A 58,458-nucleotide genomic window follows, 5' to 3' on the forward strand; every position below is an offset into this window, starting at 1 on the left:
GAATTGGGAAGACCACTGCTGGGCCTGGATCAGACAGCACTATCAACATGATGACAGCATTCCGTCGCATGTCCACTAGGGAACATACCTGACGAACATCAAGAAGTGGGAAGAGACTGCTCAAACACAGGAACTACACATTCAACTACAACAAAAACCTGTACTGGAGTTCTGGCAGGACTTCACCACAATAAAGGATTCAGCCAAAAGTGCTCTGTCAGCCTACTTAACTCGGGCACCAGGACCCCAGGCCATAGGGCACCTCCCGCTGGTGATCAAATTCAGGAGAGGTTAATCCCCCAGACCCAGGTACACCCAAATCTGGGATGTCAGTGTGGACCTGACGTACCTTAGGGGATGGTCACCAGCCAGGTCCCTCAACCTGGAACAGCCCACCCTGAAGGGACATGCTGATGGCCTTGTCTCAGCACAAAGAGTCCAGTTCCTCCATCCACTACGATTGGACAATATGGTCCACTACACCACGTTACATTACTATTAGGGACTGGGCAAACAGAGCAGACCAGGAACATCAGGTCTAGTCATGGAATTCCGGGCATACCCACCTGAACCACGTTTATGTGTCATGACCCACTTATTGAACTACATCGACACAATAAGTAATCCTCGAGGGAGAGAAAAAGCCTTATGGGTCAGCCACAAGAAACGTTATGGTCAGGTGACGAGCCAACTATCTCAAGTGGCTCAAGCAGGTACTGGGAGTTGCTGGAGTAAATACTAACGTGTATAAATCTTACTCCACCAGGGCAGCATCCACATCAGTGACTAAGAGGATGGACGTGCCAATGGACCACATCCTGGCTACAGCGGGGTGGTCTAGGGAGTATACGCTCCAAACTTTCCACTGACAGAACCTGTATCGTTTGCAGAAAAAGAATCTGCAAAAAATATATAATTTAAGCCCGGGGGAGCATTTGATCTTGTTATTGTTAATAACACCATTATTGTTTTTACAAACAGATTCATGGTTGATTACGATAACATACTTCCTCCCTCGAAAGACTTCGGCAGCGAGTGAAGTATGAACTGTTACACGGTTTGAAATCACAGAGCTTTAAAATCTTCACGTAGTCACTCACGTGACTCCGAAGTGAAATAGTAAGACTAAACGAGAACTTACCAGTTTGAAGTTTGATCTGTATTTTATGAGGAGTTACGATGAGGGATTACGTGCCCTCCGCTCCCACCCTCAATAATATGGGTCAAACTCATAAACTGATGTCTCCTTTTCTTTACTATGTTTATTTCAATAACTGTGTCTGTCTGTGATTCCACTCCGCTGCTTTGAAGTATGTCGCGCATGCGTGCTGAGCGGGCTCTTCACGTAATCCCTCATCCGCTCCTTCAACATCTGCAGTAAGATGCTGCATATGTTCTACCAATCAGTGGTAGCCAGTGCCATCTTGTACACTGCCATGTGCTGGGGCAGCAGGGCGAAGACTGCTGGGTGCCAACAGGATCAACAAGCTCATCAGGAAGGCTGGCTCCATCCTGGGAGCAGAGTTGGATTCATGGGAGGTTGGTCTTGGAGGGGAGGATGCTCCTCAAACTGCGGAGCATCCTGGACAATACAGCTCACCCCCTCCATCCCCGTGACACACACTGGTCAACCTGAGGAGCACCTTCAGCAACAGACTGGTTCCACCAAGATGCAGCACAGAACGCCACAGGAGATCCTTTCTCTGCATTGTATTTACATTTACACCAAGACAATGAACCTACAAACCTGCACCACTCTGGAATGTTTTATTTTTAAATCAAAAATAATGTATTCAAGTACGATACCAAAAGTAATACTTCAAAACAAAACGGTGGTGACATGCCCACCACGGCACCAACTAAACAAGTCATCGAAGACACGGAATTTTCAAATAACCATATCACAATCCTTAGTAAGGATAGGTAGACACAAAAAGCTGGAGTAACTCAGCGGGACAGGCAGCATCTCTGGAGAAAAGGAATGTTTAAGTTTAAGTTTAAGTTCAAGTGAGTTTATTGTCATGTGTCCCTGTATAGGACAATGAAATTCTTGCTTTGCTTCAGCACACAGAACATAGTAGGCATTTACTACAAAACAGATCAATGTGTCCATATACCATTATATAAATATATACACACATGAATAAATAAACTGGTAAAGTGCAAATAACAGATAATGGGTTATTAATAATCAGAGTTTTGTCCGAGCCAGGTTTAATAGCCTGATGGCTGTGGGGAAGTAGCTATTCCTGAACCTGGTCGTTGCAGTCTTCAGGCTCCTGTACCTTCTACCTGAAGGTAGCAGGGAGATGAGTGTGTGGCCAGGATGGTGTGGGTCTTTGATGATACTGCCAGCCTTTTTGAGGCAGCGACTGCGATAAATCCCCTCGATGGAAGGAAGGTCAGAGCCGATGATGGACTGGGCAGTGTTTACTACTTTTTGTAGTCTTTTCCTCTCCAGGGCGCTCAAATTGCCGAACCAAGCCACGATGCAACCGGTCAGTATGCTCTCTACTGTGCACCTGTAGAAGTTAGAGAGAGTCCTCCTTGACAAACCGACTCTCCGTAATCTTCACAGGAAGTGGAGGCGCTGATGTGCTTTCTTGATAATTGCGTTAGTGTTCTCGGACCAGGAAAGATCTTCAGAGACGTGCATGCCCGGGAATTTGAAGCTCTTGACCCTTTCAACCATCGACCCGTTGATATAAACGGGGCTGTGGGTCCCCCTCTTACTCCTTCCAAAGTCCACAATCAGTTCCTTGGTTTTGCTGGTGTTGAGGGCCAGGTTATTGTGCTGGCACCATATGGACAGTTGCTCGATCTCTCTTCTATACTCGGACTCATCCCCATCAGTGATACGTCCCACAACAGTGGTGTCATCAGTGAACTTGATGATGGAGTTCGCACTGTGACTGGCTACGCAGTCATGAGTATAGAGTGAGTACAGCAGGGGGCAGAGCACGTAGCCTTGTGGTGCTCCCGTGCTGATTGTTATCAAGGCTGACACATTTCCACCAATACGAACAGAATGTGGGCTGTGGATGTGTTTGGCGAGGATCCAATTGCAAAGTTTAGCGAGTTTGGCAACCAGTTTGGAGGAGATGATTGTGTTAAATGCCGAGCTGTAATCGATGAATAACAGCCTGACATATGAGTTTTGGTGACGTTTTAGGTCGAAACCCTTCTTCAGATTATTAAGGATAATAATGGGGGGGGGTGTCTGTGTGTGTGTGTGTGTGTGTGTGTGTGTGTGTGTGGGGGGGGGGGGGTCTGTGTGTGTGTGTATGTGTGGGGGTGGGGTGGGCTGTGTGTGTGTGTGGGGGGGGGGGTGTCTGTGTGTGGGTGTGTCTGTGTGTGGGGGTGTCTGTGTGTGGGGGTGTCTGTGTGTGGGTGTCTGTGTGTGGGTGTGTCTGTGTGTGGGGGGTGTCTGTGTGTGGGGGTGTCTGTGTGTGGGTGTGTCTGTGCGTGTGTATGTGTGTGGGTGTGTCTGTGTGTGTGGTGTGTCTGTGTGGGGGGGGTGTCTATGTGTGGGTGTGTCTGTGTGTGGGGTGTGTGTGTGTGTGGGTGTGTCTGTGTGTGGGGGTGTGTCTGTGTGTGGGGGGGGGGGTGTCTGTGTGTGTGGTGTGTGTGTGTGTGTGTGTGTGTCTGTGGGGGGGGGGGTCTGTGTGTGTGGGTGTGTCTGTGGGTGTGTGTGTGGGTCCATAGCCGCGCCTCCTCGCCACTCCAACAGCGACCAGCGCTGGTCCCGACACCGCGCCACAGCCCGGCTCCCTGTACACGGCACTGCCCATGACGTCCATGGGGACCAAGTGCATCTCCTGCCTAAAGTGAGTGGCCTCTCCTTCTATCCCTCCCCCCCCCCCCCCCCCCCCCCCCCCTCTCTCCCCCCCCTCTCCCACCCTCTCCCATCTCTCCCCCCTCTCCCCTTCCCCCTCCTCTCTCCCCAAACCTCAATGAACATACCCCCGGGCGCGGGGTGAAGTTTCTCAGCCTCCGCTCACTGCTTATTCCAAAAGACGATGGGGCATTTTGCGTTTGCATTCAGGCGTGTGTTCGTTTAGATGTTCGTTTACTTTCTGAGATGCGCAGATTGTTGTGTTTTGAGACAAACACACCGAGAGACAGAAACAGAGAGAGACATGGAGATATGAAGAGAGACAGAGGGACTGAGATACATAGAGAGGCAGATAGATGTGGAGAGGGGGACAGAACTGTAGCAACAGGCGGTGCTGGGTGCTGGGTGCTGGGGTGGGGAGATATATTGAGCAGGCAGATAGATGTTGGCGATCAGGTCGGGCAGCGGGCGGGGAGCCACAGTGCTGGGATTTGTTGCTCCGACTCCCCACCTTATCTCTTGCTCTAACCCTCGACTACTGGGAAAGAAATCAAGCAACGCTACTGATCAAACGAGCAGCGAGAGAGGGACACACACACACACACACACACACACAGAGTGCTGGAGTAACTCAGCGAGTCAGGCAGCATCTGCATGGATAGGTGACGTTTCACAGAGTGCTGAGTAACTCAGCGAGTCAGGCAGCATCTGTGGAGAACATGGATAGGTGACGTTTCGGGTTCGGGTCTGAAGAAGGGTCCCAACCCGAGTCAAGCCAAGAGAGTTCATGTGTCATATGTAATCGAAAGGAACAGTGAAATCTGTAAACACGGTCTTCAATGGATGGGATAGATATGCAGGAAGGAACTGCAGGTGCTGGTTTAAACCGAAGATAGACACAAAGTGCTGGAATATCTCGGCGGGACAGGCGGCATCTCTGGAGAGAAGGAATGGGTGACGTTTTGGGTCGAGACCCTTCTTCAGACACGTCTATCCTCCACAGACGCTGCCTGGCCCGCTGAGTTCCTCCAGCACTTTGTGTTTTGCTCGTATTCCAACATCTGCGGTTCCTGGTCTCGACTGATCTTTCTCGCTCAATTAAACAACGTTGCAAATGAGAATGAGATATTGAATTGAATTGAATACACAATGTACACATACAAGGAATTTGCCCCGGTGCTCCGCTCGCAAGTAACAACATGACATACAGTAAACAATTAAGAATAAAATATTATAATTTAAACATGGGAAGAATTAAATAAAATACCAGAGCAAAAGGGAGGCTACAGATTTTTGGCTGTTGTGTAGAGCTGCTACTCGTGAATAAAAACTGTTTTTATGTCGGGCTGTGGCAGCTTTGACAGTTCCAGGGGGAAGTGATTCAAAGAGTTTGTGGCCAGGGTGAGAGGGGTCAGAGATGATCTTGCCCGCTCGCTTCCTGGCCCTTGCAGTGGACAGTGCAGGGTCGGTGGACATCCCGGCGTGGTGGACACCAAATCATCGGGAATTGGGATGTTGCGATTGTTAAATTGAGTGAATCTTTATCTTGTTATCCGAAGATAGAAACAAACTACTGGGGTAACTCAGCGGGACAGGCAGCATCAATGGAGAGAAAGAATGGTTGGCGTTTCGAGTCATAGAAACATAGAAAATAGGTGCAGGAGGAGGCCATTTGGCCCTTCGAGCCTGCACCATTCGCCATTCAATGTGATCATGGCTGATCATCCACAATCAGGAACCCGTGCCTGCCTTCTCCCCATATCCCTCGGCTCCACTAGCCCCTAGAGCTCTAACTAACTTTCAAATTCATCCAGTGAATTAGCCTCGACTGCCTTGTGTGGCAGAGAATTCCATAAATTCACACATCTCTGAAGAGCCGAGAGGCTTCGTCAACTGGCCAGGGAAACAAGAGATATATAGACGGTGATGTAGAGAGACAGAACACATTAATAAACGACGGGCAAAAAAGAAACGATGATAAAGGAAACAGGCCATTGTTAGCTGTTTGAAGATCAGTCTGAAGAAGGGTTTCGGCCCGAAACGTTGCCTATTTCCTTCGCTCCATAGATGCTGCTGCACCCGCTGAGTTTCTCCAGCTTTTTTGTGTACCTTCGATTCTCCAGCATCTGCAGTTCCTTCTTGAACATTGTTAGCTGTGGTTATTTAGTGGTTCCATGGAGATTTCTGGGGGGTTGAGTGCAGCATTTTGCAAGTTGCTCCAGAGATGCAGTCTGAGTTTCTCCAGCGTTCTGTGACTATCTTGTACTGTGTCAGTTGTCTGAGACCGCGTGAATCCCATTTCACATCAGTTGATTGTTCCGATGTTGGTTGTAAGCTGTGATGAAATGACTAATAGGTTTATGTTGACAATTGCTATTCCTGAGCCTGGTGAAGCACTTTCAATCCTCTCTCTACCTTCTGCCCGAAGAGAAGAGACAATGACCGGGTCAGCTGCACTAGATTATGTTGCTGCTTCCGGGAGGCAGCGTGAAGTGTAGATGGAGTCAATGGTGGGGAGTCTGATTTGTCTGATGGTCTGTGGTGGACAAAAATGCTGGAGAAACTCAGTGGCTGAGGCTGCATCTATGGAGCAAAGGAAGAGGCGACGTTTCAGGTCGAGACCCTTCCTCAGAAGGCAGGAACGGGGTACTGATTGGGGATGATCAGCCATGATCACAAGGGCCAAATGGCCTACTCCTGCACCTATTGTCTATTGTCTATTGTCGGGCAGAACTCCAGCATTTGTGTCTGTCTGTGGTAAAAGGAAAATCAAATAACTAAAAAATAGAAAGGGCTTTTAGGCTTGTAATGTTCTGGTTTACCACTGTTGTTGAAATGGAATCTGTTGATTCGTCAAAAAGGGATTGAGGTTACTTAGAATTGGAGTTTCAGTTGAGTTTATTGTCCCGTGTACTGAGGTACAGAGAAAAGCTTTTGTTGCGTGCTAACCAGTCAGCAGAAAGACAATACATGATTACAATCGAGCCATTTACAGTTGTACAGAAACATAGAAACATAGAAAATAGGTGCAGGAGTTGAGGCCATTCGGCCCTTCGAGCCTGCACCGCCATTCAATATGATCATGGCTGATCATCCAACTCAATATCCCGTACCTGCCTTCTCTCCATACCCCCTGATACCTTTAGCCACAAGGGCCACATCTAACTCCCTCTTAAATATAGCCAATGAACTGGCCTCAACTACCCTCTGCGGCAGAGAATTCCAGAGATTCACCGCTCTCTGTGTGAAAAATGTTCTTCTCATCTCGGTCCCAAAAGACTTCCCCCTTATCCTTAAACTGTGACCCCTTGTCCTGGACTTCCCCAACATCGGGAACAATCTTCCTGCATCTAGCCTGTCCAACCCCTTATATAGTCCAAGGGTCACCAATGAGTTAGACAGTGGTTCCGCACTGCTCTCTAGTTGTGGTAGGATGGTTCAGATGCCTGATGACAGCTGGGAAGAAGCTGTCCCTGAATCGGGAGATGTGAGTTTTCACACTTCTGTACCTCTTGCCCGGAGGAGATGAGAATGGAATGATTGGACAGCACTGTAGATAAGTTGCAGGGTAGATTGAATGGTGTGTAACACCATGACTGATGTGTGTGTCTCTCTCTTATTATTCAGGTACCTGGTGATGAGACAGAAATGCTTGTGTTTACTTCTCGTCTTCACTGTCTATTCACTGGTGAACCCTGTGTTCTTCAGGTAAGGAACTATCTACACGATAGAAGGTGCCCATTGGTTTTCAGCTGGGTAGCGTTGTCAGTCTGCTGCATTCGAGACTTTATGCTCCTGGTCTGGTACACCTCACGCTGCCTCAGCAAGGCCAGCAGCATCATCACAGACCAGTCGCACCCCGGCCACTCCCTCTTCTCCCCTCTCCCATCAGCCAAGAGGTACAGGAGTGTGAAAACACACACCTCCAGATTCAGGGCCAGTTTCATCCCGGCAACTGAACCATCCTATCACAACTAGAGAGCGGTCCTGAGCTACTATCTACATCATAGAAACATAGAAACATAGAAATTAGGTGCAGGAGTAGGCCATTCGGCCCTTCGAGCCTGCACCGCCATTCAATATGATCATGGCTGATCATCCAACTTGGTATCCCGTACCTGCCTTCTCTCCATACCCCCTGATCCCCTTAGCCACAAGGGCCACATCTAACTCCCTCTTAAATATAGCCAATGAACTGCCTCAACTACCCTCTGTGGCAGAGAGTTCCAGAGATTCACCACTCTCTGTGTGAAAAAAGTTCTTCTCATCTCGGTTTTAAAGGATTTCCCCCTTATCCTTAAGCTGTGACCCCTTGTCCTGGACTTCCCTAACATCGGGAACAATCTTCCTGCATCTAGCCTGTCCAACCCCTTAAGAATTTTGTAAGTTTCTATAAGATCCCCTCTCAATCTTCTAAATTCTAGAGAGTATAAACCAAGTCTATCCAGTCTTTCTTCATAAGACAGTCCTGACATCCCAGGAATCAGTCTGGTGAACCGTCTCTGCACTCCCTCTATGGCAATAATGTCCTTCCTCAGATTTGGAGACCAAAACTGTACGCAATACTCCAGGTGTGGTCTCACCAAGACCCTGTACAACTGCAGTAGAACCTCTCTGCTCCTATACTCAAATCCTTGTGCAATGAAAGCTAACATACCATTCGCTTTCTTTACTGCCTGCTGCACCTGCATGCCTACCTTCAATGACTGGTGTACCATGACACCCAGGTCTCGTTGCATCTCCCCCTTTCCCAATCGGCCACCATTTAGATAATAAATTAGATAACACCTCAATTAGATCATAATTTAGATAACACCCTCGGACTATCCTTGATTGGACTTTGATTTTTGATTGGAATGCACACCTATTTGTTCCCCTCCCCTCCACCCACATTCCTTTATCTGCCTTCCCAATTTGCAACGTCAATCCCTTTTATAACACCTTCGGTTTTAATCTCCGACTTTTGTCCCAACCATCTGAAGATCAAATCCCCCTCGCCTGTGTCCACCAAATCAGTCTGAAGGAGGGTCCCATCCCAAAACGTCACCTATCCATGTTCTCCACAGATGCTGCCTGACCCACTGAGTTATGGTGCAGCAGCATCTATGGAGCTAAGGAAATAGGCAACGTTTTGGGCTGAAACCCTTCTGGAAATAGGCAACGTTTCGGGCCGAAACCCTTCCGGGTTTCGGCCCGAAACGTTGCCTATTTCCTTAGCTCCATAGATGCTGCTGCACCCGCTGAGTTACTCCAGCACTCTGTGAAACGTCACCTATCCATGTTCTCTCCACAGATGCTGCCTGACCCGCTGAGTTACTCCAGCACTCTGTGCCCTGTTCTGACTGTCTACCCTATCTACGGAACTCTGGTTATAATGTAGTCCGTGTACAGTGGTACAGTTGTCCCTCACAGCCCCAGAGACACTGGTTCAACCCTGACTACGAGTGCCGTCTGTACGATCTCCCTGTAACGCTGTGGCCTTTTCTCCTGGAGCTCCAGTTTCCTCCCACGCTCCAAAAACATACGGGTTTGTAGGTTAATTGGCTTCAGTAAAATTATAAATTGTCCCTCGGGTGTAGAATAGAACTAATGTACGGGGTGATCACTGGTCGATGGGCCGAATGGCCTGTTTCTGAGCTGTATCTCTACTACACTGACCAGGAAACACACATGGGCTGTTGAGCTGCCTGCTCTGGTCTTCATATAACAATCCCTCTCCAATGTAAGTAGTTTCCCCACACAGAGAGTTGTGCATTGCAACAATCCTGATCAATGCTGGACAACGTGGAGAAAGATCACAGTCACAACGACTAACAAAGGAACTGTTCTGAGGAATGTTCTTCTCTCAGTTTGTGCAACTGAAACGTTGCGATCATATGAAGAGATGGCAGCTCCCCAAACTGGTCCTTTGAAGCAAAATCATGAAATATTAAGTTGCAACAATGTCCAGCCTTTTATCTGATAAAATGCAAGCGTGAACATAATAAGCAGGTGCAGAAAATAAAGGCGACTTTATTAGCATTGCCTGTAGGCAGAAGGCAGGAATAATAGCAACAATAAACTTGGAGGTAAATAAAGATTTGATGTCCATTTCCAACTACCGAGCCTCAAAGTTGCTTAACAACCGTTCCAGCTAAGTGTTTTGATTCTGTTTGTACAAAATAATGCAGTGTTTGTTTGCCAATGTTCAGCAGTATATATCCTAGAGAGTTACCAGGTCAGCGCTGAGACTACAGCATTCAAATCAACCATTCTGCCCAATTGATACCAGCTGCTGATAGACATAAAAAGCTGGAGTAACTCAGCGGATGGGTCAGGCAGCATCTGTGGAGAACATGGATAGGTGACGTTTCACAGAGTGCTGGAGTAACTCAGCGGGTCAGGCAGCATCTGTGGAGAACATGGATAGGTGACGTTTCACAGAGTGCTGGAGTAACTCAGCGGGTCAGGCAGCATCTGTGGAGAACATGGATAGGTGACGTTTCACAGAGTGCTGGAGTAACTCAGTGGGTCAGGCAGCATCTGTGGAGAACATGGATAGGTGACGTTTCACACAGTGCTGGAGTAACTCAGCGGGTCAGGCAGCATCTGTGGAGAACATGGATAGGTGACGTTTCACAGAGTGCTGGAGTAACTCAGTGGGTCAGGCAGCATCTGTGGAGAACATGGATAGGTGACGTTTCACAGAGTGCTGGAGTAACTCAGCGGGTCAGGCAGCATCTATGGAGCTAAGGAAATAGGCAATGTTTCGGGCCGAAACCCTTCCGGGTTTCGGCCCGAAACGTTGCCTATTTCCAGAAGGGTTTCGGCCCGAAACGTTGCCTATTTCCTTAGCTCCATAGATGCTGCTGCACCATAACTGAGTGGGTCAGGCAGCATCTGTGGAGAACATGGATAGGTGACGTTTTGGGTTGGGACCCTCCTTCAGACTGATTTGGTGGACACAGGCGAGGGGGATTTGATCTTCAGATGGTTGGGACAAAAGTCGGAAATTAAAACCGAAGGTGTTATAAAAGGGATTGAAGTTGCAAATTGGGAAGGCAGATAAAGGAATGTGGGTGGAGGGGAGGGTGGATAGGTGACGTTTTACAGAGTGCTGGAGTAACTCAGCGGGTCAGGCAGCAGCTTTGTGTGAAAAAGTTACCCCTCGGATTCTTATTAAATCTTTTCCCCCTCACCTTGAACCTTTGTCCTCTGGTCCTCGATTCCCCTACTCTGGGCAAGAGACTCTGTGCATCTACCCGATCTATTCCTCTCATGATTTTGTACACCTGTCCTGGCAACATCCTTGTAAATCTTCTCTGAACCCTTTCAAGCTTGACAATATATTTCCTATAACACAGTGCCCAGAACTGAACACAATATTCTAGATGCGGTCTCACTGACATCTTATACAACTGCAACATGACCTCCCAACGTCTATATTAATGTCTTGGTTTCCTTGTTTTGATTAGTTGCTTTATGCCAATGCTGTTGTGGTCCAAGAATGTTCACTTCCCTGTGATGGATGTGGACTCGATACCAGCTGTTTTTATGTTAGCCCTACCCAATTAAAGCGTTAAACCATCCTTACATATCCCTCAGCGGGAAAGTTGCTGCCTCACAGCACCAGTGAACAGGTTCCAACCTCACTATGGGTGCTGTTTGTACGGAGTTTGTACATTCTCCCCGTGATCGCGTGGGTTTTCTCCAGGTGCTCAGGTTTCCTCCCACACTGTAAAGAAGTGCAGATTTGTAGGTTAATTGGCTTGGGTAAAATTGTCCCTTGTGTGTGGGATTGTGTTCATGGATGGGGTTCACTTGTCTGTGTGGATTCAATGGGTCGAAGGATCATTTTCCATACTGTATCTCTAAACTAAATGAAACTAAAAAACATTAATACAATGCTGCACTGAACTGCTAAAAGACGATGCATTAGATGCAGTCAACTGTTTCACAAGGTTGCCCATTCTGCATGAAGCCCTTTGATCGGTCTGTTCCAAGGGGGTAGTTCTATGCACCAAGATTCCTCCTCTAAGGCATGACAGTCCCATAGAAATGTTTGGCCACTTTTAAATCATTTACCCAGAATTTTCAATGTGCAATCGGTTAGGATCAGTGGGAGTGATTGGGCTAGATGTAGGGCCGTGCGTGGATATGTGACATTCCGGGTCTGGATCCATCTTTAGACCGGCTGAAGAATGGTCCTGACCCCAACCATAACCGATCCACGGTCTTCAGAGGTGCCCTCTGACCCCCTAAGTCACGTCAGCATTTTGTGTCTTTCCTTGGAAAACCAGCATCTGCAGTTCCTTGTTAAAGGGGCCAATGTTGTTCAGCTGGAATTGGGAGCGGAGACAATTTACAAGGATGCTTCAGGACTAGGGGCCTGAGTTATAGGAGAGAGGTTGGGCAGACTAGGCCTTCATTCCATGGAGTGTAGGAGGATGAGGGGTGATCTTACAGAGGTGGATAAGATCGTGAGGAGAATAGGTCAGTCTTTTACCCAGAGTAGGTTAATCAAGAACCAGAGGTCGAGGGGAAATGTTTGACAGGAATCTGATGGGGTGGGTGTATGGAACGAGCTGCCAGAGGAGGTAGTTGAGGCAGCCAGGAGATTGCTGGCTGCATTGTCTGCACTTCTTATATTTGTAATTGTATTCAACTGCATTTAATCTATCTGTATTTCATTGCATTGAATAATATCCAAGCTAACACCATTCAATGATCTGCCTTCAGGTTTCTGGAAGGCCTCATTCCCATGGAAAAGTGTCATTTGCCCAAAGGATTCAAGCTGAGGCCTGGGACCCATGCAGACAACTATCTGGATTATTGGTTGGTGCCATTTTATTCTCAAACATCTGTCAATTGTCTATTGGATTGTGGTGTTGTTGCTGAAATTGCCATCTGTATGTTTCTGGGGCTCTTGTTGGATTGGCCTTCCTTCAATGGGCATTGGGAGCTTGACACATTAGTTTAGTTTAGAGATACAGCACAGAAACAGGCCCTTTGGCCCATCGTTTCCATGCCAGCCAGCGATCCCCGCACGCTAACACTATCCTACGCACACTCAGGGACAATTTACAATTTTACCAAAGCCAATTAACCTACAACACCACATGTATTTGGAGTGTGGGAGGAAACCGGAGCACCCGGAGAAAACCCACGCAGATCACGGGGAGAACGTACAAAGTCCGTACAGACAGCGCCCGTAGTCAGGATCGAACCCTAACGCTGCATCACCCTTTTGCCTGATGGGAGAGGGGAGAAGAGGGAGTGGCCAGGGTGTGACTCGTCCTTGATGATGCTGCTGGCCTTGCCGAGGCAGCGTGATGGGGTTGATTTGTGCGATGGTCTGGGCTGCGTCCACAATTTCCTGCGGTCTTGGATGGAGCTGTTCCCAAACCCTGCTGTGATGCATCCTGATACAATGCTTACATTGGTTGAATGGTTCTTGAATAGCTGTCCACTGAGTCAACACGTCCTCCTACCACAAAGCACAACTACAGATGCTGGTTTTCCCCAAAGATAGACACAAATGTTGGAGTAACTCAGCGGGAATAACTCAGAGCGTGAAGAAGGGTCTCGACCCGAAACGTCACCCATTACTGCCGAGTTACTCCAGCATTTTGTGTCTCTTCCTTATTGCAGCATGTTGCAATGAAGTCTAACAATGCCATCTGCCCCTGACATCGCTTCTCTCAGATAGATGCATGTTGGCCTTCAATGACTTGTACACAAACCCTTGAACATCAATTCTGGGTAACCCCTTCAGAGCATCTGAACTGGAGATGAAAGATGTAGAATGGAGGCTGTTTCTCTCAGCTGTCTTTCCTCCTCTATCTAGGACCAGGACGGATGTGCAAACCTGTACACAATGGAAAGCTCCAATCATATGGGATGGCACCTTCAACGCAACGGTGTACGATGAGATGTATAAGAAGCAGAACATTGTTATTGGTCTCACAGTCTTTGCAGTTGGCAAGTATGTTATAACGTCTGACATCGCAGAAACATGCCCTTCGGCTCTACTTGCCTATGCTGACCAACATGCTCACACTAGTCCCACACGCCTGCGTTTGGCCCATATCCCGCAAAACCTTCCCTATCCTGTGCTGTAAACAATTTCACTATCAAACTCTATCTGCAGTGAATAAACCTCGCACACGAACACTATCCCACACACTCCAGGGACTATTTACATTTGTACCAAGAAAATTAACCAACAAACCTGTACGCCTTTGGAGTGTGGGAGGAGACCATGGAGAAACATAGAAACATAGAAATTAGGTGCAGGAGTAGAGGCCATTCGGCCCTTCGAGCCTGCACCATTCGCCATTCAATACGATCATGGCTGATCATCCAACTCAGTATCCCGTCCCTGCCTTCTCTCCATACCCCCTGATCCCTTTAGCCACAAGGGCCACATCTAACTCCCTCTTAAATATAGCCAATGAACTGGCCTCGACTACCTTCTGTGGCAGAGAATTCCAGAGAAGATCTCGGAGAAAACACACGTGGTCTCGGGGAGAATGTACAAACTCCGTACAGACAGCACCCGTAGTCGGGTTCGAACCCGGGTCCCGGGCGCTGTGAGGCAGCAACTCTACCGCTGTGTCACCCTGTGGTCAGCACTAGTGGAGAGCAATGATGGGTTGTTGCAAGGGTGGGCAAGGATTGATTTGGTGACCATTACCTGGGACAGCCAACATTGGCTTCTGCTGGCTGTGTCCTTCACTCACACACGTCTGTGGTCAGCTGGGCTCGGAAGCAACAATCAGGGTGGTTGTGTGGACAAAACGTATATTGGAGAAGGAACTGCAGATGCTGCTTTACACCAAAGTGCTGGAGTAACTCAGCGGGACAGGCAGCATCTCTGGAGAAAAGGAATGGGTGACGTTTCGGGTCGAGACCCTTCTTCAGACTAGGCAGGGGAGAGGGAAACTAGAATACATGATCACCGAGTTACGAAACACTTTAACTCCCCCTCACCGCCCCACGCTGAACTTCCTGTCCTGGGCTTCCTCCATAGTCAGAGCGAGGCCCAGTGCAAATTGGAGGAACAGCACCTCATGTTGGGCTTGGGCAGCTTACACCCCAGCGGTATGAACATTGACTTCTTCTCTCTCTGTCCCTCCCCCACCCTAGTTCTCCCACTAGTTTCACTGTCCTCCTGATTAATTTGACTGTTTGTACGCCTCCTTGCCACCTCATCCAACAATGAACCAGTCTACATTTCCTTGATCAACGTCTGCTTTGATCTGACATTTTCACGCCTTACCCTTCCATATCTCTAGTCTCCCTCTCAGGGTTGAGACACTTCTCCAGTCAGGCATTCCTTCTGTCCAGAGCTGCTGCCTGTCCGGCTGTGTTACTCCAACATCTTTGTGTGTGTGTGTGTGTGTGTGTGTGTGTGTGAGTTTGTTTGTCTTTTATATTTCAGTTACCTAGACATGTTCCTGGAGAGATTCCTGGTGTCGGCTGATGAGCACTTCATGCCGGGGTTCCCTGTCATCTACTATGTGTTTGTGGATGACCTGGCCAAGCTGAGAAGGATCAGCGCAAGGCTGAGTAACAGAGGGATATTGCGGGAAGTGGCTGTGGAGAAGCAGAGGCGATGGCAGGATAATTCCATGTTTCGCATGAAACTGATCAAGGAGTTGATCGAGACTCGAGTGAATAACGAGGCGAATTACATCTTCTGCTTCGATGTGGACCAGCATTTCAGTGGGCGCTTTGGCACGGAGGCGCTGGGCGATTCGGTAGCGCTGCTCCACTCCTGGTTCTACAGGAGGCCCAGGTTCATGTACCCGTATGAGACTAACCCGCTGTCCGCGGCTAGCCTGCAGAGTCGCGGTGACTTCTACTACCACGCGGCTGTGTTTGGTGGTACGTGGCAGAACGTGAGGCGGTTGACCGAGGCCTGTCACAGAGGCATCGTGGAGGACAAGCAGCGCAAGGTGGAGGCACGGTGGCACGATGAGAGCCATCTCAACAAGTACTTCTGGCTTAACAAACCCACCAAGATCTTGTCTCCAGAATACTGTTGGGACCCTTTCATAGGCTGGCGTACTGACATCCACATCTTCCGGCTGCAGTGGGCCAGTAAACAATACGAGGCCAGTCGGCAACTTGACTGACCAGTCGACAAATTGCATCCATCGATTATTCAATTAGTTTTAGTTAGGGATACAGCACGGAAACAGGCCCTTCGGCCCACTGAGTCCGCACTGACCTACAAGAACAACACCCTGCACACACTAGGGCCAATTTACACATATACCAAACCAATTAACCTGCATTTCTGCAGCCTTCGTTCAAGCCAAGCTGTTTGAATGACAATAAAAGGAATTCTATTTCTAGGTTTGGAGGTTAATTGGTTTGGTATATGTGTAAATTGGCCCTAGTGTGTGTTGTTCTTGTAGGTCAGTATGGACCCGGTGGGCTGAAGGGCCTGTACGTCTTTGGAGTGTGGGAGGAAACCGGAACATCACGCTAGATGCAGGAAACATGTTCACGATGTTGGGGGAGTCCAGAACCAGGGGCCACAGTTTAAGAATAAGGGGTAGGCCATTTGGAACGGAGATGAGGAAACACTTTTTCACCCAGAGAGTTGTGAATCTGTTTCAGAAGGCAGTGGAGGCCAATTCACTGGATGTTTTCAAGAGAGTTACAGTAGATAGAGCTCTTAGGGCTAGTGGAATCAAGGGATATGGGGTGAAGGCAGGAACAGGGTACTGATTGTGGATGATCAGCCACGATCACATTGAATGGCTGTGCTGACTCAAAGGGCCGAATGGCCTACTCCTGCACCTATTGTCTATGGTTCTATGTATCTATGTATCTAAACCCCACATAGGTCACGGGGAGAATGTACAAACTCCGTATAGAAGTACCTGTGGTCTGGATCGAACCCGGGTCTCTGGCGCTGTGGCCCTCACCCAGCAGTTAGGTGTGGATTCCGTGCATGAAAACGTTGTTCAACTCTGCCTTAACCATCTGCCTTATTTACTTCACGCGCACCAGTCCACAAAACAACTTCGCCTATTTCCTTCGCTCCATAGATGCTGCTGCACCCGCTGAGTTTCTCCAACATTTTTGTCTACATTTGATTTTCCAGCATCTGCAGTTCCTTCTTGAACAATTTACAAGTGCTTTCCCCTTCTCACCCTCTTTACAATGGCACTGAAGCTTGAATGAGGAACAATTGAATAGTTGTTACAATTCCCTGATCAGTTCAGTTCAGTGTAGTTTATTGTCATGTATACTGAAGTACGGTGACAAGCTTTTGTGGCATGCCAACCAGTCAGCGGAAAGGACAATACATGATTACAATCGAGCCATTTACAGTGTACAGATACATGATAAAGGAATAACAGTTAGTGCAAGGTAACGCCAGCAAGGTGCGATCAAAGGTAGTCCAAGGGTCACCAATGAGGTAGATAGTAGTTCAGGACTCTTGGGTTACACAAAAAAGCTGGAGAAACTCAGCAGGTGCAGCAGCATCAAAACTCTTCAGGACTCTTCTCTGGTTGTGGTAGGATGATTCAGTTGCCTGATAACAGCTGGGAAGAAACTGTCCCTGAATCTGAAGGTGTGCGTTTACACACTTTTATACATTTTGCCCGGTGGGAGAGGGGAGAAGAGGGAATGGCCAGGGGAGAGACTGGTCCTTGATGATGCTGCTGGCCTTGCCGAGGCAGCGTGAGGTGTAGATGGAGTCAATGGAAGGGAGGTCGGTTTGTGTGATGGTCTGGGCTGCGACCACAATTCGCTGCAATTTCCTGCGATCTTGGATGGAGCTGTTCCCAAACCAATGCATCCTGGTACGTTGCTTAGAATGGTTGAATGGTACTTGGATAGCCATCCTTTGAGTCAACATGTCCTCCTAACAAGCAGCACCTCAACGAGTTGCCCTTCACCATTGCCTTGGTGCTGGGAATGTGAAGAGAATTCTCCAATGGCCTTTGTGCAGGTAGGGGGTCCCAGCTGATGTACAAGGAGAAGATGAGGTGAGGCAGCCAGGAACTGCCGATGCTGGTTTACATCGAAGATAGACACAACATGCTGGAGTAACTCAGCGGGACAGGCAGCATCTCTGGAGAAAACAAATAGGTGACGTTTCGGGTTGAGACCCTTCCTCAGACTGGGCATTCTGAGTGAGGACAAATGTGTTCAAAGAATTCCCCTGACTCTCAGTCTGATGAAGGGTCTCGACCAGAACCGTCACCCATTCCTTCTCTCCAGAGATGATGCTGCCTGTCCCACTGAGTTACTCCAGCATTTTGTGTCTATCTTCATTTTGAATAAACTTGCTCTGTGAATTACATATAGACCCATTAAGGTCAGCACTGATTTTTACATTATTTTGTTGTCATTAGTAGTTTGCAAATCTTCCTCTTTGGAGACAAAACTGTCTGTTTGATTTGTGTTGAATAAATGTGTCATTTTGACAGATATTTACATTTTTGAAATAAAAGAATCCTTGCATTTACTTTGGTTCCTCCTTTTGTCTCCTGAGTTTTCAGCCCAGACGGGCATCGGTGATTGGATTGATTGAAAGATGCAGCAGGGAAATAGGCCATTCGGCCCATTGAATCCATGCTGACCATCGATCACCCAATAACATTGGTTCTATGTTAGAAACATAGAAAATAGGTGCAAGGGTAGGCCATTCGGCCCTTCGAGCCAGCACCGCCATTCAATATGATCATGGCTGATCATCCACAATCAGTAACCCGTTCCTGCCTTCTCCCCATATCCCTTGATTCCATTGGCCCTAAGAGTTAAATCTAACTCTCTCTTGAAGATGTTATGCCACTTTTGCCCTCAACGATGACCTGGTGAGTATGAACAGTTTGCCATGTTGTGCCATGTATTTGGCAGCTGGACAGATGGATGAGATTGGTTCCCTGTTACTGGGTGAGTGAGCCCTGTAGGTTACTCAGCAATGTGAGATCAGGTGTGGTTACCATGTAGTGGAGGACAAGGAGCTCGGAGCTCGGCATATGCGAGCTGCACATGCTGGGCGGTTTGGCCCGCGGCTGGACTCTGGATCAGTGGGCCATCGTGGAGACATCAGGAGTGGATCCGACGTCGAGAAGGTCAGGCTGGCAGTCGATGAGGGTCAGTGATCGAGGGCGGGACACGTGGGAGCTGGAGGACAGACACACCGCTGGGAACAACAGGGGATCCCGTGTGTGGGGGAACCACCAGGAACTAAGTGGGGCCATAAATGGAATGTGTGAAAAATGGAAACTTTGTTGGTGCCCTTGATGTGGTGACTCTTTGCATACCTTGTGTAGGAAGGAACTGCAGGTGCTTTAAATCCAAGGTAGACACAAAACACTGAAGTAACTCAGCGGGACAGGCAGCATCTCTGGAGGGAAGGAATGGGTGATGTTGTATAGTTGTATAGTTCCCTGCAGGGGGGGGGAGGTAAGTTCCCAGAGTGCGTTCGGGACTTGACACTACTCTCTGCAGAGCACGGCGGATAGGCCCGACTGGCCCCTCGAAATATCTGGGAGTCCACATCTCTGAGGATATGACATGGTCAACACGCCTCGGCACTCGTGAGTAAGGCAAACAGCGCCTTTAGCCACCTCAGGCAATTGAGGAAATTCAGAGTGTCTCCGAGGATCCTCCAACCTTCTACGCAGTGGCGGTCAAAAGCATCTTGTCCGGGACACATACCATCTGGTTTGGGAGTGCTGAAAGTGACAAGAAGGCTCTGCAGACTTTTGTGCGTTCAGACAAACAATGCAACTATGGGAACTTCACTCGCCCCCCATGCATAACTACACACATTCTTTTACTCCAGAGCAAATAAAATCATGGAAGACCCCTTCCACCCCTGCAACGGACTGTTCCAGCTGCTACGGGCGTTTAAAGTCCTCCGTGGCCATGGGAAGAAACGGAGAGGTTCTCAGGAGTCTCCGTTCCCACCGCATTCGGACTGTTTGCCCTATCTCACCAGCGACTAACTCTACTGTCCGTTTTTTCCTTCCATTATTTCTCCCATGTAAAAGAATATGTGGAGTTGCACCTCCTGTTGTTTATAATTTTCCTGCAGTTTTGTTGTTTGTTTTTGCACAAAAGTCCGCGGACATTGCCACTTTCATTTCACTGCACATCCGTAGTAGGGTGAACTGTTTTAAATATCTTGGGACTTGACTTCTTGTCCTTGAGCAGAGCAATTCCCAACACCAGCATGGTGAGTATGGCAAGACAAGATGCCTTTACCACCGCCGCTGGCAATTGAGGAAATTCTGGAGGATCCTCGGAGACACTCTGAATTTCCTCAATTGCCTGAGGTGGTAAAGGCGCTGCCTTGCCTTACTCACGAGTGCTGAGGCTTGTGATGCCCATGTCATATCCTCGGAGCAGACCAGATGAGGTTGGAAGCGTCTGTGTGAACCTGAATGCCTTATTACCCTAATATGAATGAATGAATAAGTGTGTTGGCCAAGTATTCACATACAAGGAATTTGCCTTGGTGCTCCGCCCACAACATGACATATAGTGACAGCTACGAATGAAATAAAACATTAAACACTAATAATAAAACATTATTGATTAAATATGTGAATTAAATTAAATAATTCAGGCCAGGACAGGTAAGAGTTTGTGTGGAGTAACAAATATACTGGGTTCAATAATGTCAGGAGGCTTCCAAAAAACGGGTTGAAGGACATGGCCATTATTAGTAGAATTAGGCCATTCGGCCCATCAAGTCTATTCTGCCATTCAATCATGGCTGATCTATCTCTCCCTCCTCACCCCTAATGGATAGGTGACGTTTCAGGTCAGGACCCTTCCTCAGACTCCAACCTAAAACATCAGCTATCCATATTCTCCAGAGATGCTGCCCGTCTCGCTGAGTTACTCCAGCAATTGTGTCCATCTTTGGTGTAAACCAGCATCTGCAGTTCCTTTCTACACCATAAAAATAGCCATTGACTTGGCCGTTGGTGATACAAACACAGTACAATGTTCCTGGAATATCGATTGCTCCCATTCACAGCCACCCTGTGGAGCTCATGTAGATCAGTACAATGGGCTATACAGGGAGACCACTGGCAAATAACTAGAACACACAGCTGGACACATTTTTAAAAACACATTTATTTTTTTAATCCTGATTTGCAGGTGTTTGGAATCTTTAGAAACTCTGCGTCGGATCTCCTTAATTGTTCATCATTTTCTGCAAAGTAAAAGAATTACTGTTAAACCCCTTTCTCACGGAGCTGACTTGTCGCAAGAGTTAACCAGAGTTGAACATCGTGGGAACCTCTTGCGATAACCGTACGGCATTCGTGGACCACCGTGGACCACCGTGGCGCTAACGGCAGGTACTCGTGTAACTTGGTGACTCGAGAGAAAATTCAAACAAGCTTGAATTTCTCCAAGAGTGACTTGTACACTTGTGGTTGAACATTGCAACATTATATGCACGTAGTGGCCAGTGCGATATCCGTACTGACCCTTGCGTTTACCGTGGGAACTCCTGCGAACGGTGAGCCCAGAAGCTGGACAGAGGGGACAGAAGGTGAGTAAAAATTGTCTTCTGTGGGATTGAATTTAAAAAATAAAGATTTGCATCCGCATATGGACATCAACTTATTCGTGAGTTATGTTAATAACATTCAAGAAAATAACTATAATCTTTAAAAGAGACTTTACTGAAAGGTCCCGCATTTTTATGGTCCGTGAGAAATTTTTCACATGTACTTCTTTGAGAGATAGATGCTGCTTGGCCCGCTGAGTTACTCCAGCATTTTGTGTCTAACTTGCTGATTCAGACAGTTTTTGATTTACTCTGAAACACACGTTGGAAATTTAAACTTGGGCGCAACTAACATCGTCTTACTACCGTGGGAACTCTTTAACTCAGCGGGAAGGCAGCAGTTAATTGTTGCTCCCTTCAGTTTCCCAGGGGGTCGGGACGGGACTGGAGTTGGGAGGGAAAGGTGGGGGAGTCGAGGGAGAGGAGGGGGAGACAGATGGGGGTGTCTTCATTTACTGGCGGTGGGTGTCACTGAAACAGGCAGGTAAGATTTCACATCCACCTTGTATGTGCCTCTCTCTCTCTCTCCGTCCCTCCCTCTCACACAGGCTGAGAGACTCTGCCTCTGTGAGTGTACGTCTCTTTCTCCCCCTCTCCCACACACAGTAAGACCGAGTAACTGTGCTCAGTCCATCTGTGTCTCCCACATACACAGTAAAACTTTGCTTTGTGTGTGTATATACGTCTCCCCTCATTTCTCTCTCCCCCCCATCATTTGTGCCACGTGATGATTTAATTACACTTGACAGTTTACAATGTTCATTCAAGATTTAACGGGAAAGCTCGGGAGACGGACAAGTCACTCGCACAAATAACAGAAATGCCGAGTACCGTGGGAACTCTTTGTCTACCCTCCTGTTATATCGTGTGATATCGTGCTAGACCACAACCACTTCACTATGGTTACATCTTGCGTCAATAGATTTATATATTTATAGAATAGATTTATTCATGTAAATTGTCCCTAGTGTGTGTGGGATAATGTTAGTGTGCGGGGAGCACTGGCTCACAGACTATGGTATGGCAAGGGCCTCTTTCTATGCTCGTACTCTAAAGGCACTGCAGAGGGTGTGTGGAAAGATTGCCCAGATGCATCACAAATCGAAGATAGACCTCCCAAAAAGTCTGTCAGCGGGACAGGCGCATCTCTGGTAGAGAAGGAATGGCTCAGTTTCGCCAAGGACTTCTCACTGCTCCGTTTCAACCATGAAGAAGGTTTCGACCCTCCGTACTTCTCTCCGGGAGGCTGCTACCCGGTGAGTTCTCCGCTTTTTGTGCCTACCAGCAAATAGAGGGTTTGATTCTGACTTGGGGGCTGGATGCTGGATCGAACATCTCCAATGTACCTCGGTGGTCCATAACCACTACCAGCCCCCCCCCCCCCCCCCCCCCCCCCCCCCCCCCCCCCCCCCACACTTATTTCCTTAAGCAGACTTTATTATCTTGAGCGACTGCTATATCCGCTCTTCAAGGGAGATGCTAAATGCATTTCGTTGTCTCTGTACTGTACACTGACAATGACAATTAAAATTGAATCTGAATCTGAATCTGAATCTAGACCACGACCACTTCACTATGGTTACATCTTGCGTCAATAGATTTATATATTTATAGAATAGATTTATTCATGTAAATTGTCCCTAGTGTGTGTGGGATAATGTTAGTGTGCGGGGAGCACTGGCTAGTGCAGACTCTGTGGGCCGAAGGGCCTCTTTCTATGCTGTATCTCTAAACTAAACTAAACTGGGTGTGTAGGAAAGAACGGCAGATGCTGGTTTAAATCGAAGATAGACACAAAAAGCTGGAGTAACTCAGTGGGACAGGCAGCATCTCTGTAGAGAAGGAATGGGTGACGTTTCGGGTCAAGACCCTTCTACAGACTGATCTGTTTCAGTCTGAAGAAGGGTCTCGACCCGAAACGTTACTTCTTTCCAGAGATGCTGCCTGACCCGCTGAGTTACTCCAGCTATTTGTGCCTACCGTAAACTAAATAGGGGTTTGATTCTGACTTGGGGTGCTGGATGCTGGATCGAACATCTCCAATGTAGTACAGTGGTCCATAACACACTAGCAGCAGGAACTAGAGAGTGGTCCTGAGCTCCAATCTTCCTCACGGGAGACCCTTGGAGTTTCCTTAAGCAGACTTTACTTATCTTGAGCTGACTGTTATCCCTTATCATGTATCTGTACACTGTGAATGGCTCGATTGTAATCATGTATTGTCTTTCTGCTGACTGGTTAGCACGCAACAACAGCTTTTCACTGTACCTCGGTACACGTGACAAACCAAATGAAACTAAGTCCAACTACAGGAGCATTACCAGACCCAGTGTTGATACTGAACCACCGAAGGAAGCAGGCTTTATGCAGGGGTTTAAATGATAGATCCCCAAAACCTGAGCCTATGGGAGCTGGAGATTCAGCCATCAGGAGTGAAATAAAGGAAAGTAGGGATGACAGGAGAGTTGGAGAAAGCAGAGCCACAAAGGAACTGCAGGAGCTGGAATCTGGAGCAAAACACAAAGTACTGGAGGAACCCCAGCCTGACACAAAATGCTGGAGTAACTCAGCGGGTCAGGTAGCTTCTGTGGAGAGAAGGAAAGGATGACCCAACGGGTCTGAAGAAGGGTCTGGGCCTGAAACTTAACCCGTTCCTTCTCTCCAGAGATGCTGCCTGTCCCGCTGAGTGACTCCAGCACCTTGTGCCCATCTACAGCTGTTCACTGTACAGGTGACAATAGTCTACACTGCAACTCCAGCCACCACTCTAGAGAGGGGCGTCTCTGCGCTCGGGTACCTCAGTGATCCAGTCGTTGTAGGCAGACACACGTGTGAAGACGGTCGGTTTGTTCTTGTGGCTGCAACGAGATGACCCGAAGCTGACCACACCATGCACCTCCCACATCCCATCAGCATTGCGGCAGTTCAGAGGCCCACCAGAATCCCCCTGGTTTTAACCAAAAATTATTCAGTTAATTAATTACAATGATACGAAATAATTCATGAACAAAATCCACCACCTTCCCCCCTCCCCCCCCGCGGTGCCCAGCGGTCCCGGAACTCCCCCAGGGTGACCAGCGGTCCCGGAACTCCCCCGCGGTGACCAGCGGTCCCGGAACTCCCCGCGGTGCCAGCGGTGCCGGAACTCCCCCGTGGACAGGGCGTAGTCCCTCTGGGCGCGGACGTAACTCCGGACAAGGGGCGGGCAGCCGGCTCGGGCAGAATCCTCCACCGCCTGGAGCCGTGACTAGCGGATGGCCAGCTTGGCCAGGCCCAGGAGCAACCCCAACCAGGACATCCTCGGCCCCACCCTCTCCCCTACGCACAGGGTGGCCAAAGATGAGGATGGTGGGTGTGAAGATCAAGGAGCAACCCCTTTAGATATTGGAACAGTGGCTGCAGACTCACACACTCCATATACACGTGGTACACAGACTCTTCAATGGAATCAAGGGATATGAGGAGAAAGCAGGAACGGGGAACTGATTGTGGATGATCAGCCATGATCATATTGAATGGAGGTGCTGGCTCGAAGGGCCGAATGGCCTCTACTCCTGCACCTGTTGTATATGTTTCTATGTTTCATCCAGCCCACAATATTGACAGACGGCTGGCGATCTGTGAACCGGGATAGTAACGGGTTGCACGGGACTCGTCAATGCAGTACCCTCCCCCCTGGTCCACTATGTAGAGGGGGGAGGGTACTGCAGCCCCAGAGACCCCCAGTCCCAGAGACCCCCAGCCCCAGAGACCCCCAGAGACCCCCATCCCCAGAGACCCCCAGTCCCAGAGACCCCCAGACACCCCCAGCCCCAGAGACCCCCAGGGACCCCCCAGAGACCCCCATCCCCAGAGACCCCCATCCCCCAGAGACCCCCAGAGACCCCATCCCCAGAGACCCCAGAGACCCCCATCCCCAGAGACCCCCAGAGACCCCAGGGACCCCCAGAGACCCCCCCCCAGAGACCCCCAGCCCCAGGGACCCCCATCCCCAGAGACCCCCAGCCTGGGGTGGGTGGGGACCACAAACACAGACCAGCCACTGCGGTGGATCGGGCGGGGAGACCACTGTAGACCGGGGGAATCCGCTGGTGAACTCACGTTACATCCGGAGACAAGACCGTCGCCACCGGCACAAACCATGGATTCCTTCACCATCATCCACCACCAGCTGGGCTGGGAGCACGTGGCGTGGTCCACCGCGGGCAACAGCGCCTGCTGTAGGATGTTGGACACCGTACCTCCCGCTGCAAGGCAACAAAACCAGTCAGTCACATCCACCCTTCCCCCTTGCTCTGCCCATTGCATTGGGCACGGTGGCTCAGCGGTAGAGTTGCTGCCTCACAGCGCCAGAGACCCGGGTTCCATTCTGACCACGGGTGCTGTCTGTATGGAGTTTATACATTCACCCCGTGACCAGTGTGGGTTTCCTTCAGGAGCTCTGGTTTCCTCCCACACTCCAAGGCCATACAGATTTGTAGGTTCATTGGCTCAGTATAAATGTAAATTGTCACACTTGCTCGGGTTAAACTCCAAATCGTGCAATAGTTATAACCGTTTTATAATCCCGGGCAAACACTGCTACGGGGTGAAGGCAGGAGAATGGGCATGAGAGGGAGAGATGGGTCAGACATAATTGAATGGTGAGTAGATTTGATGGGCCGAATGGCCTAATTCTTCTCCAATTACTTATGAACTAATGGCTCTAACAAACCTGCATTGCCTAGACATGCCGATACATTTGGATCAAGGAGTTTAGTTTGGATACTTGTGTTGAGAAACATTGTTATTCATTGTGTAGATATGATCCACTTTTCATGCATCTGATGGACTCACCCTTCAGCAGTCCCCAGCCAGTGATATAACAACTGTAATTATTGGGTAGCAGAGTACCAGGAGCAGGTATACATCCCACATTCACTTTGTCGTTCAGGACCACCGGTTCAGCCAATTTGACCAGGGCGATATCATAACTGGCAAAAGAATGACAAATATTTCAGCGCTGACATTTACCTCCCTGAACGCGTTTTATTTTCGACGGCTACAACGCGGAAACAGGCCGTCCGGTTCAACGAGTCCACGCCGGTCCTACCAGCGATCATACGCACACTAGCACCAGCCCACACCCCGGGGACAATATTTACAATTTTTACCCAAGCCAATTAACCCACAAACCTGCACGTCTTTGGAGTGTGAGAGGAAACCGGAGCACCCGGGGAAAACCCACGCAGTGACAGGGAGAACGTGCAAACTCCGTACAGACAGCACCTGTAGTCAGTATCGAAACTGGATCTCTGGCGCAGCGAGGCAGCAACTCTACCGCTGCACCACCATGCCACCCTAAATCTCACCGTTCAACACCAGGCCACCCCTTCAGGTCTAGACTTCTGCACTACATATCTGCACACTGATGTGGCTGTCGAATTTGTAACGTGTGTGTAACGTGTGTGTAACGTGTGTGTGACGTGCGTGTGACGTGCGTGTTACTCAGTGTAACGTGTAACGTGTGTGTAACGTGTGTGTAACGTGTGTGTAACGTGTGTGTAACGTGTGTGTAACGTGTGTGTGACGTGCGTGTTACACAGTGTGTAACGTGTGTGTGACGTGCGTGTTACACAGTGTGTAACGTGTGTGTGACGTGTGTGTAACGTGTGTGTGACGTGTCTGCTCCAACTGTACTGTGGAGCACACATCTACAGGCATCTATTTGCAGTGATTATTTTATAACTCGATGCAATAGAATATTTAAAGCAGTGAGACAGGCCAATTGGCCCAAGGTGTCCACACCAGTGTTTATCCCAGCAGGAACCTTCTCCCACCTCCTCTTCTTGCCCCCACCATGTTACCCCCCTCCTCGCTGGTTCCCCTTCAACATGCCGCCCCTCCACCTCCATCGCTGGCTCCGCGGACAGCTGACCGCTCCCCATTGGTCACTCACCCATTGGCGGCAAAGATCATGCTGAACTTCTCATGAGGGATGAGCTTCTCAACTGGAGCGTAGACCGTCCCGGCTTCATCCTCCGACAGGACCTGCTTGCCCAGGCCCACCCGGTACGTGTACTTGTTGCTGCAGGTAGACAAGAATGTTACACACACGTCACACACACGTTACACACACGTCACACACATGTCACACACATGTCACACACACGTCACACACACGTTACATAGAGTAACACACACGTCACACACACGTCACACACACGTCACACACACGTTGCACACACGTTACACACACGTTACACAGAGTAACACACACGTCACACACGCGTTACACACACGTTACACACATTACACACACGTTACACACATGTTACACAGAGTAACACACACGTCACACACACGTTACACACACGTTACACAAACGTAACACGCATGTCACACACACGTTACACCGTTACACACATGTTACACAGAGTAACACACACGTCACACACACGTTACACACACGTTACACACATCACACACATGTCACACACACGTCACACACACATTACATACACGTTACACTGAGTAACACACACGTCACACACACGTTACACACACGTTACACTGAGTAACACACACGTCACACACACGTTACACACACGTTACACACACACACGTCACACACACGTTACACACACGTTACACACATGTTACACACGGCATTACACATTTACACAGTGGTACACAACTAGAACCCCCTCCCGGGGCTCGGAGTGGGGACTGAGATGGTGGGGAGAACATTCTTTCATCGGAGGCACTGATGATGAGGAATTCCTTGAGCATCCATACAATGAAAGACTGCTCTATCATTGGCCTTGATATTGGAGGCACTGGTCATATCTGGCACTTGAACGGCATTTTCATAAGTTTTAGGAACAGAATTAAGCCATTCGGCCCATCAAATCTACTCCGCCATTCAATCATGGCTGATCTATCTCTCCCTCCTAACCCCATTCTCCTGCTTTCTCCCCGTAACCTCAGACAAGAATCAAGAATCAAGCATGACAACAATTTATGATCTCAGCTGTTCCAAACTGTTCTAATTGAAAACTGAACGTGTCGGAAAGAATTGCAGATGCTGGTTTAAATTGAAGATAGACACAAAATGCTGGAGTAACTCAGCGGGACAGGCAGACTGATGAAGGGTCTCGACCCGAAACGTCACCCATTCCTTCTCTCCAGCGTTGCTGCCTGTCCCGCTGAGTTACTCCAGCATTTTGTGTCGAGTGCAAACTGAGTCTGTCCTCATCTCAGCCACAAAGTGGCCACAGACGGCTAGATGGGTCACTGCAGACCAACTGCATAGTGCACCTTGTTCTCAGTGTGGGTGAACGCTGCACTAACCAGCTAATAACACAAACTTGCAGGAAACACATCCTCATGTACAAGTACAAGTCAAGTCAAGTCAAGTTTATTTCTCACATATCACATTTTTATAGAACTAACTACCATGGATCTTCAGCAGCTTAAAATAAACACTAGATAATCACAATCTACTGGAGTAACTCTGTGGGGCAGGCAACATATCTGGAGAGAAGGAATAGGTGATGGTTTGGGTCAGAACCCTTCTTCAGACTGACACCTATATCTTTTCACATTGGTTCAATTGAAGAAGGGTCTCGACCAAAATGTCACCTATCCATGTTCTCCACAGATGCTGCCTGACCCGCTGAGTTACTCCAGCACTCTGTGAAACGTCACCTATCCATGTTCTCCACAGATGCTGCCTGACCCGCTGACTTATGGTGCAGCAGCATCTATGGAGCTAAGGGAATAGGCAACGTTTCGGGCCGAAATCCTTCTGGAAATAGGCAACGTTTCGGGCCAAAATCCTTCTGGAAATAGGCAAAGTTTCGGGCCAAAATCCTTCTGGAAATAGGCAACGTTTCGGGCCGAAACCCTTATGGGTTTCGGCCCAAAACGTTGCCTATTTCCTTAGCTCCACAGATGCTGCCTGACCCGCTGAGTTACTCCAGCACTCTGTGAAACGTCACCTATCCATGTTCTCCACAGATGCTGCCTGACCCGCTGAGTTACTCCAGCACTCTGTGTCTATCTTCAACTAACTGTAGGATCAGTAGAGCAGGGCAGATCTGGCCAGGAGCAGCCCACCAACGTTGATCTTGAAAGCTAACGGGCAAATTCGGTGAGACACGTACTTGATGCAATGTGCAGCGGTCATGACCCATCTGGGGTCAATGAGTGACCCCCCACACGTGTGGCCCCAACGACCTTCTCGAGAAATCTGGAGGGAGATCTGCAAGAAATTCCAATGTCCTTCTTCAAAAAATGTTTCATAAGAAAAAAACATCCTCATGTACATGTACAAGTCAAGTCAAGTGTATTTGTCACATACACATACGAGATGTGCAGTGAAATGAAAGTGGCAATGCTCGCGGACTTTTGTGCAAAAAACAAACAACAAAACAACCAAACAAATTATAAACACAATCACAACACACATATTCTTTTACATAATAAATAATGGAAGGAAAAACGTTCAGTAGAGTTAGTCCCTGGTGAGATACGCGTTTACAGTCCGAATTGCCTCTGGGAAGAAACTCCTTCTCAACCTCTCCGTTCTCACCGCATGGCAACGGAGGCGTTTGCCTGACCGTAGCAGCTGGAACAGTCCGTTGTAGGGGTGGAAGGGGTCTCCTATGATTTTATTTGCTCTGGAGTTGCATCTCCTGTTGTATTGTTCCTGCAGGGGGGTGAGTGAAGTTCCCATAGTGCGTTCGGCCAAACGCACTACTCTCTGCAGAGCCTTCTTGTCCTTGGAAGAGCAATTCCCAAACCAGATGGTAATATTCCCGGACAAGATGCTTTCCACCGCCGCTGCGTAGAAGCACTGGAGGATCCTCGGAGACACTCTGAATTTCCTCAATTGCCTGAGGTGGTAAAGGCGCTGCCTTTCTGTCACTTCAGGTAGCCCTGGCATTCCCTCTCTCTCTATCCCTCCTCCACCAAGTCACACCAGCTGCTCGTTTTCACCCAACAAACAGCTGACAATGGCCTATTTCCTTTATCATTGCTGGATAGCCACCGTGTGGTCACAGGAGTGGAAGGCAACCTCATCTCCTTTACATCTCTTCACCAGATAAAAGCTAGCCAGGGTCTGAGCTCCCCAGAGGAGCGTGGATGGGTGAAGCTCAACAGACTTGGTACTGGAGTTGGGCGTTTCAATGCCAGCGTGTGGAGATGGGGGCTCCCCTCCCTCCAGAGCCCAGCCTGTGAATGTGGAGCAGAACAACAGGCAGCCAACCATGTCATCTCTGTGTGCCCGCTCTACAACCCACCACATGGAGCTGTGTCAGGGCCTGGCAGACATTGACATCAACAGAGGCAACAACCTGGCTGCTCAACACCCGGTTTGACATCTAACTATTCCTTTGGTTTATGTTTCATTCACAAGAAGAAGAAGACTTGTTTGCATAACTTTCATTCAATATTCTGTATCTCTCCACATCATCGTCTATATCTCTTGCTTCCCTTATCCCTAACCAGTGTGAAGAAGGGTCTCGACCAGAAACGCCACCCATTCCTTCTCTCCAGAGATGCTGCCTGTCCCGCTGAGTTACTCCAGCATTTTGTGTCTACCTTCATGTACATGGTTTTCCAAAGAGAACCTCCCCAGTCTGTATGGGGAACTTTGCCAGTGGCTGCAGCTCAGAGCGAACGTTATCATTGGTACACATCCTCCATCAGTGACCACCGACCACAGATCAGGAACGGGATCTCCGGCCGATTGTTGCCGGCTGGCATTGCGTCTTGGTGAGACTTGGCCGGGAACAGCGACTCTTAACGTGGATATAGTTTAGAGATCAGCGCAGAAACAGGCCCTTCGGCCCACCGAGTCTGTGCTGCCCAGCGATCCCCACACACTTACACTATCCTACCCACACTAGGGACAATTTCCAATTTTACCAAAGCCAATTAACCTACAAACCCGTACGTCTGTGGAGTGTGGGAGGAAACTGGAGATCCCAGAGAAAACCCCACGCGGGTGATGGGGAGAACGTGCAAACTCCGTACAGACAGCACCCGTAGTCGGGATCTACCCTGGTCTCTGACGCTGTGAGGCAGCAGTTACACCCGCTGCCCACAACCACCGTGCCCATCAATCTGAAACAGGGCGTCCACAGACCTCGTGCTTGCAGCAAATGAGATGATAAAACTCAACAGTTCCAACACATTGAACTACCAGAGACTTTCAACACCGATGCGGTTTGGTTTGTGTGTTGACGTACCTGCCATGGCCAACTGTGGGGTCTTGCATCCACACCACCGACCACCCTGGAGAGGATGGGTTGGTACGTAGGAGTACCACAACCGTACACTGCAACAGATGCCATTGTGTCAGCTTCAAGGCCTTGTCTTTGCAATGTAGCCTCGACTCTCCACCCAAACCCACCCCTGCCCGACACATACAGAGGCCCAATCATCCAACCCCTACTGTAACCTGGCTGAATTAGAACAAGACCTCCAATAAACTAACAAAATGTGTGGGCAGGAACTGCAGAATCTGGTTTACACTGAAGATAGACACAGAGTGCTGGAGTAACTCAGTGGGTCAGGCAGCATCTGTGGAGGAAAAGAAATAGGTGCCGTTGCAGATTGGGAGCTTTCTTCAGACGTCTGAAGAAGGGGTTTGATTCATAACGCCAGCTATCCTTTATATCCAGAGATGTTGCCTGACCCGCTGAGTTACTCCAAGTCAGGGGATGTGGGGAGAAGGCAGGAACGGGGTACTGATTGGGGATGATCAGCCATGATCACATTGAATGGCGGTGCTGGCTCGAAGGGCCGAATGGCCTACTCCTGCACCTATTGTCTATTATCTATTGTTTATTGGATCAATTCCCCTCATGGTTTTATCCACCTCGAATAGATCACCCCTTAATCTGAAGAAGGGTCCCGACCCGAAACGTCGCCTATTTCCTTCGCTCCATAGATGCTGCCTCACCCGCTGAGTTTCTCCAGCATTTTTGTCTACCCCTTAGCCTTGTGTGCTCCCTAGACTGCCCACCCTCTCTCTAGTCCTCTCTCTAGCCCCTCGAGTCCCGACAACATCCTCCTAAATCTTCTCAGCACACTCTCCACCAATTACACCTTTCCTTCCGTTTTCAGTGATGTTTCAGATTTACAACCAATTCTTGAAAGCGTTTCCCAATTTTATAGATTACAAAGATGTTTCCTCTCTCTGTTCATCATTCCTTTGCTTTTATCTCTTGGACTTCTGCTTGAAGCTGGGGAACTGGAAGTCCCCCCTGCTATTAAGTGGCTCCAATGATCAGTGTGGGATGCAAGGGTGATCTTTGACCCATAATAATGACTTTAAGGAACACTGCCGATGACCCTTCGAACCACAACTAAGGTGGGAGCTAAATGTACTGTAGTTGCCACGAGGACTCACCAGTTGTAACGAGCAGTGCAACCAGGGCAAAACGCATCATGTTTGCAAGGTGCTGGGCCTCCACACACACCTGGTGATGGATATTTATACCTGAATAATCATTGACCTTCAGGTAGAAGTGACACGATCTTAATTGTGGGAAAAACAACATGTAGTTTAATAACAACATGAAGATTAATAACTCTCAATCGATCAGTCAAAATGTCTTCTGTATCTTAAACAAGCATGAAAACAAACAAGTCCTGACCCCCTCCTCTCACCTCAGGGAAAAATAACTAAGTATAGATCAGCAAATGGGAATTGGAAAATGAGGGGGGGGGGGGGGGGGGGGGGGGGGGGGGGGGGGGGGGGAGATGAACTTTTGGGAATCCTGCACCAGCACTCCCAAGATGCTTTGCACCTCCGATTTCTGGATTTTCTCCCCATTTAGAGAATAGTCTAGGCCTTTATTCCCATGACCCCACACTTTGCTACACTATATTCCATCTGCCACTTCTCTGCCCACTCTCCCAACCTGTCCAAGTCTTCCTGTGGAGTCCCTGCTTTCTCTACACTATCTGCCCCTCCACCTATTGTCATATCACCCGCAAACTTGGCCACAAAGCCATCAATCCCCTCGTCCATCCATGGCTGATGTATCTCTCCCTCTCAACCCCATTCTCCTGCCTGCCTTCTCCCCGTAACCCCGTGTGTCTGCAATGCCCAAGAACTGATATGGAGCAAAGCGAAGGTTTGTGATTAGTTTGATTGGTTTGTTTTGAACCATTTATCTGTAGTTGGCACCTACTGATTATAGTTTGAGCCGCTCGCTGCTATAATCAGTCAGATTACCAGTTTGCTGCTTATTAAATGAAACGAGAACAACACTGCAACAACTGTAGTAATGACCCCCCTTTCCCCTCTCATTTTAAATGAGGTCATTGCTTCAATAATGATCTTTTGATCAACACATCGATGACCCAGAGAGAATGCGGGGAATGGAATCAAGGAATAAAAAGTTCATCCAGATCTCCACATTAATAACAAAATATAATGTCGTCTGATTCTTAAACTGCACAATGAGAATCCAATTAGAGACCTTCAAATCGCACACGGCCACAACAGGTAATAGATATGGTTTAGAAATTCAAAGCATGCATTCCAACCTGTTTGCATTCACACAGTTTGTGTACAGGGTTTGTGCGGATTGTGGGAAGATGTGCTGAGAATGCACATGGTCCCTCCCCGTCAAGGTCCTGACACCAATTAGTGGCAGCAGAGCTGGACAGGTGAAGGTAACGAGCCACCTGGCCGTTCCCCACTGTCATAATGCAGCACAACATGCTGGAGTAACTCAGCGGGACGGGCAGCATCGCTGGAGAGAAGGAATGGGTGACGTTTCGTGTCTAGACTGTACACTGACAATGACAATTAAAATTTAATCTGAATCTGAATCTTGAATTTGAATCTGAAGAAAATCCTGTTGTGCAAGATTTGTCACAGCCTGAATGAAGGTGATGAGTGGGGCTGAGAGGAGACTGATCTCAAGGTAGACACAAAACGCTGGAGTAACTCAGCGGGACGGGCAGTATCTGTGGAGAGAAGGAATGGGCGAAACACTAATTCTTCAGATTATGACCTGAAACGTCACCCATTCCATCTCTCCAGAGATGCTGCCTGTCCCGCTGAGTTACTCCAGCATTTTGTGTCTATCTTCAATCTTCGGTGTAAACCAGCACCTGCAGTTCCTTCATTATTCACTACAGAAGCTCTTCATGCAACTCATGCAGTCTTTGTGGCAATGTCCCACCCACAATTTAACTGTGTATTTTCCACATTAAAAATTGACCTTTAAATACAAGAACTGAACGTGAAGAGACCTGTGTGACACTAAACACTGGGAGTTGTCGAGTGAGTTACTACTTTTATTAAATACTGCAGATAAATTACTTGGCAGATGTCACGCAGAATGAGAATAAAGCTCAATTGTTTCAGCAACTTGGTTTACTTCAGTTCAGTGATACAGTAACAGGCCCATCGGCCCATCGAGTCCGTGCCACCCAGCACACAAACACTATCCTACACACACTAGGGACAATTTACAATTATATCAAGCCAATTAACTGTACGTCTGTGTAGTGTGGGAGGAAACCAAAGATCTCGGAGAAAACCCACGCAGGTCGCGGGGAGAACGTACAAACTCCGTACAGACAGCACCCGTAGTCAGGATCGAACCCGGGTCTCTGGCGCTGTGAGGCAGCAACTCTACCGCTGCGCCACTGTGCAGCCCAAACTTTTGTTGCGTGCTATCCGGTCAGCAGAAAGACAATACATGATTACAATCGAGCCATTTACAGTGTACAGATACACGATAAGGGAATAACGTTCAGTGCAAGGTAAAGCCAGCAAAGTTTGATCAAGGGTAGTCCGAGGGTCACCAATGAGGTAGATGGTATTTCAGCACTGCTGTCTGGATGTGGTTCTGATTACTTCAGACGAATAGAGTTCTACAGTGTGGAAACAGGCTCTTCGGACCAACATATCCCATCTATACTAGACCCACCTATCTGCATTTAGCGCATATCCCTTCAAACCTGTCGCATTTATGCACCAGTCCCAAACGTTGCAATAGTCCCAGGCTCAACTGCCTCGTCTGGCAGCTCGTTCCATACACCCACCACCCTTTGTGTGAAAAAGAGAATGACTTAGCAGATGCCATGGATATGAGAATAAAGCTTCATTGATTCAACAACCAATGGCTCTTTTGCTGAACATGTTCGTCATGTTGGGTTTCCACTGTAAAGTTTGGCCTGTCAACACCGATAATTCCTGCATCGTTTCTCAGGAACAATCTGGAGTTAGTGTTGCTGCTGTTATCCCAATGCCCTCGTCAACACAGGTGTTTAACCATTCATTCAAGCCATGCCTGAGATAATACGAACAGTCCAATATTTGGACTGAGTTCATAATCTGATACTTGATCCTACTTCTTGCTTCGTGGTTTGTGAACCTACCTCCACCTTTCTGAACACATCCAGCAACTGTTTGAGGAGAGGCATCGGACGCTAAGGAGTAGCGATGAAGACGTGGGGCCTCGTGGACCCAACACAGACAGTGGAGCACATGGTCACCAGTTGCCCCAAACACCGGCCACCCAATGGTGAACGAGGTCTGATTGACCTGGCCGATGACACATTGGCCCGGCTGGCTCGCCTCAACGGAGCTGCAGGTCTAGACACACGATAGAAGAAGAAGAACACATCCAGCTTGTGTGAATATCATGCTGGCAATGAATAAGCTACAAGGCTGCCAGGGGTTCTGACCCAAAGTGTCACCTGTTCCTTCTCTCCACCCGCTGAGTTACTCCAGCACTTTGTGTTCATATTGAGTGTGAAGCAGCATCTGCAGTTCCTTCCTACACAACCAGGCTACCAGGTTGTACAGGTTCACCAATATCCATCCACCTGAGCTCAGATTAGCCCTGGATCGGTTCATCAGGGCACAAGATGTCAGTGAGGACCACATGATTGGCAGAGGAGGGTTAGCAGAACAGGTTGGATAAATGGGATTGGATTCATTCACTAGGATTGGATTTCCATTTGGAAGGGAATGGGATAATTCTGGATAGTGAGCATGGCTTTGTACATGGCAGGTCCTGTCTTGCTAACTTGGTCCAGTTTTTTTGACGAGGTGGCAAGGATTGATGAGGGTAGGGTGGTGGATGTTATCTACATGGATGTTAGTAAGGCATTTGTCCCCCCATGGTACGCTGACCCAGAAGATTAAGATGCACAGGATGACCAGTAACTTGGCCGTATAGATTCAGAACTGGCTTCCTGATGGAAGACAGAGGGTTGTGGTGGAGGGACAATATTCAGGCTGGAGGTTTGTTACCGGTGGAGTTCGCAGGTGCTGGGACCACTGCTGCTCGTGATGTAGAGAAATGGCCTGGACATAGACGTAGACTGATTGGTTAGTAAGTTTGCAGATGCCACTAAGATAACTCGGGTCACGGACTGTGAGGAAGGTTGTGAAAGCTTACAGCGGGAGAGAGATCAGCTCCAGAAATGTGCGGAGAAATGGCAGATAGACTTTAATCCCAGCAAGTGTTACACTTTGAGGGGGTCAATATATAATGAATTGCATGGCCCTTTACAGCATTGATGTACAGAGGGATCTTGAGTCCTCGCCCAGAACTCTGTGAAAGTGGTGTTAAAGATAGATAGATAGAGTGGTAACAAATGCGTATTGTATGCTTGGCTTGATGGGTCAGGGCTTTGAATAGAAGAGTCAGGAAATGAAGATGCAGCATCAGGGGGACTTTGGTTAGACCACATTTGGAGTATTGCATGCAGTTCTGTTTGCCCCATGACTGGAAGGATGTGGTGGCTTTAGAAAAGTTGCAGAGCAGCATTACCAGAATAATGCCGTTATCAGGCAGCATTAGCTACAGGGAGACGTTAGACAGACTGGAACACCTGAGATTGTAGGGAGAACTGATAGGAGTGTATAAAGGCAGGCATAGATAGTGTAGGTGGGAACTGCAGATGCTGGCTTCAACCGAAGATAGCCACAAAATGCTGGAGTAACTCAGCGGGTGAGGCAGCATCTCTGGAGAGAAGGAATAGGCGATGTTTCAGTTCGAGACCCTTCCTCAGACCGTCTCAAGCCGAAACGTCACCCATTCCCTCTCTCCAGTGATGTTGCCTGTCCCGCTGAGTTAGTCCAGCATTTTGTGTGTGTGTTCTGTTGCTTGATGGAAGATCTGTACTTGGCTACAGTGAGCAACATGGTCACATTGTGTACTTGTATGTAACCAAAGGCTGACCAATTAGAATGTAAACCTGCTGTTTGCCCAACAAGAGGAGTAGACCAGGTCCACACAGCACTGTGGATCTCCACGTAGCCAGCTCATGTAGACCAGGTCCACACAGCCCTCTGTACGTCTCCACGTAACCAGCTCATGTAGAAACATAGACATAGAAACATAGAAAGTAGGTGCGAGAGCAGACCACCAGGTCCATCGAGCCCGCACAGTCCAATATTTGGACTGAGATCATAATCTGATACTTGATCCTACTTCTTGCTTCTTGGTTTGTGAACCTACCTCCACCTTTCTGAACACATCCAGCATCTGCTTGAGGACAGGCATCGGACGCTATGGAGTAGCGATGAAGACGTGGAGCCTCGTGGACAATGAGCGCCTCCTGCCGAGCGCGGGGACCCAACACAGACAGTGGAGCACATGGTCACCAGTTGCCCCAAACACCAGCCACCCAATGGTGAACGAGGTCTGATTGACCTGGCCGATGACACATTGGCCCGGCTTGGCTCGCCTCAACTGCTGCAGGTCTAGACACACGATAGAAGAAGAAGAACACACCCAGCTTGTGTGAATATCATGCTGGCAATGATCTAAGCTTTAAAAGGCTGCCCCTTATTCTGACCCTAGTGTCACCCTAGTTCTAGTCTCTCCGACCCATTGGGAACATCCTCGGGGCATACACCCGAGCAAGGCCCCTTGTGTTCATATATATGTTTGAGCAGATCATCTCTCATTCTCCTAAACTACACAACCAGGTTACCAGATTACTACAGGTTCACCAATATGTCAATCCCCTGAGCTCAGATTAGCCCTGGATCGGTTCCTTCGCTCAGGGCACAAGGGCTAGTACATGTTAAGTAGGGACCCCATGATTGGCAGAGAAATGGGTTAGCACTACAGGTTGGATACAGCTGCATTGGATTCATTCTCCGTGATTGGATTCCATTTGGAAGGGAATGGGCCAAATTCCATTGATAGTGAGCATGGCTTTGTACTGCCAGGTCCTGTCTTGCTAACTTGGTCCAGTTGTTTGATGAGGTGGCAAGGATTAGATGAGGCGTAGGGTGGTGGATGTTATCTACATTTAGTTAGTAAGGCATTATGTTTTTTTTTCCCATGGTACGCTGACCCAGAAGATTAAGATGCACAGGATGACCAGTAACTTGGCCGTATAGATTCAGAACTGGCTTCCTGATGGAAGACAGAGGGTTGTGGTGGAGGGACAATATTCAGGCTGGAGGTTTGTTACCAGTGGAGTTCGCAGGTGCTGGGACCACTGCTCGTGATGTAGAGAAATGGCCTGGACATAGACGTAGACTGATTGGTTAGTCAGTTTGCAGATGACACTAAGATAACTCGGGTCACGGACTGTGAGGAAGGTTAGTGAAAGCTTACCCGGGCTAGAGATTACCAGCTCCAGAAATGTGCGGAGAAATGGCAGATAGACTTTAATCCCAGCAAGTTTTACACTTTGAGGGGGTCAATATATAATGAATTGCATGGCCCTTTACAGCATTGCTGTACAGAGGGATCTTGAGTCCTCGCCCAGAACTCTGGGACAGTGGTGTTAAAGATAGAGAGATAGAGTGTCAACAAATGCGTATTGTATGCTTGGCTTGATGGGTCAGGGCTTTGAATAGAAGAGTCAGGAAATGAAGATTTACCCATCAGGGGTTAGACTTTGGTTATAGTTACCGCATTTCTGAGTATTGCATGCAAATATGTTTGCCCCATGACCATTTTCCATGTGGGACCGTGCTTTAGAAAAGTTGCAGAGGAGCATTACCACCATAATGCCGTTATCAGGCAGCATTAGCTACAGGGACCCTTAGACAGACTGGATCAGGCCTGAGATTTATAGGGAGAACTGATAGGAGTTTATAAAGGCAGGCCTAGATAGTGTAGGTGGGAACTGCAGATGCTGGCTTCAACCGAAGATAGCCACAAAATGCTGGAGTAACTCAGCGGGTGAGGCAGCATCTCTGGAGAGAAGGAATAGGCGACGTTTCAGTTCGAGACCCTTCCTCAGACCGTCTCAAGCCGAAATGTCACCCATTCCCTCTCTCCAGTGATGTTACCTGTCCCGCTGAGTTAGTCCAGCATTTTGTGTGTGTGTTCTGTTGCTTGATGGAAGATCTGTACTTGGCTACAGTGAGCAACATGGTCATATTGTGTACTTGTATGTAACCAAAGGCTGACCAATTAGAATGTAAACCTGCTGTTTGCCCAACAAGAGGAGTAGACCAGATCCACACAGCCCTCAGTGGATCTCCACATAACCACCTCATGTAGACCAGGTCCACACAGCTCTGTGGATCTCCACGTAATCACCTCATGTAGACCAGGTCCACACAGCTCTGTGGATCTCCACGTAATCACCTCATGTAGACCAGGTCCACACAGCTCTGTGGATCTCCACGTAATCACCTCATGTAGACCAGGTCCACACAGCACTGTGGATCTCCACGTAACCACCAGCTTCTCTCCGAAACTTTCAAAATAGGGATGTGGGAAGGAGTGAAGCTTCTTTGCGGACGGCAGCATTGTGTAGCCAGTAGAGCCACTGCCTCACAGTGCCAGCGACCAGGGTTCAGTCCTGATCCCAGCTGGTGTCTGTGTGGAGTTTGCACGTTCTCCCTGTGACCCCCACCCCTGGCTGCCACCCACATCCCACAGACATTTGTATGTGTGGGGCAGGGTATCACGGGTCATGGGGAGAAGGCAGGAGAATGGGGATAGGAGGGAGAAATATAGCAGCCATGATTGAATGGCGGTGGACTTGATGGGCCGAATGGCCTAATTCCGCTCCTTTCATTTCTGAACTTATGAACCAAATGCGTTAATTCCATACAGCTTGTTCCATAAACTCACCGCCCTGTGAGTGAAAAACCTATCCAACAGGCTCCTATTAAATATTTAAGGTGAGGTAAGGATTTAATAGGAACCTGAAGGGTAACTTTTTCACACAAAGGAACATAGAAACATAGAAACATAGAAATTAGGTGCAGGAGTAGGCCATTCGGCCCTTCGAGCTTGCACCGCCATTCAATATGATCATGGCTGATCATCCAACTCAGTATCCCATCGCTGCCTTCTCTCTATACCCCCTGATCCCTTTAGCCACAAGGGCCACATCTAACTCCCTCTTAAATATAGCCAATGAACTGGCCTCAACTACCCTCTGCAGCAGAGAGTTCCAGAGATTCACCACTCTCTGTGTGAAAAAAGTTCTTCTCATCTCGGTTTTAAAGGATTTCCCCCTTATCCTTAAACTGTGACCCCTTGTCCTGGACTTCCCCAACATCGGGAACAATCTTCCTGCATCTAGCCTGTCCAACCCCTTAAGAATTTTGTAAGTTTCTATAAGATCCCCTCTCAATCTCCTAAATTCTAGAGAGTATAAACCAAGTCTATCCAGTCTTTCTTCATAAGACAGTCCTGACATCCCAGGAATCAGTCGGGCGAACCTTCTCTGCACTCCCTCTATGGCAATAATGTCCTTCCTCAGATTTGGAGACCAAAACTGTACGCAATACTCCAGGTGTGGTCTCACCAAGACCCTGTACAACTGCAGTAGAACCTCCCTGCTCCTATACTCAAATCCTTTTGCTATGAAGGTGTGGTGGATACATAGACAATAGGTGCAGGAGTAGGCCATTCGGCTCTTCGAGCCAGCACCGTCATTCAATGTGATCATGGCTGATCATCCACAATCAGGACCCTGTTCCTGCCTTCTCCCATACCCCTTGATTCCGTTAGCCCTAAGAGCTAAATCTAACTCTCTCTTGAAAACATCCAGTGAATCGGCCTCCACTGCCTTTTGAGGCAGAGAATTGCACAAATTCATAACTCTCTGTGTGAAAAAGTTTTTCCTCATCTCAGTTCTAAAAGGCCGACCCCTTATTCTTAAACTGTGGCCGCTGGTTCTGTATAAATGAGCTCCCAGAGGAGGCTGTTGAGGCTGGGATTATCCCAACATTTAAGAAACAGTTAGAGAAGTACATGGATAGGGCAGGTTTGGATGGATACGGGCCAAAGGTGGGACTAGTGAAGCTGGGACATGCTGGCCAGGTTGGGAAAGTTGGGCCGAAGGGCCTGTTTTCACACTGTATCACTCTACGACTCTACATTTATTCTCTCTGGGTGGGACGGGCATGTCTGTGGAACATAAATAAGTTGCAGGCAAATCTTGAAAACCAGCTTGACAAGTTGACAAATATCCTGTTGTGCAAGATTTGTCACAGCCTGAAGGTGATGGGTGGGGCTGAGAGGAGACTGATCTCCCCCACACCCCGACCTCCTTAATCTTTGCACATTCCCAAAGCCTTTACCACGCGTGACTTTAGTTTCAGGTATTTTGTGTTATTTATGACTGGTGGCAAATTGATTTTCCTCCTGGGATTAAATAAAGTTCTAACATATAATTTCGTAAATTCCAATGCAGTAGTTAGGCTGTCTGTGCAAAGTTAACCGCAGACAGTTGTTTACATCGAAGACAGACACAAAACACTTGAGTAACTCAGCGGGACAGGCAGCGTCTCTGGAGAGAAGGAATGGGTGACATTTCAGACTGTCTGAAGAATGTCTAAAGAAGGGTCTCTACCCGAAACGTCATCCATTCCTTCTCTCCAGAGATGCTGCCTGTCCCGCTGAGTTACTCCAGCTTTTTGTGTCTATCTTCAGTTTAAACCGGCATCTGCAGTTCCTTCCTAGACCTTTGTGAGTTTGGATTTGGGGCTAGTTTAGGAAGGCTGAAGAACAGAAGCTGTGACTAGGGTGATGTTGAGCTGAATAAACTTACAAAATTCTTAAGGGGTTGGACAGGCTAGATGCAGGAAGATTATTCCCGATGTTGGGGAAGTCCAGAAAAAGGGGTCACAGTTTAAGGATAAGAGGGAAGTCTTTTAGGACCGAGATGAGAAAATCATTTTTCACACAGAGAGTGGTGAATCTGTGGAATTCTCTGCCACAGAAGGTAGTTGAGGCCACAGTTCATTGGCTATATTTAAGAGGGAGTTAGATGTGGCCCTTGTGGCTATAGGGATCAGGGGGTATGGAGAGAAGGCAGGGATGGGATACTGAGTCGGATGATCAGCCATGATCATATTGAATGGCGAATGGTGCAGGCTCGAAGGGCCGAATGTCCTCTACTCCTGCACCTATTTTCTATGTTTCTATGAATACAAAGTCAACTCGATGCCCCTATCTGTCACTGGCCTTGGATTCTCAATCACCATGGTCAACGTGACCCAGTGTAACTTTGAGCAGCTGTGAATGATCCAGGGACAACCTGTCATGTTTGCGGCACTGGCATTTCATCTCTGGAGCTAATATGAAACATTGATTAATCACCTGTCAGATAAGGTGGCCACAATCTCTCTATAAATGTCACTGCAGCCAGTGTCGTGCCGAGCCGAGCCGAGCCGAGCCGGGCTGGTGGAGAGATGATCTCACTCGTGGTCGTGACTTTGCTGGTGGCTGGTGGTAAGTTAGTACATGGTTCAGTACTCACCTTGCCTAGTTCGGTCTGTCTCTCTCTGTCTCTCTCCCTCTCTCCCATCACCAGCAAGGGATGGTCCTTTGTTGGGGAACACCACCACTGTGTGTCTAGTGCTTCCCACAAACAAACAGGACAGGGGCAGGTTGTTGACTTGAAGAGGTGGTCACGAAACGACCACGGAAGGGAACTACCGCAGACGATAGGGAAGAGATGGATAGAACAAAGGAAATATCTATGGCAGAGCGAGTTTAGAAGCTTGAGGGGGGGGGGGGTCTCATTGAAACTTACTGAATAGTTAAAGGCCTGAATAGAGTGGATGTTTCCACTAGTGGGAGAGTCTAGGTCAGAGAGTACAGCCTCAGAATAAAAGGACGTACTTTTAGAAAGGAGATGAGGAGAAATTTCTTTAGTCTACAGGTGGTGAATCTGTGGAATTCTTTGCCACAAATGGCACAGGTGGAAGCCAAGACTAGGGATATTTTTAGAGCAGCGATAGACAGATTCTTGATTAGTACGGGAGTCGGGGGTTATGGGGAGAAGGCAGGAGAATGGGGTTCAGAGGGAAAGATAGATCAGGCATGATTGAATGGCAGAGTAGACTTGATGGGCCGAATGGCCTAATGCTGCACCTATTACAAATGGGTTAATTCCATATAGCTTGTTCCATTCACCCACCACCCTATGTGTGAAAAAGTTACCCCTCAGGTTCCTAGTAAATCTTTCCCCTTCACCTATATCCTCTGGTTTCTCGATTCCCCAACTCTGGGCAAGATACCCAATCTATTCCTCTTAGGATTTTGTACACCTCTATAAGATCACCCCTCATCCTCCTCCGCTTCAAAGAGTCCTAGCCTGCCCTGGCAGATAAGGCACATGATGCTTTTCCCTCTGTGTGTTGAGGAACAATGACAGAGTGTTTCCCACAGGGACCCTGTTCCATTTTCCCAGTTCCTCTATATCTGACGTATTAGCTCTGGTGATGAAGCTTTCAGTGTGTGTGCCATCCAATAACAAGCGGCTTGCTAGTTCTGCTGTCTCACAGCTCCAGCGACGAGGGTTCAGTTCTGACCTCCAATGCTGTCTGTGTGGAGTTTACTCGTTCTCTGTCGGACTGGGTGTGTTTCCTCCCCCGTCTCTGGGCTCTGAGTTCCTTCCACGATGTCCCAGAGATGTGAGTGTTGGGAGACCACACAGTCACTTGATGCTGTTGGAATAAGCCATGCTGTAGCAAAATATATACGTACAGCAACGATGTTACACTGCTCACCCTGATGAGAACAATAATGGCAACTAATAATCCATGCATTGGAACCGTCCCCTGAAGATCGCCAAGTTTACATTAGTTTATTAGTTTAGTTTAGTTTAGTTTAGTTTAATTTAATTTAGTTAAGTTTAGTTAAGTTTAATATAATTTAATTTAATTTTGGTTTGGTTCAGTTTAGTTTAATTTGATTTAGTTTAGATTGGTTTAGTTTAGTTTAGTTTAGTTTAGTTTAGTTTAGTTAAGTTTAGTTAAGTTTAATTTAATTTGGTTCAGTTTAGTTTAATTTGATTTAGTTTAGATTGGTTTAGTTTAGTTTAGTAGAGTTTGGTTTAGAAATACAGCATGGAAACAGGTACTTCAGCTCACGGCATCTCCACTGCCCATCGATCACCCTTACACTAGTTCTATGTAGTACACACTGGGGGCTATTTACAGAAGCCAATTAACCTACAAAGCTGCTCGCCTTTGGAAGGTTGCAGCGGTCTCTGTGGTAATTTCCACTGCTATACAGATGGAGAGACGGAGGAATGATACGATTGACCTGTTTGGGTGGAATTGGCAGTAATAAGCAAGTGGCTTATTATAAGATAGGGTGGTAAAGAAAGCTTTTGGTATGCTAGCCTTTATAAATCAGAGCATTGTGTATAGAAGCTGGGATGTAATGTTAAAATTGTACACGGCATTGGTGAGGCCAATTCTGGAGTATGGTGTACAATTTTGGTCGCCCAATTATAGGAAGGATGTCAACAAAATAGAGAGAGTACAGAGGAGATTTACTAGAATGTTGCCTGGGTTTCAACAACTAAGTTACAGAGAAAGGTTGAACAAGTTAGGGCTTTATTCTCTGGAGCGCAGAAGGTTAAGGGGGGACTTGATAGAGGTTTTTAAAATGATGAGAGGGATAGACAGAGTTGATGTGGATCAGCTTTTCCCTTTGAGAATAGGGAAGATTCAAACAAGAGGACATGACTTCAGAATTAAGGGACAGAAGTTTAGGGGTAATATGAGGGGGAACTTCTTTACTCAGAGAGTGGTAGCGGTGTGGAATGAGCTTCCAGTGGAAGTGGTGGAGGCAGGTTCATTGGTATCATTTAAAAATAAATTGGATAGGCATATGGATGAGAAGGGAATGGAGGGTTATGGTATGAGTGCAGGCAGGTGGGACTAAGGGAAAAAAGTTGTTCGGCACGGACTTGTAGGGACGAGATGGCCTGTTTCCGTGCTGTAATTGTTATATGGTTATTTGGTTAAGAGACCTACCTCTGCAATGAGACAATGTCACCTGATTGAAACAAAGAGATAATGCTGTTCTGTTTGGATGCAGAGCGTAACCAATCAATATTTGTACATACTGTAGGTAAAAATAAATCCTCATCTATCACATATAACTAGTTACCGGTAATTAATCACTAGTGAAAATGCAGAAAGTGGAAGAGTCTGTGAAGAATCAGATTAAGGTTTTAAGTCACCACGGAACTCTGAATCCACAGGGATTTAGATGGATGAGAGGGGATCTTATAGAAACATATACAATTCTTAAGGGATAGGACAGGCTATATGCAGGAAAAATGTTCCCCATGTTGGGGGAGTCCAGAACCAGGGGTCACAGTTTAAGAATATGGGGTGGGCCATGGCAGAGTAGACTTGATGGGCTGAATGTCATATGCTGAGAGAATGGAGCAGCTGGGCTTGTACACTCTGGAGTTTAGAAGGATGAGAGGAGATCTCATTGAAACATATAAGATTGTTAAGGGTTTGGACACGCTAGAGGCAGGAAAAATGTTCCCCATGTTGGGGGAGTCCAGAACCAGGGGCCACAGTTTAAGAATAAGGGGTAGGCCATGGCAGAGTAGACTTGATGGGCCGAATGGCCTAATTCTGCTCCTGCCACTGATGAACTAATGATGTGTTGTTGTCCTTGCAGCTTGGGGATGTGGGGTGCCCACAATCCCTCCGTTCATCTCCAGAGTTGTGGGTGGAACGGATGCTGTGCCTCATAGCTGGCCATGGCAGGTAATGTCCAGCCTCCACGTGGAGGTCAATGGTCAAAGCCGGACCGTACTGGCTCTAGACATTAATCACATTATCCCCTTTATTGTAATTGTGATTGTAATTAATTTATTAGCCAAGTATCCAAACAAATAAGGAATGTGATTTGCCAACAGCCGTGCAATAAAGTCACAAGACACATAACCACATAAAGATTAAACATAAACTTAAACAGACACCACGGTGGCGTGTGGCAATCCCCAGGTCACTCAGCATCAGTGGAGACCCACAGCCATCAGTTCAATGTCCAGGCCACACACGCACGCACGCTCCTTCACCGTGATGTGGCCAGTGTTGTAATCACCGCTGCCACTCTCTCTGCAGTCCCTGTCCGCCCGCACAGTCAGAAAGCCGTCCACACTCGCACCAGACCCCGGGATGTCCACATGGAGCCGTGTCCCCGCAAACGCCGAGATCACCGCACTCACGGCACTGGCTCCGAGTCCCCACCAGCGCAGGCAGAACGTGCATCTTGTATTTCCAGCGACCTCACATTCCCCACTGTGATGTAAGGTGAATAACTCACCTTCTTTCCTCCTTTCCTCCCGTGATCAGGGCGATCGTAGCTCCCGCCGTTGGAGCTCCCGAAGTTGATCCCTAACAAAGGGACCGCCAGCTCCATGATGTTAAGGCCGCAGTGTGGACGGAGATAGGATACGGCAAAAGGTTCCCCCCCCTTCCCCCCCCACCCCGTCCCACACACACACATGAAACAACAACTGAAGGCGCACTAAAAACATACAACTAAACACAGACCAAAACATCAAATGGAGAAAACAGACGGGACAGGCTGTTGGTTTGGCTGCCATGTAGTTCCTGCACCTTTATCATGTATCTGTACACTGTGGACAACTCGATTGTAATCATGTATTGTCGTTCCGCTGACTGGTTAGCACGCAACAAAAGCTTTTCCCTGTACCTTGGTACACGTGACAATAAACTAAACTGAACAGAGACATTACAGACCCTAAGAAGCATAGAATACAGGTGCAGGAGTAGTCCATTCGACCGCTCGAGCCAGCACCGCCATTCAATGTGATCATGGCTGATCATCCAGAATCGGTGCTCCGTTCCTGCTTTCTCCCCATATCCCTTGATTCCGTTCACCCTAAGAGCTAAATCTAACTCTTTCTTGAAAACGTCTGAATTTTCAATATTTTAAAACCGCTCACAGATCTCCGCACTGACCGCTCAGTCCCGGTTCCTCAAAATGACATCCATTTCACAATCACAATCAGATTAATACTTTATTAGCCAAGTGTGTTCCGCAACATACCAGGAATTACATTTGCCAAGTCAGTTACACAAATAAAAAGCAACAGAACACACAACATACATTTTAACATAAACATCCACCACAGTGACTCCTCCACATTCCCCACTGTGGTGGAAGGTCGGGGGCCTCGAGCCCTCCGTTGACGGGACGATGTTGACCCCCTGTAGATGGCAGTCGTGGCGATCAGCTCATGCATCAGGGGGGTGTCAGCTCCCTGGCGCTGATGATCGGGGCTGGTCGGGGTTTCTGTGGCATCTTCAACAATCTAGCATGCTCCTAAGCAGTTCAAGGGAATGATATCAAAAGGCGTTGCCACCGATGGCTTGGTTACAACAGGTGGTCTTCAGGAACATGAACCACTAGACAACCAGAGAGCAATCCTCAACTACGACCCTTCTCATTACTGACCCTTCCATTATTTGTGATCGGACTTTACTGCGATCGGCTCGTCACCTGTTGACCAATCGCTGCTGGGGGCAGAGGCAGATCCTTCTGTTTTAGTTTAGAGATACTGGGCGGAAACAGGCCCTTCGGCCCATCGAGTCCACGCCAGCCATCGATCACCCGTTCACACTAGTTCTATGTTATCCCACATTCTCATCCACTCCGAACAGTAAAGATGCAATGGGCTGAATGGCCTGCTCATGATACTATGCATTTAAGTGGCGTTTGGATAAGCACATGGACTGCAGGGAATGGAGGGATAGAACAGCACAGGAACAGGCCCTTCGGCCCGCAATGTCTGTGCCGGACACGATGCCAATTTAAACTGACCTCATCTCCCTGTACATGACCCATATCCCTCTATTCCTTGCTCTTCCATGCACCTATCTAAAACCTTCTTCAACGCCACTATCCTATCTGCCTCCACCACCATCCTCTGTGTAAAACAAATTCCTGCCCCACACATCTCCATTAAACTTTGAAGAAGGGTCTCGACCCGAAACGTCACCCACCCATTCCTTCTCTTCAGAGATGCTGCTGCCTGTCCCACTGTGTTACTCCAGCATCTTGTGACTATCTGCCCTCTAGTGGTGTGCCCCAACACTGGGAAATACCCTGGGATGCCGATACTTTTCGGGCAGTGGAGGTTAGTTTGATGGCATCATGTTTGGCATGGACATGATGGGCCAAAGGGCCTGTGCTGTTCTATCCCTCCATTCCCTGCATGTCCAAAGGAATGAATGAATGAACACGTTTATTGGCCCAAGTATTCACATACAAGGAATTTGCCTTGGTGCTCCGCCCTCAAGTGACAACATGACATGCAGTGAGTTAGGAATGACACATAAAACATTGAACATTAAACAAAGCCACTTAAATGCACAGTAACATGTAGCAGTCCTGTAACATTGGAATTCTCACCCACTATAATGCTGTGATTCCTTTGCTGATGCAGGCTCGAAGGGCCGAATGGCCTACTCCTGCACCTAATTTCTATGTTTCTATATTTCTATGTTTATTGGCAGCAAGTAGTGGGGTGGACATACAAGGAATTTGCCTTGGAGCGAAGGAAATCAAGTTTCGACAAACCCTGACACAGCAGTGAGTTAGCTGTCCCTGACACATAAAACACTTCAACTGTGAACATTAAAGCAATTGATTTAAATCTTAAACCTGGACAGTAACATGTAGGTCCATTCCTGTAACAAGGGACTGCAGATGCTGGAGAATTGTCCACTCAATAATGCTGAGATTCCTATAAGCATGGCGGCTCAGTGGCGCAGTTGTAAAGTTATAGAAGAGCGCCAGAGACCCGTTTCGACCATCTGGGTGGTGGGTACGGACTACGTTCTCAAGGGGTTTTCTCCGGGTGCTCCGTTCTTCATCAAAGGTGTAGGTTAATTGGCTTTGGTATAAATTGTCTCTAGTGTGTGTTGGATAGCTCTAGTGTGCGGGGATAGACACAATAGCTGGAGTAACTCAGTGGGACAGGCAGCAGCATCTCTGGAGAGAAGGAATGGGTCAAGACCCTTCTTCAGACAGTGTACAGGGGTGATGTTGGTTGGCGCTGGTGGACCAAAGAGCTTGTTTCAACTCTGCAACTCTGAGGTACCCATGGATTGATTTCCTTCTGCATCTTTGTACCTGGACAGTCTTGGCAGCTGGGTGATGTTAACCAAACTAAACATATTGTCCATATCAATTTCCCAAAAATGGTCTATGGAGCAATGTGAGGTTATCCATTTGTGGCGCAAAAAAACGGTAGAGTTGACTATTATCAAATGGTGCCAGAGACCCGGGGGAGATGCCCGAGACCGGGTGTCATGGTACACCAGTTATGGAAAGTAGGCATGCTCTCCAGCAGGCAGTGAAGAAAGCGAATGGTATGTTAGCTTTCATTGTGATTTGAGTTAGGAGCAGGGAGGTTCTACTGCAAAGGTACAGGGTATTGGTGAGACCACACCTGGAGTATTGCGTACAGTTTTGGTCTCCAAATCTGAGGAAGGACATTATTGCCATAGAGGGAGTGCAGAGAAGGTTCACCAGACTGATTCCTGGGATGTCAGGACTGTCTTATGAAGAAAGACTGGATAGACTTGGTTTATACTCTCTAGAATTTAGGAGATTGAGAGGGGATTCTTATAGAAACTTACAAAATTCTTAAGGGGTTGGACAGGCTAGATGCAGGAAGATTGTTCATGATGTTGGGGAAGTCCAGGACAAGGGGTCACAGCTTAAGGATAAGGGGGAAATCCTTTAAAACCGAGATGAGAAGAAGTTTTTCACACAAAGTGGTGAATGTGGAATTCTCTGCCACCGAGGTAGTTCAGGCCATAATTCATTGGAGATACTTACGAAGTAGTTAGATGTGGCCCTTGTGGCTACAGGGATCAGGGGGTATGGAGAGAAGGCAGGTGGTTACTGAGTTGGATGATCACCAGGATCATATAATTTCAGGCAAAAAGGGGTCTGTATTTGCTGAGCACATTTATTTCAATTCAGATCTGGCATCTTAATCGTGTTTTTCTCGTTCCTCCATCACCAAGATCTCTCTTCAATATCTGAGAAATGGTGAGTGGCGCCACACTTGTGGAGGTTCTCTGATCGGCAGTAACTGGGTGATGACTGCAGCCCACTGCATCAGGTGAGTTATCCATGGGACAAACTAACAGCTGTGAGGCAAGACGTCCTGTGTGTGAACAGCAACATTGCCACCTTCATTGTCCCAATACCGTCCAAAACGCTAATGGTTCAGTTGAATGAATGACACATGTACCATCCACACACTTGTCCCACCTGCCTGCCTTTGGTCCATATCCCTCTAAACCTGTCCTATCCATGGACCTGTCTAAATGTTTCTTAAACATTGTGATAGTCCCAGCCTCAACTGCCTCCTCTGGCAGCTCGTTCCATACACCCACCACCCTCTGTGCGAACAAGTTTACCCCCCCTCACCTTAAACCTATATCCTCTGTTTCTCAATTCCCCAACTCTGGGCAAGACTGAGTATCTACTCGATCTATTCCTCTCATGATTTCATACATCTCTATAAGCCTCTGAGGCTCAAATGACAATAAATGGTATTGTATTGTATTGTAAGATCACTCCTCGTCCTCCTGCGCTCCAAGGAATAATGTCCTAGCCTACTCAGACCATGCAGGGTAGTGCCAACATCCTTCACTGAGGTTACTCTGCTGCTGAAAGAAACCATTACACAAAAGACTGAATGTTCTGATTCTTCTTGTTTTAAGCAAGGACAAGTCATATCGGGTTGTTCTGGGGAAGCAGAACCTCAGAGCTTCTGAACCAGGATCTGTTGCCATTGAAATTGCTCCAGGAAACCTGTTTGTCCACGAGAAGTGGAACCCAATCCTCGTCACTCTTGGGTAAGTGACAGCTTGTAGCAATTAGATCTCATGGTGCATTCATCCCAAATTCAGCCGGGCTCCAGCATTGACTACATGATATAGGAAATACTCAGCAGGGCAGGCTGCAGCTGAAGTGACGAAACAAGGTGATGTTTCAGGTTGGATTAATTGTGTTGGATCTGCCTGCAATATGCATCAGTTAGAAGCCACATGTTGCTCATTCAAACTCCGTTCAAGATGGTGCATGACATGGAAGACAGACACAAAATGCTGGAGTAACTCAAGGGGTCAGGCAGCATCTCTGGAGAAAAGAAATAGGTGACGTTTCGGTTCGAAACCCTTCATGAGACTAATCATCAATATCATCAAGGACAGCTCCCATCCTGCGTTTGGACTGTTCGACCTGCTGCCCTCTGGAAGGCGCTATAGGTGCATCAAATCCAGGACAAATAGACTCAGGAATAGTTGTTTTCCGAAAGTCATAACTACTCTTAATTCACACATGCACTGACTTCACAGCCCAACACCCGGACTTCCATCTATTCTATCCACGTACTGAAATTTGGAACTGTAATGTGTATTGTAACTGTAATTTTTAATATTTTTTAAAAACATTTTTAATATTTAATATAATTTTTAAACATCTGCCTAAGAATACTACCTATTCATCCTTCACCATTTTGCCTTTATAGATATGTATATAGCGCCGCAGAATAGTGCACCTATCCCCCCCCCTCCACTTTTGTTTTTGTTTTCTGTTTCTTGTTTTTTGTACTAAATTATATGTATGCACTGAGTACGAGCAGCTTTTAATCTCATTGTACATATATAGTGACAATAAATGGCATATCTATATCTATATCTATCTAACCCGAAAATCCCCTAAGCCTTCTCTCCAGAGATGCTGCCTGACCCACTGAATTACTCCAGTATATTGTGTCCATCTGTGGTATAAACCAGCATCTGCAGTTTGTTCCTACACAAGTTGTATATCATGGGCCAATCAATCCCATGATACCATCATTTACAAAAGATCTATAACGTTCCATGGTGTTTGTTTAGTAAATGTCAGCAGCAGGTTGTGGCTGGTAAATTTATTTCCTGTGAAATCACCAAGGTTATGAACTATGCTTGACATTAAAAGTGCTGGGATGTTGTGCGTTCTGCCCCACTTTCTGTTGCTAAAACTCTGTATGTTTACATGTAAATTCTTGGTTCACCAACAGGAACGACATTGCGCTGATTCGGTTGGCCAGCCCTGTGGCGCTGAGCAGCGAGATCAAGCTCGGCTGCATACCTACAGCGGGCAGCGTGCTGTCAAACAACTACCCCTGCTACATCACGGGCTGGGGTCGTCTCTACAGTGAGTCACGTGTGTATGGGAAGCCCTGTGGTTCTTGCCATGGAGGTGGCAAAGGAAAGATGAGTGGAGACCTCTTCCATTTCACTATGTTGAGTTTAGTTTAGAGATACAGCACAGAAACAGGCCCTTCGGCCCATCGAGTTGACACCGACCAGTGATCCCCATACACCAACATTATCCTACACACACTAAGGACAATTTACATTTCATACCAAGCCAATTAGCCTACAAACCTGTACATAATATATTTGGAGTGTGGGAGGAAACTGAGGTCATGGGGAGAATGTACAAACTCCATACAGACAGCACTCATAGTTGGGATCGAACCCGGGTCTCTGGCGCGGCAAAGCAGCAACTCTATGGTGCCGTTTTCGGGTCAAGACCCTTCTTCAGTCTGAAGAGCGTTTGACAGCACTGGGCCTGTACATTCATTGTCATAGACAGCTGTGGAGGCAACGTCATTGGGTATCGGGCAATGGACAGGGTGTTGGGACATTCCGTAGTTCCAAAGGAAAAGATATCCGGAGGAAATTCTTTAGCAAACGGGATATGGGGAGAAGGCAGGAACGGGTACTGATTGGGGATGATCAGCCATGATCACATTGAATGGCGGTGCTGGCTGGAAGGGCCGAATGGCCTCTACTCCTGCACCTGTTGTCTGGAGGAAGGAGAGATAATGTGCCAATGTAATCAGTGTCCGTTTCATCCTCACTGCAGCCGACGGGCCGATAGCCGACAACCTCCAGCAGGCCCTTCTGCCAGTCGTTGACCATGAAACATGCTCCAAGATGGATTGGTGGGGCTTTGGTGTGAGGAAGACCATGGTCTGTGCCGGCGGTGATGGCATTGTTGCCGGCTGTAACGTGAGTACCCGGATAGTACCCGTGTGATCACGGTGACTATTTCACTAATGGGGCATTGGGCATGGGTGTGGAAATGCTTAACTCAACTGTATGCAGAAAAAACTCACTGTACATCTGTACATGTGTCAAGAAGGGAATCATTGACCACTGACCAAAGCCAGATCACAAAATGCAAAACACACACAGCCAAATGGAAGAGCAAAGACTAGAACACAAAATGCAAGTGGCTCTGCTTTTAAAACAGAGGTGAATGGGAGGCAACTAGATTTAATCAGTTCCCTCATTTTAGTATCTGGGTAATGAAGAACAAAAATGGTCAGGGAAAAATGTGTGGCAGGCGCTGATTTAAATCAGAGATAGGCACAAAATGCTGGAGAAACTCAGCGGGATAGGCAGCATCTCTGGAGAGAAGGAATGGGTGATGTTTCGGGTCAAGACCTGAAGAAGGGTCTCAACCCGAAACGTCACCCATTCCTTCTCTCCAGAGATGCTGCCCATTCCGCTGAGTTACTCCAGCATTTTGTGTCTAAAGCAGCATCTGCAGTTCCTTCCTCCAGGTGTAAGATTGACATCTTCTCTCACTAGGGGGACTCCGGTGGACCACTGAACTGCCAGGCGGCTGATGGGAGCTGGGCGGTGCACGGAATCGCAAGCTTTGTCTCCAGCCTGGGTTGCAACGCCAAGAAGAAGCCCACCGTCTTCACTCGTGTGTCTGCCTACAACGACTGGATTGCCCAGGTACCTGCTGCTGAATGAATGAATGGCCCTTACACAGGCACAAACACACCAGTCAGTGTTGGCCGGCACTGGTCAACTGTAGAGAGTGAAATAGGGGAGAAAATCAGAGCCTTTTACCCCAGTGTGGAAATGGCAAAGACTAGAAGGCAAGACTTGAAGGTGAAAGGTGAAAGGTGCAGAGATGTGTAGGGTAAGCCTTTAATAGCCTGGATCTTGCTGCCAGGGGTGGTGTTGGAGGCAGATACCATAGTGGCAATGACGAGGATTTTAGATAGACACATGGATTATGCAGGGAATGGAGAGATACGGATCACATGCAGGTCGATGAGTTTAGTTTACCTCTGCCTCATGTTTAACACAGAGATTGTGGGCCGAATGGCCTGTGCTGTACTGTACTGTACTGTAGTTCTAGGTTCAGTATATGGTTACTTTATTCACGATTCCAATAACAATGGGTACAAAACAAACCGTAGAGGGAATGATGTTATTTCCCCATGCACTATCCCACACGGTTTTTAAATCACTTACAGTGAAGCGCTCCGGAACCTGATCAGAAAGCCAGGAGCGCAGGATAAATCCCAGCTTATCCACTTGGTGAAATGCACTCCGTACAGTAAAGTGCTTTCACTTAATGACAGAGTCTGTAGCTCATCACACAGTCTGCTGCTCTTCACGTTTGTATGTCTGGGTAAAAGATGATAGAAATCAGGCAGGGAATTGTCAGGATTATTTTGCAATATCTATGGCACGTGTAAATCCAACGGCAACTGATGTACACCGTATAGAGTGAAAATGTTACAGGTGAAATGTACTGGTGTTACTGATGGTCCACTCCTCCATTGGTATATGTGACAATGAATGCACTGACCTTGATAGCTAGAAGCTCCCACTAATGCCTGTACCACTATGTATCATAACACCATTGTTTCTGCACGTTAATCCACTTCCAACATGATGGAAATAAACTGACCCCAAGTCCAAATAACATAAACCACGCCAAATTATTCTTCATTTAGACACAATCCAGGAATATGCAGAACCATATTTTTTTTTTCAAACTGTCAGTCAATAGACAATAGGTGCAGGAGCAGGCCATTCGGCCCTTCGAGCCAGCACCGCCATTCAATGTGATCATCCCCAAATCAGTACCCCGTTCCTGCCTTCTCCCCACATCCCCTGACTCCACTATCTTTAAGAGCCCTAACTAGCTCTCCCTTGAAAGCATCCAGAGAACCTGCTTCCACTGCTCTCCGAGGCAGAGAATTCCACAGACTCGCCACTCTCTGTGAGAAAAAGTGTTTCCTCGTATCCGTTCTAAATGGCTTACTCCTTATTCTTAAACTGTGGCCCCTGGTACTGGACTCCACCAATATCGGGAACATGTATCCTGCCTCTAGCATGTCCAAGCCCTTAACAATCTTATATGTTTCAATGAGATACCCTCTCATCCTTCATAGAGTGTAGAAACGGGCCCTTCAGCCCAACTTGCCCACAACGGCCAACATGTCCCAGCTACACTAGTCCCACCGCCTGCATTTGATCCATATCCCTCCAAAGTTGTCCTAGCCATGTACCCGTTTCTTAAACGTTGGGATAGTCCCAGCCTCAACTACCTCCTCTGGCAGCTCATTCCATACACCCTTTGTGTGAAAAAGTTACCCCTCAGATTCCTATTAAATCTTTTCCCCTTCACCTTGAACCTACTGTGTGTCCTCTGGACCTCAATTCCCCTTCTCTGTGCAAGAGATTCTATGTGTCTACCCGATCCATCCCCCTCATGATTTTATACACCTCTATAAGATCTCCCGGCATCCTCCTGCGCTCCAAGGAACAACAACCCAGCCTACTCAACCTCTCCCTGTAGTTCACACCCTCTAGTCCTGGCAACATCTTCGTAAATCTGAACCCTTGCAAGCATGACAATATGTTTCCTAATGTCCATTAATGTGTACATTAAGCACGGTGACCCGAGCGTGGACAGTGGTCAAGGGAAGTCCGAGGTGAGCAGACGGAAACAGGGTGGCCTGGAAGTGCGAGCATGTGACTGGAGAGAATTACATCTGGCCATGATCTCTCTGCTTCTATTTAATCATCATTTTAAAGTCTCAAAATAATCAACGTTTCCCAAAATAGGTCGCGATTTGTTTTTGTTTTTTGTCGGGTTTATTCCCGTTCCTTTTGTCATCTCTGGTGAAGTGGATTCTTGCTCTAGTACAGCCACACACCAGGCAGGCAGACACCTCTTAGTGTTCATCCTCTAGGTAGTGACTGAGTCACTGGGCAGTGCCGACAGGTTCCACCACAAAGCCCACACACACAGCCCTTGCTAAACACAACAGTCATAGAGTGATAGTGTGGAAACAGGCCCTTCGACCCAACTTGTCCGCACCAGCCAACATGCCCCAGCTACACTAGTCCCACCTGCCTGCGTTTGGTCCATATCCCCCCAAACTTGTCTTACCGACTCACTAGTTACCGACCAGGAGCAAAAGTCCTGGTAGTTTGCTGGCAGCAGCAATTAAGGCAAAAACATCAATCAGCTAATGCAGTTCAGAAGCCAAACCAAAACATGATTGGAGGGTCGGTAATGTAGAGACACGTAATCATTCATTAGATACGGGGAGTTAGTTCCTTGGTACCGACACTATGATAGCCCAATTTCCCCACTTCTCAGATGCAGGAGCTCAAATGTGTTCAGCCTTCTGACATTCTGTAGCACCAGTGTTCAGGGAAGGAGGTGCATTTAGCCACCTCAGAGCAAGTAATTGTTAAGGACGTTCCTTCAGGAAGGAGATGGAGGATTTTCTTTAGTTAGAGGGTGGTGAATCTGCAGAATTCATTGCTGCAGAAGGCTGTAGATGCAAGTGAATGGATATATTTATGGCAGAGATAGATTCTTAATTAGTACAGGTTAGTACACATTAGTACTGTATCACTCCATGACTAGTGTAGCTGGGACATGTTAGCTGGTGCGGTCAAGTTGGTTCCGAAGGGCCTGTTTCCACACTGTATCACAATTAGTACGGGGTGAAGGAATGCAGGAGAATGGGGTTGAGAGGCAATGATTGATCAGCCATGATTGAATGGCAGAGTAGACTTGATGGGCTGAATGGCCCAATAATGCTCCTATCCCTAATAAACAGCATCTGTTTTACTCAACAGATTATGGCGAACAACTGATGCAAGACTACATGGAAGAAATATTATTATTATTAAATAGGCTTTTTGCAGTTAAACAAAGATCAATAAAAGTGTTTGCTTGTAAGTGTTAACCCTTGCTTGTAATTCATGGTCTATGCACTGATGAACACTACTCACACACATCACGGGTATGTGCAGATAGATGTGAAGGAAACTCCAGGGAGCTATTCTTACTGATTAGCATTCTTGGTCTGCTTTCAATTATCCAACAGGCTGGAAATAATATGTAGCTAGGTCACAGCTTCATTCTCCGTGGGTAGAATTAGCTTGGGTTGCAGCGAGACACAGAGTCGAGGATGGTAGTCCACCGCTGAGCTTGCCCTCGATTAATTAAAGGAGGGAAGTTCTTTCATCTAACCAGAGGCAGAACGGTTAAGACCGGCACAGTGGTGCAGTGGTAGAGTTGTTGCCTTAAAGTGCCAGAGACCCGGGTTCAATCCTGACCTTGGGTGCTGCCCAGGTGGAATTTGTACATTTTCCCTGTGACCGCGTGGGATTTCTCCGGGTGCTCCGGTTTCCCAAAGTTGTGCAGATCGTAGGTGAATTGGCTTCTGTAAATTGTCCCTAGTGTGTGGGATAGAATTATTGTACAGGCACAGACTCAGTGGGTCGAAGGGCCTGCTTCTACTCTGTATCGCTAAAACTAAACGTACTATATTTAGAACTGGTGTCATATGTAGCTTCATTAACTCACACAAAAAACTCACCAGCTTAATGCTTAACTAACGTCTAATATAACAGTCCACTCCAGAAGTGGTGGCCAGGATTTTTCTCCCATTTACCATCGAGATGCCTGGCAGAAAA

The 58,458-nt window shown here is 47.8% G+C and overlaps 3 protein-coding genes across 3 annotated transcripts; 2 read left to right on the forward strand and 1 right to left on the reverse strand.

Annotated features, from left to right (window-relative positions):
* Positions 1 to 3,657: 3,657 nt before the first annotated feature.
* On the forward strand, positions 3,658 to 18,382 carry LOC129711445 (alpha-1,3-galactosyltransferase 2-like). The gene is made up of 5 exons (XM_055659061.1): positions 3,658 to 3,827; positions 7,463 to 7,543; positions 12,554 to 12,649; positions 13,662 to 13,799; positions 15,258 to 18,382. The coding sequence occupies exons 1-5, from the start codon at positions 3,790 to 3,792 to the stop codon at positions 15,952 to 15,954; spliced, it is 1,050 nt and encodes a 349-aa protein (XP_055515036.1). The 5' UTR covers positions 3,658 to 3,789; the 3' UTR covers positions 15,955 to 18,382.
* Positions 18,383 to 20,906: 2,524 nt separating this feature from the next.
* On the reverse strand, positions 20,907 to 32,968 carry LOC129711446 (chymotrypsin-like elastase family member 2A). The gene is made up of 8 exons (XM_055659062.1): positions 32,785 to 32,968; positions 31,619 to 31,707; positions 29,528 to 29,625; positions 27,319 to 27,447; positions 26,217 to 26,353; positions 25,482 to 25,627; positions 24,178 to 24,327; positions 20,907 to 21,017 (listed from the first exon to the last, which is right to left on the reverse strand). The coding sequence occupies exons 1-8, from the start codon at positions 32,951 to 32,953 to the stop codon at positions 21,000 to 21,002; spliced, it is 936 nt and encodes a 311-aa protein (XP_055515037.1). The 5' UTR covers positions 32,954 to 32,968; the 3' UTR covers positions 20,907 to 20,999.
* A 9,956-nt stretch (positions 32,969 to 42,924) lies between these two features.
* Positions 42,925 to 57,742, forward strand: LOC129711448 (chymotrypsin-like elastase family member 2A). The gene is made up of 8 exons (XM_055659065.1): positions 42,925 to 43,072; positions 46,277 to 46,365; positions 50,668 to 50,765; positions 51,373 to 51,507; positions 52,716 to 52,852; positions 53,570 to 53,715; positions 54,301 to 54,453; positions 57,616 to 57,742. The coding sequence occupies exons 1-8, from the start codon at positions 43,033 to 43,035 to the stop codon at positions 57,631 to 57,633; spliced, it is 816 nt and encodes a 271-aa protein (XP_055515040.1). The 5' UTR covers positions 42,925 to 43,032; the 3' UTR covers positions 57,634 to 57,742.
* Positions 57,743 to 58,458: the final 716 nt, after the last annotated feature.

Source organism: Leucoraja erinacea, chromosome 30, assembly GCF_028641065.1.
Source record: "Leucoraja erinacea ecotype New England chromosome 30, Leri_hhj_1, whole genome shotgun sequence".
NCBI classification, from domain to species: Eukaryota; Metazoa; Chordata; class Chondrichthyes; order Rajiformes; family Rajidae; genus Leucoraja; species Leucoraja erinaceus.

Coding starts and splice junctions, on each gene's coding strand:
- LOC129711445 (XM_055659061.1), top strand. CDS start 3,790: ATGACGTCCATGGGGACCAAGTGCATCTCCTGCCTAAA. Junction 7,544..12,553: donor GTGAACCCTGTGTTCTTCAG/GTAAGGAACTAT, acceptor ATCTGCCTTCAG/GTTTCTGGAAGGCCTCATTC. Junction 13,800..15,257: donor ACAGTCTTTGCAGTTGGCAA/GTATGTTATAAC, acceptor TTTATATTTCAG/TTACCTAGACATGTTCCTGG.
- LOC129711446 (XM_055659062.1), bottom strand. CDS start 32,953: ATGTTGTTATTAAACTACATGTTGTTTTTCCCACAATTAAGATCGTGT. Junction 31,708..32,784: donor TGCACTGCTCGTTACAACTG/GTGAGTCCTCGT, acceptor CATCTGTTGCAG/TGTACGGTTGTGGTACTCCT. Junction 29,626..31,618: donor CCCACAGTTGGCCATGGCAG/GTACGTCAACAC, acceptor AATTTCTTGCAG/ATCTCCCTCCAGATTTCTCG.
- LOC129711448 (XM_055659065.1), top strand. CDS start 43,033: ATGATCTCACTCGTGGTCGTGACTTTGCTGGTGGCTGGTG. Junction 43,073..46,276: donor GACTTTGCTGGTGGCTGGTG/GTAAGTTAGTAC, acceptor TTGTCCTTGCAG/CTTGGGGATGTGGGGTGCCC. Junction 52,853..53,569: donor GGGCTGGGGTCGTCTCTACA/GTGAGTCACGTG, acceptor TCCTCACTGCAG/CCGACGGGCCGATAGCCGAC.